This window comes from Anolis carolinensis, chromosome 5 (genome assembly GCF_035594765.1).
Source record: "Anolis carolinensis isolate JA03-04 chromosome 5, rAnoCar3.1.pri, whole genome shotgun sequence".
NCBI classification, from domain to species: domain Eukaryota; kingdom Metazoa; phylum Chordata; class Lepidosauria; order Squamata; family Dactyloidae; genus Anolis; species Anolis carolinensis.
In genome coordinates, this window is record NC_085845.1 from 105,091,981 (window position 1) to 105,164,069 (window position 72,089).

The window sequence follows — 72,089 nt, forward strand, 5'->3', positions numbered from 1 at the left end:
TAATAATAATAATAATAATAATAATAATAATAATACCCCCCCCCCCCGCAGGTGCCACCTTGACGTGGTGAGGGGGCTTAGCTGCTCCAATGATGACTGACGGCTGTGCTGGCGGTAGTGTAACCAAGGTCCAACCAAGCCAGAGAGGCCTCAGCTGAGGAGCACAACCAAGAGCACCTAACCCATTAGCATTATGGAGAATCAAACCCAAACGAAGTCTATACTGGCTCGGTCGTCGCCCAGGATAAAAAGGACCGCGGTGGATGCTGCTGATTCTGGACATCCATCGACAAGTGGGCTACGGAATCATCAAAACCCAAATGAACAGTCACAGAAGCGGCAAAAATATACAATGCCAGAAAACCGCATAATTATGAAATGCTACTACAAATCTGAACCTCAAAGGCGTGGCTACCAAAAAAGGATGCATCAGCTATGGAAACAAGAGTACCCTGACTCACAGATAACAGAACCCCGACTGGCTGACCAATGAAGATTCATAATCAGAAACAAAGTGTTCAGTTGAACTCGAAGAAATTCAGAAAATTTACAAAGTAGATTACCATCAGACCACAGCACAGACAGCAGCAGAGACTCCAGCAACACTTGGAATGGTGGAACAGATTGAACCAGAAGAAAGTGTGGTGCTTTTGCAAGAATTTGAGGAACCAGCACTTGAAACATCTGTTGAACCACCAGGAACCTTGACAGCAAGACAACAAGAGCTCAAGGATAAGATCATGGCTCATGCTGCAGCAAATGCAATAAGAAAGCGGCTCCCAACTCTAAAAACAGTGCCCAAGAGACAACTGGCGCCTCTCATGAAAGATGTGAATGCAGCACTCTCCACTGTCCAGATAACATCAATTGAACAAACAAACCAGTTTGCCTACAGTGCAGCAGTGATAGTAACAGAAGAATTTGGGCTCCTACAACCAAGGCAGCCCCAAAGAAAATCGACTGGAAAACCAAAATGGAAGGTCAGGCTAGAGTTGAAAATCAAGAAACTTAGATCAGATGCAAGTAACCTGAAAAATATGAAAGAGAGGAAACTGAAGAATGACAAAATCAAGCAATACCTGATCCGAAAGTACTGGCTGAACACCAGAAAAATTGAAGAAGCTTTGGAAATCATGAAAGAACAAATTACAGCAACAGCCAGAAAAATTGAAAGGTATGAAGCCAGAATCATCCAGTACAGACAAAATCAACTGTTTCAATCAGACCAAAGACGGTTCTACCAGAGCCTGAACCAAACAACAGACACAGTAACCATAAAGCCAGAGAAAACTGCAACAACAAAGTTCTGGAAAGAACTTTGGGAAAATAATAAAAACTACAACAAAAACGCTGAGTGGATAAAGGAGTTTGAAGGAAAATTCTCACAGAACAAAATGGAACTGATGGAAATAACAACTGAAATGATCAGCAAACGAGTGCAAAAAGTCAAGAACTGGACATCGCCTGGTAGTGATCAACTTCATGGATTTTGGCTCAAACATCTGATTAGTTTACATGGAAAAATGGCCCAACAATTCAATGAGATGCTGCAGAAAGGAAGTATCAGTGAATGGCTAACAACTGGAAGAACTTACCTGATACAAAAGGATCCAGCAAAAGGAGCAGCACCAGGAAACTACAGGCCAATAACGTGTCTGCCCACTATGTTTAAACTACTGACTGGCATCATAGCTGACAGAATTCAAGACTATCTTGAAGAAAAAAACATCTTGCCAGATGAACAGAAAGGCAACAAACGGAAAAGCAGGGGCACAAAAGACCAGTTATTGATTGACAAAATGATTCTGCAGAACTGTAAGAGCCGAAAAGCTAATCTTCACATGACGTGGATTGACTACAAAAAGGCCTTTGACTCACTCCCACACAGCTGGATCATCAAGTGCCTGGACGCCATCGGGATTTGTAAAACCGTTGGCACCTTCATTGAAAACATGATGGAGGACTGGAAAACTGAACTGTTTGTTGGAAATGAAAGCTATGGACTTGTCAACATCAGGAGAGGAATTTTCCAAGGAGATTCATTGTCCCCTCTGCTTTTCATTATTGCCATGATCCCTCTGCCAACAATCTTACAAAAAACAAATCTCGGCTATCAAACATCTAAGAATTCTCACAAAATTTCACATTTGATGTACTGTCACGACCCAGGCTGCAGAGCACCAATAACCATACACAGAGGCCAGAATCTAACTAATATCTTTATTAAGGAATTATATAAGGTTAATAAAAGCAAGTGTAGGAAATAGTTCAGGAGTAGACCTTTCAGGGAAGGTCAAAATTAGTCCAAAGAAACAATGTCCAATATGAAATATTAAGGTCCAAAGTTGTAATCCAATAACCGAAACACTCACTTCGCCAAGCGAAGTGAGGGGAGATGACAAGGTCCTTTAGTCCATGAAACTTGAGCAAGGCTAGGAAATAACTTGATACTTGGAACACAAGGCTTGAACAAGGCAACAAGAAACGAGGAGCAAAACCAAGATCCGTGGAATTTACTTGGCAAGGTCCGGGAAGCAAGGCAAGATCCGTGGAAGTAAACAAGGCTGGGAACGAAGGCTTGGAAACAGGAACAAGGCTTGGAAACAGGAACAAGGCTTGGAAACGGAGTAGCTGTCCACACACGCTACTCCAGTAGCTGACGAATTGACTCCGCAAGATTCCAAAAGGGGCAAGGAACCTAAATAGGGCCTCGTTTCCCACCAGAGAACACTTCTCTGGGGAAACCAGAAACGAAAGTCAATCTCTGTGTCCAGATGTATGACTCCCTAAAATTTCTCATGGAAGCAGGCTTAATCATCAGAATGCTTTGCTGCGATTCTCAGGCTTCGGCGATTAGCCTGCTGAACTCCTTTTTGTTGTAGATAATAATTACGGCGAGAAAATGGGGGAGATTTTGACTCAGGGCTTGTTTGGCAGATTTCTGGAATACAAACCTCCTGCAGGTGCAAGGGCTCTAATTCAGGCTGGGAAATTTCACTTTCTGGCTGAAATGGTGGAAAACCCAAGTTTTCCTCTTCATCTGTCACAACAGCACTAGGAACGGGACTACATGGCCCATGAGTCATCACATGTACATGGATGACCTGAAGCTATATGGGAAAACGGAAACTGAAATCCAGTCTCTGACCAACACTGTCCGAATTTTTAGCACTGATATCAACATGGAGTTTGGTTTGGACAAATGTTCGACAGTGGCATTGAAGAAGGGAAAAATCATTGAAAGTGAGGGCATAAATATGCCCAATGGCCAAACAATAAAGTGTCACCAGCCAGAGGCCTATAAATATCTGGGCATACTACAGCTGGACAACATCAAGCATGAACATGTGAAAACTGTGGTCAGCAAAGAATACACACAAAGGGTCAGAAAAATTCTCAAAAGCAAGCTCAATGGAGGCAACACCATCAAGGCCATAAACACCTGGGCCATACCTGTCATAAGATATACTGCTGGCATTATAAATTGGACACAGGTGGAACTGGACAATTTGGGCAGAAAAACAAGAAAACTCATGACCATTCATCATTCCCTGCACCCTCGCAGTGATGTTGACCGGCTATATCTGCCTAGAAGATCAGGGGGCAGAGGACTCTTACAAGTAAAACAAGCAGTCAAAGAAGAAGAACATGCCCTGGCAGAATATGTCAAGCAAAGTGAAGAACCTGCTTTGATTGAAGTCAAAAATCTGAAACTCCTCAAAACACAGCAGACAAAAAACCAGTACAAGAAAACCGCACTGCAAACTAGAGCTGACAGCTGGCACAACAAAACACTGCATGGAAAGTTCCTTGACAAAATTGAAGGAAAAGCTGATAAGGAGAAGACCTGGCTCTGGCTCACAAATGGGACCCTGAAGAAGGAGACAGAAGGCCTGATCCTTGCAGCCCAGGAGCAAGCCATCAGAACAAATGCAATTAAGGCCAAGATCGAAAAATCAGCTGATGACCCAAAATGCAGACTGTGCAAGGAAACCGATGAAACCATTGATCATATCCTCAGCTGCTGTAAGAAAATCGCACAGACAGACTACAAACAGAGGCACAACTATGTGGCCCAAATGATTCATTGGAACTTATGCCTCAAGTACCACCTCCCAGCAACAAAGAACTGGTGGGATCACAAACCTGCAAAAGTATTGGAAAATGAGCACGCAAAGATACTGTGGGACTTCCGAATCCAGACTGACAAAGTTCTGGAACACAACACACCAGACATCACAGTTGTGGAAAAGAACAAGGTTTGGATCATTGATGTTGCCATCCCAGGTGACAGTCGCATAGATGAAAAACAACAGGAAAAACTCAGCCGCTATCAGGACCTCAAGATTGAACTTCAAAGACTCTGGCAGAAACCAGTCCAGGTGGTCCCGGTGGTGATGGGCACACTGGGTGCCATGCCAAAAGATCTCAGCCGGCATTTGGAAACAATAGACATTGACAAAATCACCATCTGCCAACTGCAAAAGGCCACCCTACTGGGATCTGCACACATCATCAGAAAATACATCACACAGTCCTAGACACTTGGGAAGTGTTCGACTTGTGGTTTTGCGAAACGAAATCCAGCATATCTATCTTGTTTGCTGTGTCATACAACGTCGTTGTGTTGATGATGATGATGATGATGATAATAATAATAATAATAATAATATAATAATAATAATAATAATAATAATAATAATAATAATAATAATAATAATAATAATTTATTTGTACCCCACCCTATCTCCCCATGGGGACTCAGGGCGGCTTCCAACATAGTAACAGGCAAACATTCAATGCCTATATAAACAAAAAAACCATAAAAATTTTAAACAAAAGACAGTATTAAATATTATACAATAAATTTAAAGACAGTTGCATTAAATAATTATCATTAAAAGCAATTAAAAAAAACCAGTCAAGGTAAAGTGTCATCAGTTCCCTTCCGCCTTCTCTCAGGCTTCTCATTGATGCAGCCTAGAATGACATTGGCCTTTTCAGCTGCAGCAGCACACTATTGGCTTGTGTTCGGCTCATGGTCAACCAAGACTCCTTTCATAGAATCCTAGAGTCTGACTTCTAAAGGCCATCTAGTCCAACCCCTTCATTCTGCCTTCATACAGGGAAAGCACAATCAAAGCACTACGATAGATGTCCATCCAGCCTCAATATTGATGATGATGATGATGATGATGATGATGATGATGATACAAGTTGGAAGAGACCCTTGGGCCATCTAGTCCAACCCCCTTCTGCCTTCATGCAGCAAAAGCACAATAAAAGCACCCCTGTCAGCCATCCAGGCTCAATATTAATAATGATGATGATGATGATGATGATGATGATGATGATGATGATGATGATGATGATAAAGAGTTGGAAGAGACCCCTTGGGCCATCTAGTCCAATCCCCTTCCGCCGTTCCCTTCTGGCAACAGAAGAAAGAGGCGTACAAGGGGCGAGACGAGCAGGGAGGGTGGCACGCACCTCAGTTTCTCCTCCAGCTGCGCATGCGGCAAAAGGAGAAATTGAGGTATGCATGTACTGCAAGACAAGCATGGAGGGAGACACTCATATCCATTTCTCCTTTTTGCAGTGGCCTCACAGCGGACCCAGCAGAGGCGAAGACAAGGCCAGGCGGCAGAAAACTGGGTGACAGCAGTGGCGATAGCAGAGCTCACCCCTACGTCACTTAAATATAAGCCGAGGAGGACTTTTTCAGCCCCCGTATATATTCGAGTATATACGGTAAATTATCCATTGCCATTTCCAGTTGGTCTGAAGTTTTAATTAAGGGAAAAACAATAGCTTCAACTAAAATGTAAATCTATGTGAAGACCTGTATAGATGGGAGATCCTTACTCTAGACATTAGATTACATGGAGGAAAAAAAATCTGAATAAGTGGGCACTCAGGAATTCTAGACAAACTCAAACCTCTACCTATCCACTTACTACTACAGTTCTCCTGGGCCAGAAAATGAGGTATCTGAAGAGTTTGCTGTGACTGAAAAACAGAATTATAACATAACACCATAAGGATGCTTTCTGAAGAAACGTACCTAGTGCCTGAGGCTGCATAAAATTTCCTATTCCAGTCAGGTCAACAACAGCGGTTTGCTGAGTAGATAATGCCTGGTCTGGCTTTGTGGGGATTTGTTCCAAACCATAGCAAAGAAAGGTGGACTCACAGAACGTGAAAGTGACACAGAAGCAGGACATGCCCTCAATTGAAAATGTAACTGAATTTTTGAGACATTTGGGCACATATTTGTTAGAAAAGAACAATTCTGAAAACACCTCCTGGATTGATGAATGCAAACCATGTTTGGCAAACATTGAACCCCTTCTCAGTAATATTCTCTCCTCCCCCATACACACTTCAGTGGTTCGTACCTCACCCACTTTCTGGCAGGAACTGTACATTAACTTTCATGGCAAAACTTCTTTATATTCAATGAGCGATCTAACCAAATATTTTCAGCTCTTATGGGCAACAACTTCCCAAGATTTAGGGATGTTGTCCAAGCTCTAACTGGAGAGTTGAGGGATTGAACGTAAGCCTTCTGCTAGCACAGTATGTAGTGCACATCATTAGACTTACTAATAACATAACTCCCAGGAGTCCGAGCCAGTATGGGCAATGTTTAGGTGTTCTGGGATCTGAAGTCCAAAATAAATGACAGACTCACAACCTCTGAGGATGCCTGCCATAGATGTGGGTGAAACGTCAGGAGAGAATACTTCTAGAACATGGCCATACAGCCCGGAAAACATATAACAACACTGTGATCCCATGAAAGCCTTCGACAACACAACAAAATGAAAGACTAAGGGGCTAAGAACCTCTGCTCCTTCTCTCTCCCTCTTCCGCTCCTGCAGCCCATCCCAGTGTGGTCTGCCAGGATTTGCCTCCCCTCCAAGGTGACAGAGTAGATCCAGTAGCCTGGTGACCTGGCGGGACGGTTCTGACGGCCTGGGCCACCCTCCCCAGAAGGACTATGTCCATCGGTCACCTGGGGGCCAGGCCTATGTGTTTGGGCCTGTTCTGGTGCCGGAGCACCATGATGCTCCTCGCCTTTCCCCACAGTGCCAACTCTGATGCCTTGGGAGCTCCGGGGGCCACATTTGAGGCAGACGCCCAGCCCCTCTGTCGGGATCCCAATCCTCTTGCTCACTGGGGGACCAGGAGTTGGTGGCATGGCCTGAACTGCACTGTGTAAAAATACTTATATTATTAATAATAATACTTATGTAAAAATAAAAACAACTTTATTTCTGTGTGTTGTTGAAGGCTTTCATGGCCGGGATCACAGGGTTGTTGTATGTCTTTCGGGCTGTGTGGCCATGTTCCAGAAGTATTCTCTCCTGACGTTTCGCCCACATCTATGGCAGGCATCCTCAGAGGTTGTGAGGTATCCATACAGCCCGAAAGACATACAACAACTTTATTTCTATCCTGCCCTATCTCCCCAATGTGGACTCAGGGCGGTTCACATCATACAGCAACAAACATCAATGCCATAAAGTGTGACCAAAAAAAGCAAATAAACAAACCATAAATCAAATAATAACATATTAGACATCAACATCAGACAATAGTTTTGTTTCAGACCACTATACCACTTGGCCTAGTTTTGGATCAGCCCTACAGTGGCCTGAAAAGATATCTTGTTCAGTCTTTTTTGTCGCAGACTTCGCTCTTTAGTGTCCATAACAGCTTTCCATCTCTTTTGTGCTTCCTTATGATAAATCAAGAATACAAAATGTCACAATCAGGGGCAGCATTTGTCCTATTATATGTAGAGGTACCATAAATGGATAAGAAACACAACAACAACAACAACAACAACAACAACAACAACGATTTTATTGATTTTTAAATAGTCATTACAATCGGAAACCTGTCATTTTGCTCTTGTCAGTGCATGCACATTGACAGGACCATAGACGTAACAAAATAATCATCATGATCATCTTCATGATCATCATCTTATTCTGTTTTTAAATTATTGTATTTCTTCCATTGGAAAACATACTTTTTTCCTGTATGAACATCTCTAAAATGGGATGGGTCTTAGAATCACAGATTTATCTTATGTGTTGTTGTTGTTGTTGTTGTTGTTGTTGTTGTTGTTGTTGTTGTTGTTGTTGTTCTTTCTGCTGGTACTGAAATTAGGGTGTGTCTTGCAATCAATGGTGTCTAACAATTGAAGAAATAAAATAAGTAGAAAATGTTCATATTGCGATTATGATAAACTAATTGAACAGGATACCAAAGAAATTATTTTTCCCCAGGCACCTGTTTTGCTTTTTTCAGATATGAAGAACTGCCCTGGAAGCTATTGTTTTCATGCTCCGTACACTAAAAAGCCAATAAGCACTCACAAAATACTCAGCTAAGGGCCATGTGCTCTGAAGATTAACAGACAAATTTTGTGATATAAACTTCTTTATGTGCTGCAGAATTTCCTCTTTTGATAGGGTTATGACTCCATTGTTTTCCTATTCTGCTCTGTGGAAAAGATTTCCCTTTTTCATTCTGTCCTCTTGGGTGTATTTGGCCTATTCGGTGGTGCTTTTTGCTATTATCAGCACTGCTAGCTTGTTATATAATGTATCAACTGAATGCCTGAAATTTTTCAAAAGCCATTATGTTTGAGTTCATGTAAGTTCTAATCCTGATAATACTGAGAGTAATTAACATTAGTTCGGGGTGTTTTTTAACATGTCTATTTGTAGTATGGTATATTACTATGATTTTACTACCTATTGTACACTAGATCGTTTTTTTTCCTTTTTACTTTTACAAGAAGAAATAAGCCACCCTGAGTCCCCTGTTGGGTGAGAAGGGCAGGATATAAATATTGTAATAATAAATAAATAAGAAGGCAGAGCCTCATCCCAAGTAAACAGTGGGAACATTAAGATTACCTGAAGAAGCATCGAAACTGGCATTATACCTAGGAAACCAGTCGTAATCCCCCCCCCCCCCTCCGGCACCTTAGATAACTTGACCATCCCTGTTACCCACCAACGGATCAAATTCATCACTTAAAATAACAACTGATTTCTCAAACCCTGAAACAGATCGATTAACTATTTTGATTTGGAACTACTCTACGTTGGTATCATCATATACTTTTATTCCAGCTGCACAATTGACTCTACTTTACACTTCAGCATTGCTTGAGAAAGTGATCAAGATGTCAGTAAGACTTTGATTGATTACTACTCTTTATTTGTCAAGACTGGAGTTAAAATTTGAGACTGCAATAGTTTTAAAGGAATACTTATATAAAGTGTTACTAAAGTATACATATTTATGTTAAAAACTGTACAAACCCAGTTGGATAAAAACTCCAGCAGCATTTGAGAACATTATCAAGACGTTAGTAAAAATTTTGTTGGGTTTCATTTACCTTATGTGTCAAGACTGAGAGTAAAACCTGAAACTGCAACAGATTTATAGGTATACTTATGTGAAGTGTTGCCATATTATACATTTATGTTAAGAGTTATACAATTCCAGTTACATAATAATATAATTATTGGATACTTAATTTAGAATATACGTTGCTTTTTTGGAACAAATTCTGCAAATAGATTAACATTAGTTGTTGGATATACAACAGGGACAGGGTTATGGTTTATCACTGACTTCATTTAAATCCAGTTCAGACTTAAGTAGGTACGTCACCACAATCCCTTTCTTATACAAGTTGGATATGAGTTGGTGTTACAGATTGGATATATAAAAGATTATATTACTATAGAAATATAAAACTTACAAATATAGAACTCATAAATTAGTTACTTTAAACTATATTATATACCATACTTTTCCTTTTTCCGTTTCACTGTGGATTATAGACATCTGTGCATTCAATTTCCATTTCCCTAACCCACCTTTTTCATCTCTAATATTTACCTCCATTAGCCTTTTCTCAATGTTCAATATCCTATAAATGCCCCAGTTTGGCAAGGACAGTCCCAAGTAATCCTTGGCTGTCCCACTGTTTCAGTGGTATTTAAAATATCCTAGTTTCTCTCTCCTCTCCCATTTTCCCTTTTTAACCTTAGTTTACTTCAGTTGCTTCAAACTGAAATGAAAGCCCAATAATAATTTGCATTCAGCTAACTCAGCAGAAGGGAGAGGAGAAGAAGGGGCACAATTTTGTTGTTTCTAGTAGGCTCAGACAAAGCTTCTGGCTCTCCTAGTTTTTATGTTTTTTCTCATTAACAGCTTTTTCTATCTTAACTGTGATGTTGGCTGGCCACATATGCCTCGCTTTCCATCTTTGAAATATTGGAGGGTTTGCTGTTGTTCATTGAAGGAAATTGCTTACCTTCTCTGTTGATTAGCTTCTTCGTCACATGGAATTCCTTGACTGAAAACCTCATCACAAAAGCACTTTTGTTTTTATTACCTTTATTGAGACACTTTTAGGAAACATAAGACATTGTAGCAGATCTCTCAAGTAGAGTAAGTAATGTTCTAAGCGGAAGAACAGCTCACCAGCTTAACTCCACTTGATGTAGGAGGTCTAGCAGAGAAAGAAAACACACTTAGAAAGGACCTTAATATTCTTTGTTAGGTAAGTAAAAGTATTTTACTCACAACTACTTATGCATAATCAACACTAGTTCATCTTCTTGAAGAAAGATGAGATAAGAAAGAGTATTACCTTGTAGCAGGAGAATTGGAGCATCTCACCTAGAGAGGCTCTTATCATGTCAGCTTCTTGGACAGACACAGATTGGAAGAGAAATGTGACAGCAGTTGAGACTTCAGAGAACAGAAGAAAGATTCCTGATTCTGGAAGAGAGTGAGTATGAACAAACATAGGCTTGCACACAAAAACAAAGGTGAAGTTGCCACAAACATGCTGTGCTTAAACTTCTGAAGAGTGAGCTTAAGTACAGCATTTAAGTGAAAATAAGCATGGGAGGTTGCGAAGTCAAACAGCCCCTGCAGTCCCAGTTAATAAAACATTTCCACAATCTTATTGATCTCTCCAACTTTCCTTCTCCTACTCCCTTGAAGGAGTCACCCCAACCCTCCCATAGATGTCCTACTGCCAACTTCAAGCACCTTAACTTACCAAGCAGTAATCCTCTGTTCCTCTTCCCCAATGGCTAAGGTGTTTTAAAGAAAAACACAAACTTTCATCCAACTTTTTTGATTCCTTAACAGTTCTCTAGATCCATCTGGCACACAGAGTAATAAAGCGGGTGGGTAGTTGGAAGCTGGATCTTCACTTCCCAACTGCATTCATCCAACCTACGTAAATGTGCTGTTCACCTGAAAATATTTTAAAAATATGTTTAAATGAAAATGTTAAGGAACATATGCATTTGCAAGAAACCTTATGGGTACAGCGGGAGATGGGTGTGTCACTACTATGGCATCTGTGGACACCAACCTGTCTCCCCTGACATATATATTTGACTACAGACTTTCTTAATAGTTTGTTCCTCATATGAATGTTTATGAACATTCCATGCTGTCATAGCTCAGCTATGGCTTTACTGTTGCAAGCATTTCATTTGAAATTTCATTACTGAAGAGCCTGCTTTCTTTTCCCGCCTTCGCCTTCGCCTTCGCCTTCGCCTTTTCCTTCCTTCCTTCCTTCCTTCCTTCCTTCCTTCCTTCCTTCCTTCCTTCCTTCCTTCCTTCTGTCCAGCTCCCTCAAGGTGTAAATCACAATAGAAAGAAACAGACTGCTAAAACTAAGGAGAGCAGAGTTAAATCTTTGGCTGCAAGTTAAGAACCATGAAGGGAGGAGTAGGTGAATTAAGGTGCAGGTGGAGTACAAATGATTTTTCTATTGACAAGTAGATATCAAGTAGCATTGTTGGGTTCAGAAGCATCCCTATCTCATGTTATTAAGCATGAGACATTAAACACCAAACACAATGACTCAGAACATTGCTCCCTAACTCATGCAGACAAATTTCTTCTTTCTCCCAACAGTAATCCCCTCGATCAGAATATTAAACATCATAAAATATTTAGGTAAGGTGAGAGCCACCATAGTGTGGAGGTCTAAGCATTAGACTGTGGCTGCATTTACGTTGTAGAATTAACGCAGTTTGAACCACTTCAACCATAACAGGGCTCAATGTTATGGAATCCTGGGAATGATAGTTTGATGAAGCATCAAAACTCTTTGTTAGAGAAGAGTTTTGTTCTTGAAAGACAAAACAGGACACCCCATCACTGTCAGAATGACACTGAATAAGGAAGTACATAGCCTGCAAGGACAGTAAGAGATGCTTTTATCTAATTTCTTGAAGGAATGGAGGTGCTTTGGGACAGGAAAGCACTGAACCTGGGAGTGTGGGATGGCTGAGGGGACACAATTTTGGTTTGTGCATAGAGATTCAAGATGGCAGTCCACACTGGAAGTTTTGAACCTTTGCTGATGTTTTTAAACCTGGGATCAGCTGGATTAAATGGCTTACCATGAGTTACAACATATTAGCCTGTGTTCATTGTGTAGATGTACCAGGCTAATGCGTTTCCTACACTGGATTAAATGGCAGCATTAAATAGTGGGAATGTAACATGTCTCACACAGGTTCTGAATTTTTTTCTGTAAGGAGTACAAGAGGAAAAGAATCAGAGAGATAGAGATGGAGGAAAGAAGCTAGACTTAGCTAAGAGAAGTCACAGTGAAATTAAAGACACTGAGATGGAGAAAGAAAAGAAGGGGGAAAACAAAGGCATCCAGAAGAATTTGGGGTGGCATGGATAAGACAAGGGCATGGAGAGTGAGAAAGGAAAGGAGATGGGAAGAAAGAAAGGGCATACCATTTAGCCAGGAGTTATGTGGAGAAGAAAGATGGAGAAAACATTTAGCCAGGCATCATAGAGGAAAGGGAGGAGTAAGTGAGTGCTAGAACTGAAAGGAAAAGGAACCAAGTAGAAAATAGAAGAAAAATTGTACGTCTTATGTGCATCTCAGAAAAAAATCAGCCATTAAAAATGTGATGAGGAAGATGGGAAGGCAGCTGTAAAAATTAGTAAGAAGAGAGGAAAAGTCATGAAGCAGCAATCCTGTAGTTTCATATTATTGAGCAGCTAATACTGAGACTCTTCAGTTTTCCCCATTCTGGCCAATTCCTGAGGTTGAGTCCTAGTGCAAGCCATATTTGAAAAATATTGAAAACAGAGGAAGGGATTGGCCAGTCAGACCCTCTGGAAAGTTGCAAATGTCTTTGGGAAAAAGGGAAGGCTTAAATGAAAACACTTGACATTTATGTAATGGAGTATTTGAAATGTGAAAAATTATTCACAAGGGAGATAAGAAGACATGCACGTTCTCATTACAGAGCAGACAATATGAGCAACAGTCTTTGTGACATGGTTCTTAAAATGACTAAAATTAGTAGAAACCTGAATAATGGAAAGACTGAGGTTTTGTATTTGTCTAGTCAAAAGGCAGGCAGAATTAAGCTAACAAATGGGAACAAAAAGCTTTTGTGATGATTTTGGTAGAAATGAATGTAGGAAGAACTAACTAGAAACAATAGGAGAAAAGTGAAATAAAGCTATATCATTATAACTTGGATTCAAGTCACTGTTCTTTCCCTGCAAATTGTGCCCAACATGCAGGGAGTGAAATGTTACTACAGGAAAGAATCCCTTGTGTATGATTGTCTTCCAGAAGTAGAGTCTTGGCGATGGGTCCGTAAGTGATTGTAGAGACCTATTTTGTATCCACATGGTCTATCACAATGAGAACATTTTCTAGATGGAAGGCATTTCCGACAAGGGTTTGCTTGACACCTTTTCCTCTTAGCACGTTTCTTCCTTTCACCCTCTATCCGAGCCTCTTCAAAATAAAGGCTGAAGTTTTTTTATATATATCTTCTAAGTAGATATAAGAATGTGTGCTTTTCATCTTAAGAACAGACAAGCATCTCGAGCTCTGAGGATTACCTGGGAAGGAATCCCACTGGAGCATTGCAACACACCAATATACCTGGGAGATACTTTGGACCGTGTTCTGACTTACAAGAAGCACTGCTTGAATATCAAGCAAAAAGTGGGTGCTAGAAATAGTATCATATGAAAACTGATTGGCACAACCTGGGGATCACAACCAGACACAGTGAAGACATCTGCCCTTGAGCTTTGCTATTCTGCTGCTGAATAAGCATGCCCAGTGTGGAATACTACTCACCACGTTAAAACAATGGGCGTGGTTCTTGATGAGACATGCTGCATTATCACAGGATGTCTATGCCCTACACCACTGGAGAAATTATACTGTGGAGTCATCTGACATCCATCAAGAAGTAGCAGTCTGTAATGAAAGGAACAAGATATTGACATCTCTAGCATATCCTCTGTTTGGATATCAGCCAGCAAGCCAATGCCTTAAATCAAGAAATAGTTTCCTAAGATCTACAGAGATATTCGCAGGAACACCTCAGCAAGCAAGAGTCCAAAAGTGGCAGCTTAAAACCCAAAAATTTAATCAGTAGATGATATCAGATGAGAAACTGCCCCCGGGCACACGGAAGACTGGGCGACTTGGAAGGTGCTTAACAGAATGCGCTCTGGCACCAAGAGATGCCGAGCTAACCTTAAGAAGTGGTGCCTCAAAGTGGAGTCCATGACATGCGTGTGTAGAGAAGAGCAAACCACCGCAGACCATTTATTACAATGCAGTCTGAGCTCTGCCATATGCACAATGGAGGACATTCTCACAGCCACACCAGAGGCACTCCAAATGGCCAGATTCTGATCAAAGGAAATTTAATACAATGCCAAGTTTTAAACTTTGTGTTTTTTTAAAAAAATTACATATTAAATTGTATTCTCAATTCACTTCTGACATGATAGAAAGTAGATATAAGTATGGAGATAACATTCAAGAGCAGATAGGGACATCTGGGCTAAAGGGAAGGGGGCTGACTGGAAACTGAGAGATTTTATGAAGATATTGGATGATCAGCCTCTACCTGCACCACCATGGTTAGTCAGGGAGCCAGTCAGCTGCTGTACCACATCTTATGTAAAGACATATTAGATAACTATTTTGCACAGTGCCAACAAAGTACACATGCTAACATACCTTAAGGTTATAGCGGTTTAAAGCCCCTTCTACACACATTGAACTGGATTATCTGGCAGTGTGGATTCAGATAATCCAGTTCAAAGCAGATATTGTGGGTTATCTGCTTTGATATTCTGGGTTATATGGCTGTGTGGAAGGGCCCTAAATCACCAGTAGGATTCTGGTTTGTTGTTGTTAACATAGTTGATTCCAACTTATGACAATCATATCATATGGTTTCCTTGGACAGATTTATTTAGAGAAGGTTTGCCATTTTCTTCTCAGAAACTGTGAGAGTGTACTTCTCCAAGTTCATACAGTGGATTTCTATGGCTGAATAATTATTTGAACCATGATCTTCCAGAGTTCAAGTCCAACATTCAAATAGCTACTCTACTTTACACTTGCTCTCAGGATACTGGATTTTTAAGCCAGGTTTACCCCAACTAACCGTTTATCATTCTTGTGTATATTGAAGGTTTACTAGATGAAACAAGCTAGTAAGTTCAAGGCAAGATGTCACAGGATGATTTGTAAAGATACAAATCAGTTCCTAGATGACACAGCCAGATTGGATCCTTTCCAGTCCGGCTTCCGTGCAGGGCATGGGACAGAGACTGTATTGGTTTCCATCACAGATCATCTCCGATGCCAGATTGACCAGGGCGGGTCGGTGCTGCTTGTGTTATTGGATCTCACAGCAGCATTTGATCACAATCTTCTGACCCACCGCCTTGCCGTTGCTGGAGTTAGGGGGACAGCTTTAAATTGGCTGGCCTCCTTTCTTCACAACCGTGGACAGCGAGTGGAGAGGGGAGGCCTGGTCTCTGAGAAGTCCCCTCTACATTGTGGGGTTCCTCAGGGGGCCATTCTCTTCCCTCTGTTGTTTAACATCTATATGCGACCACTTGCTCAGCTGGTCCGAGATTTCGGGCTCGAGTGTTATCAATATGCTGACGACACTCAGCTTGTGTTAAAGATGGAGGGCCGACCGGAGTCTGTACCCGACAATTTTCATCGGTGCCTCGAGGCCATTATTGGATGGTTGCGTTCCAGTAGGTTGAGGGTGAATCCAGCAAAGACGGAGATCCTATGGCTGGGCCGACCGGGCAGTGGGGATATCCAGTTGCCAACCCTAGATGGCGAAGTGCTACGCCCGTCTTTACTGGTAAAGAGTCTGGGAGTCCTCTTGGACCCTTCATTGACGATGGAGGTCCAGGTCTCCGCCGCTAGCAAAACTGCCTTTTTTCATCTTCGGCAGGCTAGACGGCTAGCCCCCTATCTGTCTAGGGACAACCTGGCTACGGTGATGCAGGCTACAGTCATCTCGAGACTGGATTACTGTAATGCCCTTTACATTGGCCTTCCTGTGTCGGTGATCCGGAAGCTCAAATTGGTGCAAAATGCAACTGCCCGGCTCTTTGCGGGAGTCCCAGTAAGATGCCACATAACACCAATCTTACGGCAGCTGCACTGGTTACCAATTGAGCACCGGATCACTTTCAAAGTGATGGTGCTTACCTTCAAGGCCTTACATGGTCTAGGGCCGATGTACCTGAGGGACCGCCTCACTCCCTACAAACCCCAGAGATCCCTCCATTCTAAGGACCAAGACCTGTTGGAAGTCCCCAGTTTCAAGACCTTGCGTCTAACAACAACCAGACGCAGAGCCTTTTCAGTAGTGGTGCCATCTCTCTGGAACACCTTGCGATCTGAAGTTCGTGCCTTGCGGGACTTGTCGGCCTTCCACAGGGCATGTAAGACACATCTGTTTCAGCAGGCTTTTGAGTTCTGTTGTTGATGTTTTAAAAGGTGCTTTTAGGATGTTTTAAAGATGTTTTTAAGATGTTTTTTACATTGTTGATTTTAGCTGGTTCTTGTAAGCCGTTCCGAGCCCTAGGGGAGTGGCGGCATATAAGTTTGAAAAATAAATAAATAAATAAATAAATAAACTATCCGATTTGAATGCAAACTGACAACAAGATTGATTTGATATAAACATAAACATAATAATAATAATAATAATAATAATAATAATAATAATAATAATAATAATAATAATATAGATTGATAAACTGGGCAATTTTGCATACTAAAGGTGTGATACAATATATAGGCCCACTTTGTATACTGTATTTTGAAAGTACAGTAGAGTCTCACTTATCCAACACTCGCTTATCCAACGTTCTGGATTATCCAACGCATTTTTGTAGTCAATGTTTTCAAAACATCATGATATTTTGGTGCTAAATTCGTAAATACAGTAATTACTACATAGCAATACAGCGTATTGGACTACTTTTCCTGTCAAATTTGTTGTATAACATGATGTTTTGGTGCTGAATTTGTAAAATCATAACCTAATTTGATGTTTAATAGGCTTCTCCTTAATCTCTCCTTATTATCCAACATATTCGTTTATCCAACATTCTGCCGGCCCGTTTATGTTGGATAAGTGAGACTCTACTGTATGGGAAAAATGTAATATTATAAGGAAATGGTAGAATATTGAATTGGATAGATCATGGGCTATTACATCACAGAAAACAAATGAAATTTGTATCGGTAAAAAGATGTTCAAGATTCTTAACTAGCCTATTGCCATTTTGCTGTTTCCTGGCTCTTAAGTATTGAAAAGAAGCACTTTGTTTTTTCCCCTTGCAGGCAACAAACAATTTTTATATAAATTTTTTTCAGTTGTAGACAATAGAAGACAGAATATACAAATCATTAGTAACATGAAAAGTCCATGTTCCAAAAAACGTCTGAGTTTGCAAGGAGCTGGGATACACTTAACTGAATCGTCATTAAAGTGATGGCTTTTACAATAGCTTCTAATATTAACTAACACCTTTATGAATCTTTTGTGATACAAAGCACAGTTTTTCAGCAAGAATAAGGCTGACTGAATCTTTTGAATGGGAAATACAAAAAAAAATCATGTGGCCAATTTCAGTATTCATATTGTCCCTTCATTCCTAATAGCATCATGCTATTTGATCCTCTCAACAATCACTTTCCAAAGGTGTTTAGGTTAAAAATACATTTTACAGATTGCTAACTCAAAGTGATGCTTTCACAGTAAAAGCCTAACTGCCCACAATGGAACTATATTTTGATTGTTTGTATTTCCATCCAATTCATTTCCCTTTACCAGGAAAATCAGGATAGCACAATGGTTCTTCTCCTTTCCTCCTTTATGATCACACCAAACCGTGTTTTTGGTTTTCAGACCTTTTGGCTGCTTGCAAGATCACCCAATATGCTTGAACACTCCTTGCTGCCCAAATTTGTCAATGTTTGAGACAAGTCACCATATTTCTTACTCTGATGCAGCTATAACTAACTTGATATGGACAAGAACACAGGTCTGCAGTCTGGGGCTCCTCTTGGATTCAGCGCTGATGTTTGATGTTCAGTGTCGGTGGTGGCCGGGGGGGGGCTTCGTACAGTTAAAACTTATGCACCAGCTGCAACCATACCTCAAGAAGGGTGACTTGGCCACAGTGGTCCATGCCTTGGTTACATCCACATTGTACTACTGCATTGCACTCTATATGAGGCTGCCTTTGAAGATGGCCGGGAAACTGCAATTGGTACAAAGGTTGGCAGCCAGGCTTCTAACTGGAGCTAATTATAGGGAGCGCACCTATTAAAGCAGCTCCACTGGCTGCTGGTAAGTTTCTGGTCCCAATTCAAAGTGCAGGCTATTGTTGCACCCCTACTCTATGTAGGCACCTCAAAACTACACTGGAGCCCCAGAATATGATAATCATCATCATCATCATCATCATCATCATCTTTATTTATACCCCGCCACCATCTCCCCAACGGGGACTCGGGGCGGTTTACATGGGGACATGCCCAGAACAATACAATATAACAAAATATAATAGAACAACAAATCATAGCACATTAAACAACACAATAAAAGAAAATATACACTACATTAAACAAGATCAAAAGAACAATAAAACCAAGGGTGGGCCACATAAACACTAGGTTAAAATATAAGCAAGCAAGTTGTTTATTGAAGGTTATATGCAAGCAAAAGCAAAATAAAGTCTGAACTTTATTTTGCTTTATTTTGCTTTATTTTTGCTTTTTACTGACTCTGAAGTCAGTAAAATAGGTTCAAATCCACAAGAGCAAGGTACTTGAAGTTCATGAAGCAAGAGTTTATAAAAACCACTAAAAGAGCATAGTCCAAAACTGGATATCAAAGTAAGTCCCAAGAGATATCAAGAATAACACAAACAGGATTATTTCCAAGGCATGAATCAAGGATAACCACAGGAAGACAAGACTAGAGTGCAGGATTAACTCCAAGGTAGTCCAAGTTATAAAGTCAATGATGAAACACAAGGCAAGGGTCTCCACTGGAATAAAAATGAAATGGCAAAGTCACTGGAATATCCAATTGGATTCACAGGTCAAGGCAAGGCTGGAACTTGAAGCAGGATACACGGCTGCAGGAAGACACAGGAACACAGAGCAAAGATCCTTCTTTATTGAATAAGCAATGTTACCACCTCTGGCTGTGGCAGGGAAAGCAAGGCATTTTAAGGCAAATCTCATGAGAAAACTACTCATTAGACTGCTTCAAAAGCAACCGTCTGTTTCTCCAGAGACATTCTTGTTCCCTCCTCTGATGAGATTGCTGCTTTCCTGTCAAACTCATTATCCTCCTCTAAACTAGAATGTCCATCTGGCACCTGGAGATCTGACCTTGACTGCTAGGAATGCTGCTGGAAGGAATGTGGTTCACAATGCCTGCTTGCAACCATTCTGTCTCTGGTCCCAGAATCCACTGGAACAAACTCTGGCTGCATCTCAGGCTCTGGTTGCATCTCAGGCCCTGTGATGTCCCATGGGCCTCCGAGTCCTGACCCTAGCGCCATTATGGATCATGGAGATGAAGACATGGGATTTCTGCCATCTCAACAAGAGACTGTTCCATTCCAGATGCCTTTTGTTGACAATTCTTGCCAAGAGCTCATTAAAATGGACCTTGAACAGGCTATTCCAAGCGCTTCTCCCCCCTTCGCAAGAAGGGAATTTTTTGAGACTAGTCGCTCGGAGAAAGCGCAAACAAGAAAAAGCGCTAGATTAGCGGCCAGATAGAGTACTAATTAGCTCGTTTCTCCTGGGAATTTTCAGGGAGGAATGCATCTGGATGAAGATGTGTTTCAGTTCTTTTCCCTTGGGAAAAGAAGCTCTGGACACCTGTTTGAAGAAAGATTTGAAGTTCTTTAAAAGTTTCCCGCACGGGTTAGCCCGCGCGGAGTCAACGAGTCAGCTGAAGGATTAACTTTGGTTCCAGCTAAGTGTGGACTGCGTTTTGAGTCCGCTATCTCCAGTCTCTCCGTGCCTTGCCTTTCCGTGTTCTTGACCTGTCTCACTGTGTTCCCAGCCTTGCATCTTGTGCCAAGTATCCAGTCTTGTCTTCAGTTTCCTGCCTTGGACTTACTTTGAACTCTAGTAAAATCTTGGACGTTTTCCCCACTCAAACTGCTTGGAAGTTGAGTGTGTTTTGGTTTTGGGATTATAACTTTGAACTCTAATATTATATACTGGACAATATATTTCTGGACTATATTTGACCTTCCCTGAAAGGTCTATTGCTGAACTACATTTTCTACTTGTTTTTATCCTACTTTACTATTTCCTTAATAAAGTTATCAGATTGTTATTGGCCTCCGTGTGTTGGTTTCTAGTGCTCCGCTACCAGGGCGTAACAGGCCCAAACCCAGAGTCCTCTGGCAAAGCAGGTGCAGGGACAATTACTGGCTGAATGGGTCCAATCTCAGGCTGGGCTACAACAGCTATGATCTAGAAAGCCTTAAACAGTTCTGGTCCTACCTATCTTCAGAACCACATCTTCCCCTATGAACTGGCGCAAGCTCTAAGATATGTGGTGAGGCCCTCCTCTCACTCACACCACTGTCACAAGCATGGTTGGTGGGTACAAGGGAGAGCTTCTCGATGGTGGTCCCCCTACTTTGGAACTCTCTCCCAAGGGATATTAGGCAAGCCCCCACATTGTCTTACTTTGGAGGGAGTTAAAAACCTGGATGTTTCAGCTTGCATTTTGCTTTGATGGATTGTTTGCATTTGTATTGGTGTTTTGTGGGCATTTTGCCCCATATGTAAGCCACCCTGAGTCCCTTCGGGAAGATGGTGGTGGGGTATAAGAATAAAGTTATTATTACTAAATATGACAAGAGAAAAATATTAGGTAGAAAAGAATGAGAAAGTGAGATACTTCCTGGTCAATAGATGTTTCATATCTTGTATTATCATTATTCAATCTCATGTGCTATACCATAGCTGTCAATCCTTGGAAGGTGTAGGACACAAAGGTAGGCTCACACAGCTGGTGCCATGGAAACTTTATTGAATCCGCCTTGCCAAGATGATAGTAAAACTTATACTGCCCCTCTTCCGCTAGTTCCCCAGTATATCAAGTTGTTTCTTCCCTCCCCCTCTCTCATTTCTTCTCCCCTTCAACTGTCCTCTCCCAGAGAAAACCAGAGCAGGTCATAAATCAGTCTTCCCAACCAAATGGACTTCCTCATCTGGTTCTTTTTCCCCCCTTTGCTCTGGTCGGATGTGAAAAGGCCAGTTTGGAGAATGCTGATCTTTTTGCATCCTGACATTTTATACATGTGTTTAAGGTAAATAGAAGAAACGGTTTGCTTAAGAACATGACCAGAAGGCACCCAAAATCTCAGAGCCTGAGATGATCCTATACTTGCAATTCTACATAGAAAACTATTCAAAACAGAGCACTGAAGAATAACCAGCCAACACTACTAGGCAAAGATGGCTTTGGCATAAGCAAAGAAATGCGAAAGAAAAGCACAGGAAACAATTTTAATAGACTGTAGTCTACAATTTGCTATATTATTTTCCATTTTCTTTATATATTCCTATCTATTCATGAAAATTTAAAGTTTTCTTTTCTGCCCAACAAGGTCATTTGTATAACAAGGTCATTTTTATAGGGTGGGCATGGTGGTGCAATGGGTTAAATCACTAAGCTGCTGAACTTGCTGACTGGAAGGCTGGCAGTTCAAATCTGTGGGACAGGGTGAGCTCTCACTGTTAGCCCCAGATTCTGCCAACCTAGCAGTTTGAAAACATGCAAATGTGAGTAGATCAATAGGTACTGCCTCGGCGGGAAGGTAAATGATGCTCCATGCAGTCATGCTGGCAACGTGACCTAGGAGGTGTCTATGGAAAATGCAGGCTTTTTGGCTTAGAAATGGAGATAACCACTCCCCAGAGTAAGAGATGAGCACCAACCTTCAAGAGCCAGAAGGGGAAGCCTTTACCTTATCTGTGTTTCTAGGCACTGAATGTTTGCCTTTTGTTGTGAATGCTGGAATCTGCCCTGAGTCCCCTCAGGGAGATAGGGCAGAATACAATTATTATTATTATTATTATTATTATTATTATTATTATTATTACTACTGTCATCTACTTTCACAGAGAAGATCAATTCAATTTAGAAATTCTGTAACAAGTCAGAAATGTTTGCATTTCAGCAGAACGTGGTGGCAACATTCAGTTACTATGAATATTAACTTGAAATCCTTTGTTTAGACACACTGTTATTAATATATAACACACATTTTATAAACCAAACAGAATTACTTTGGGTGAAAAAAGAATGACTCTTTAAAGCAATGTAACAAACTCAGTAACAAACTCACAGACAACACTAGGTGGTACTCAAGTACTAACCAAGTCACATTCTCTTAACTCCTTATAATAGAATATCTGATCTGAGACCAACTCTTTTAGAAATCCAGTTGTGTATTTGTGTTATGCTTCCTGTAATTTATATTCCTCAAAATGCATTTCAGAAGTGTCAGCATACTGACTTGGTTATTGCATTATTAGGTTTACAAAATTTAGAAATCTTACTGCATTGCAGCAGAAATAAAAACTTCTGGAAAAGACTAACATAATTACAGTATAAACTTCCATGAACTATGGCACACTTTATCAAAAACATGAAATGTTTCCAGAATTTCAGATTATATATTATACTTATACATATGCATGTTATTATACCTTCTCTGTTTAATTTTGTTCTGTCCACTATGAAGGCTTATTCTCTCACTGAGTACTATATAATAGAATCATAGAGTTGGAAGAGACTGCATGGGTCATCCAGCCCAACCCCTTGCCATGCAGGAAAAGCACAAGCAAATCACCCCTGACAGATGACCATCCAGCCTCTGTTTAAAAGCCTCCAAAGAAGGAGCCTCCACCACATGGGGGTTCCACGGTTCCACGGCATGGGGTTCCACGGTTGACCAGCTTTTGTGGTCAGGAAGTTCTTCCTAATGTTCAGGTGGAATCTCCTTTCCTGTAATTTGAACTCATTGCTCCAAGTCCTATTCTCTAGGGCAGCAGAAAACAAGCATGTTCCTTCTTTCTTTTGAAATCCTTTTGATAGCGGAGACCCCCACTTTTAAATTCATCTGACCTGCGGCGGGGAGTTCCACAGATCCGGATCGCCTGCAAAGTGGGAGAATGTCCAGACCGCAACAATTTATTATTAAATTTTCTTTTCATTGCTTTCCCCAGTCCTGACACTGTAACTAATCCTTGAATAAAAAAGGTATCCTTTCCTGTAATCTGAAATCCTCTCCAGTAGTTATTTTGTATCCTTTCTTGACTCCCTCGCATGAAATCCTCCCTCCTTCCTCCATTAACCTCACTGCGTTCTCCTTGCCATATAACAACATGGCGAACGGAACAAATTGAACCATAACTTTCTCAAAAATATTCCAAGCATGCCTATCTTTCATATTTAACACTTTTTAAGACTCCTGGTTCCGGGACAAGTAACAGCACCAGGATTGGTCCATTCTAAAACTTCGAAACAACTGACTGTCAAAAAGCCGGTTCCAATAGCTCTTTGCAGCCCCGCACCGCTTTTCGGTTCCCGCGGCTGGCAGGATGCCTTTTCAGGGACACAAGTTTCTCCCAGGGCTACTGGTAGGGGGCTGCCATTCCCTGGGAGAGAAATGTAGTTTCTTCAAGGACCAGCTGCAATCCCCAAAATGGTAAAGACTCCCAGGCGGACTTCTTCGGTTCATTCATTCATTTTTATGAATGAACAGGATTCCTCATTCATATACTCTTGTTGGACTCCCAAGGACAGAAAGCAACCTGAGCTGCTTATGAACTTTTCATGAATTGTATGCTTATATGTTTATGAAATATTGGAATCAATTCTTTATTAACTGTTTAGCCAGATGTAACTTGGTTTATGGGCTCCCTGGAAGACCCCCCAGACTCATATATTTCTCTTTTATATAAGTTATATTACAGAAAAACCTGGGTTTTTTTCCTTCCCTCTAAAACCGGAGGGAATCTGAATTCTCTCCTTGTTCTTAGACAAATATTGAATTGCCTACCCCCAGCAAGCATTTCCATTCATAACTCACTCAATTTTGCACCAAGAATCACCCATTTTCACATTTATGACTAAAATCGCCTAATCTTTAAAATACAACCAACAGAGATCATTTTTGACCATTTTCTCTCTGATCATCAACTGATTGTCAAACTGCGTTCCTTGCCTAAATAGCCTCCCGATCTGCGCTATTAGCGTAGGAATAGAAAATAAGCTATAAGTGTTAATATTTAGTGCTTTTTTTCGGTAATTTTGGGTGGAAATTGATAAGATATGATTTTCTATATTCCCTAGTATATTTTATTCAATGAAGGCATAGCCTGAACTCTAGCTGACCCCGAAAATTCCTGCCTTCTCTAATCCTAGATTCTGGGCTTCACACACAAAAAAGGATAAACTGTCACCATAAAGATTTAATCTATGTTACATCTGCATGGCTCATAGTGAGAGACTGAAACACCTCAGTTCGGAGCAGTCCCCGGGGTGATTAAATCTCATATGGTAATGTTGATCACAATCCCATCCTGGATCCCTGGGGAGCCAAAGGAAGACTCCCCACTGGTCCTGCCACCGTAATCCCATAGTGTCAATATTTGCTGTCATCTCCGCCACACCTTAAGGTGTTCATGAACTGTGTACGTGCGTAAAGGACCCCAGACATCCCAAATGACCCTATTCAAAACAGCGATAATCTTAAGATTATCTTAGAAGGCGCTAGCCTCGGGTAATCACTTTGCATAAGATAACTCCAAATGATTCATTCACCAGAACCCATTGTCTAGCTGACTCCCACCTTCCCCAACCTGATTGGCCCTGGCAGAGGTGAAGGTTGTTCCTCATTGGCCGAGGCGCGGGGTGGGAAACCAAGCTCCCGCCTAGTGCGGCGCCCTTGACCTATCAGAAGCCAGATGGGCAGAGGGACGGGGCGGGAGATTCAAGCAGACTTCAAACTTAGAAATGTATAAAATAGTCAGAGGAGGGCAATTAAAATGATCTAGGGTCTGGAGAACAAGCCCTATGAGGAGCAGCTTAAAGAACTGGGCATGTTTAGCCTGCAGAAAAGAAGGCTGAGAGGAGACATAATGTATAAATATGTGAGGGGAAGTCATAGAGAGGAGGGAGCAAGCTTGTTTTCTGCTGCCCTGCAGACTAGGACACGGAACAATGGCTTCAAACTACGGAAAGGAGATTCCTCCTGAACATTAGGAAGAACTTCCTCACTGTGAGGGTTGTTCGGCAGTGGAACTCTCTGCCCCGGACTGAGCTGGAGGCTCCTTCTTTGGAGGCTTTTAAGCAGAGGCTGGATGGCCATCTGTTGGGAGGGATTGGATGGTGTCTTCCTGCCTGGCAGAAGGGGTTGGGCTGGATGGCCCACAAGGTCTCTTCCAACTCTACTGTTCAATGACTCTATGATTCTAAGTGAGGACAAAAGGGGGTGGGGAATGTTAAGAGGAGAGAGGGCCTGGAACACCTGGGAATTGTAGTTTTAAAGTGAGCATAGTACTATTGGAGAAACGTCTGCTTCAGCCCAATGCTTTTATAAATGGTGATAATTCAGAGGCTTTGTTCTCCTGCATTTTGAAAGCTATTGTGATGAAATTTGCTAGAATAGAAGCAAAAATTAACCACTCTTTGCCTATCAAGTTTCATAATGTTTGACCCATCCACTGATTTTTGGGGAATTTTGAAACAACATTTTTTTAAATGCTAGCAGATCAATGGCCCCGCCTCCCTGTCCCTCTTCCTTCCACTTTGATTGGCTTGCTGCAAGGCTTCTGGGAAATGGAGTTTTTTTGTTGGCAATGGTGACTTGCTTCATTTCCACTTAAATAAATGGTGAAAATTCAGAGGCTTCGTTCTCCTGCATTTTGAAAGCTATTGTGATGAAATTTGCCAGAATGGAAGCAAAAATTAACCACTCTTTGCCTATCAAGTTTCATAATGTTTGACCCATTCACTGATTTTTGGGGAATTTTGAAACAACATTTTTTTAAATGCTAGCAGATCAATGGCCACGCCTCTCCCTCCCTCTCTCTTCTGCTCTGATTGGCTGAGAGGCATGCCAACATGGCCTCTCCTCTCAGAGGGGCTACAGCTACATCTGAAGACATCAGAAACAGATAAAAAAGGTACTTTTTTATTCAAATTCGTAATATTTGGAAGGCAGTGAGCAGATGTTTCAAAAATCAATTCAAAAGTGCTTTCGAACCAAATTTTAAATGAATTTAATGGACTAACGAAAAATTTGCTCAACCCTACTAACTACTGTGGATTCACTGAAACAATGTAACTTGCAGAAGTCTTGATTTACTAAGTTTCCATGATTCCATGAGCGACTAGCTAAGATTCCTAATGTCATTTAGGCAAAAATACATGAAAAGATAAAGAAATTGGCTAAAATCTAAAGCATAATACAGAAGCTAGATTGGCAGAAAAACATCCTATTTGTCAACACATGTCCCTCTCTCTTTAAGCAAAGCAGCAGCATCCCAAAATAAACTGCAGCAGGGAACCCACACAATGGCCATGTTAAGCTTATCCTAGTTCTAGAGCTCTATAGAAAATCTGTATTTTTCAAACAAATACGATTATTTTATGGGAAAACATTGAAAATGGTCTGGAGGCTTGTAACACCAAATACACAAAGATGGTTAGGAATAAAAGATAAAGATACTTTAGGTTTAATTTTTTTCAAAAATCATATATTATAAATGAAAAATGGGAAAAGGCTCAAAGGATGGTCATCAGTCACAGCTGAATATAAGGCAGAAATGTGCTAATACTGGAAACATGGCTCATGAAATTCCAGTCTCTGCCAAGGCAACAATTGTTTTTTCAGTCATGAGAAATAATAATTCAATTTTATTCTATGTTGATCAGATTTCATTCTGAGTATTATTCCCAATTCTGGGCATTACACTTTAAGACAATTGTAAACTGATATGAATCCAGAGCAGCACAACAATGGTGGCCATCAGGACATAAGAACTATATTTTACATGAACAGCTGGAGAAATATTTGGTTTGTGAAAGCTAGGGTTATGTATTCGGGGTAAACCCTGACCCGTTTCATGTTCTCGCTGTTGGTGGGGGCCCCAATCCATTTTTGGGAGCCTCCCAAAATCGGGAGGACAGATATCTGTTTTTGATCAGAGGTGCCAAAAGATCTGTTTTCTATCAGCTCATTATGGAGGTGGGGGAGGGTGGGCTTCTCAGGCTTCCCTTCCCCCACATTTTAAGGAGGCTTCTTCTTACCTGCTGTTTCTTTCTACTCTAGAGGAGACACTCGGCTACAAGAACTGGCATTCACTCATGCTTTCTGGGCCTGCATGCCACACACACACTCCCTTTCCAAGGAGAGTGTGTGTGTGGTGCACAGGCCAAGAAAGTGTGGGTGCCTGCCAGTGCCTGTAGCCGAGTATCTCCCCTAGAGTAAGGAATTCTTACTCTAGAGGAGGTGCTCGGTTGCTAGTGGCACTGGCAAGTGCCCACGCTTTCTCTCCTGGGCTACACCACACTTGTCGGAAACACAGTCTTTCAATTCCAAGACATTTTAAAGAGATTTCCCACTTCCAGGTAAGGAAGAGCAATGATCTCTTGGAAGCAGAGAGTAGTTTCCTGGGAATGAGCGTTTACTTTTTGTTTGCTGGGGGATTAATAAAAAAGATTAAACTGTGATGCCGAAAAGCAGGCTTGGAGCTGGGATCAGCTCTCATTTGCTTTTATGTCGAGTTGATTTTCGTAACATGAGGGGGGTTCCCATTATATGCTCCCTAAGTACCGAAAGAAACAAAAGAAATGAAGGAAATAGGAGAAACAGATTCCGCGCACAACTCTAGTGAGAGCCTTTTGAACATGGAACAAATTATTTATGTAAGGGAAACCAATTGAGGGTGTTGTTATCTTTCCTTAGTTGCAGTTCTTAAAGCTCTTAAAGGATTTTAGTCAAACACTGAAAGTAGACAACCTTTTCTTTTAAAAAAATGTACCAAAGAAAGGTAATATGGAGGTTGAAAGTGTCTGGCCCATAGGTAACATTTGCACTTGGAGGGGCATTTGAGTGATCTTCAGGTCTCCCCTGGAAACTTCAGTTTTAATCAAATATCTATATATGCCCCAAAATGGAAACTCACATATCTAGAACTCCCAGGGGACATGATTATTGATTTACATCACATACCTTGTTATGGCAAATTTAAAGCATAAAACACAATAGAGAAGTGATCCAGGTTTTCCCCAGAAGGGGTTAAGTGTGGCCACAGAGATTCCTAGGAGGAAATGGAGTGAGTGCCATCTCTGAATCCTCTTTGGCTGCCCATCCCAGTTTTAGATTCATGCATGTCTATAACACAGAAGAATGAGACACTAAAACTGACTGCATTTCTGAAGCCAGTCATTCTGGTTTTTGTTGTAATAGGCCTTTCAAAATAGCTGACCAATGATTAGATAAGATTAGACAGGTTCACATTGCACTGTTCCCGAAACCTGATGTGTGCCCTGAACAAACCATAAGTACTTTAGAAAAAAATTGATTTCTCTTAAATCATTTTACTCATTTATGATATATTTTAGGTGAATGAGTGAAAAATAGTCTGGTCTTTGATTTTTGAATTGATACAGCATGATTAGAAAACATTGTGCTTCTCTGAACTGGCTACTTGTGGCTACTAAAATTATATCCTCTCCAAACGTTTGTGGAGGATTAGGTTCATTTATTTTCCATCTGCTTTAGGGTCAACCAATTCCATCCCTTTTCTGCTAGAAGTCCTTTGCCTTTGTCAATGAAGCTCCTCTCTGTCTGGAACCCAATAGTGTTGGATAGATCAAGCCATTTCCTTTTTGAAGCAGAGAGGCTCATGATGTTAAGCTAGGAAGAAAAAAATCCTTGTAAGATAGCACTGCATTAAACAATGAATCTAAAATAACTTTGTAGTTAATAGCGTGGGCTTCATCTACAACCCCGCCCCTTTCCAAGCCCAGCAATAAGATTAACAGTGCTCTTTAAAAGGTAAAAGTTTCCCCTTGACATTAAGTCTAGTTGAGTCTGACTCTGGGGGGTGGTGCTCATCTTCATTTCTTAGCCGAAGAGCTGGTGTTGTCCGTAGATGTCTTCTAGGTCATGTGGTCAGCATGACTGCATGGAGTGCCATTACCTTCTCGCCAAAGTGGTACCTATTGATCTACTCCCATTTGCATGTTCTCAAACTGCTAGATTGGCAGAAGCTGAGGCTACCAATGGGAGGTCACCTCATCCCACCGATCTTTCAGTCAGCAAGTTGGGCAGCTTAGCAGTTTGACCTACTACGCCGGAGCCACCGGTGGCACAAAGGGTTAAACCCTTGTGCTAGCAGGACTGCTGACCGAAAGGTGGGTGGTTTGAATCCGGGGAGTGGGGTGAGCTCCCGTATGTCAGCTCCAGCTTCCCATTCAGGGACATGAGATGGTAAAACATCAAACATCCAGGCGTCCCTTGAGCAATGTCCTTGCAGACGGCCAATTCTCTCACACCAGAAGTTACTTGCAGTTTCTCAAGTTGCTCCTGACATGAAAAAAAAAAAACCTGCTGTGCTACCGCGGCCCCTTTAGTACTTTTTATTAAAGCAATAATAAATAAGATCAAAGATAATGCTAAATAGTACTGAATATTTTTAAATGGCAATGCATGGTGGATGGAGCATGCCACCCACAAATCTGTGCCAACCCCTTATGCCACTTGAATTCAGATAGCATACAAATGAGAACAACACAAAATTCTTGAGAAATATGGAGCAAAAAGTGCTATTTCAAAAATCACATTAATGCCTAAAAGGAGTGTTTTCATTGTTACAGCAGTACTGGATTAGAGATGGATGTGGATTGTGTATTCCTACAGCACTGGATTAGAGATGGATATGGATTTTTTTTTGGCTAGTGAGGATGAAGTCCAGGATAATACCAACTGAGATAATCTTCTAGAGGGTCATCAAATCCTTACATTTCATGGAAAGGTAAAATCGAAGTTCCAATTTACTAAGACATATGTATTTTCCATACGCACACATACATACATATTTAAAAGCATCAGTATCAAGACACTTTACTCTCATGAAATACTTTTATATATAGACATAATATAGTATTAACAACTATGAAAAAATTACAAAAAGTTTTTAATTTAACAATTATAAAAATATTACTAGCTTATATGGCAGTTAGGACTCTCATATTGTACAGAAGTAATTTGTGGATTTTACCAATAAATTATTATTTGAATGCCCTCCTTTTCTAAGTGTGCACTGAAATGTTTTAGTCACTCAGATGCTTCTCTCCATAATTTCAGTGCCAGTCAAATGTTCTGCCAACAAGTTCAAAGAATTTCTGATTTGGCTCACAAAAGTATTTGTGCAGCTTTTCAAGTAAAATTGGATCCACTTTGGGGTGTGCTCTTCCTTTTGATTCATGTAAGCATCGATCCCTACCACTGTCCCTTAGGCAGTAAAAGCCTTTTGTTTTATTGAAGTAAAAGTTTGAAGCATTAATCTGTGGTGGCAGCTTTAAAAACTCTTCTACTTTGATGATTTCGGAGAAAGGATCTTTGATTAGTTTATCTCCATCTACAACGTGAATGTGATCCAGAGGGAAATACTTCAACCAATTCTGCATGTGAACATAATACAAGCTCCTGTTTATTGCTTTATAATTCACATTGAGTTCACCATCTTTAACCAGGAATTCTTCTATTGAAGGATAAGGTTTGTGTTTTTGCACGTGATTGAAGAACACTTGTGTGTAATCTGATAACACTCTCTCTGTTGGATCTCGTAAAATAAGGAGTAATCGGGTAAATTTATTCATCTTATAAACTCTTTCAGGCACTTTGGAAGAAGTGAAATATGCTGGTGTTTTTTCCACTGTTATCTGGTGGATGTCAGAGAGCGGCATTTGGTTAATGTACCATTGTAAACCCTTGCCATAATGTTCTTCCCAATCAAAGAAGTGGACTTCGCTTTCGGCTGCTGCTATATCAGGATGGAGGCTTAACATCTCAAGTAAGGCTCGTGTTCCACCTTTCCGAACACCAATGATGATAGTTTGGGGAAGTTGCCGGAGTGTCTCATTGGGATGAATCCAATCCTTGAAGTCCCTTTTCCTAAATGATTCTTTTGGGGTAGTTGAGTCCACCTTTGAGCTGGCAGTTGGTCTAGAAGGCACCACCTGCGGTTGAACAATAAGTAGTGCTGCTCCTAGTAGAAAAACTGCCATGGCAGAGATGTGGTCTTTTTCTCACTCTATCAGCATATATGACATGAAGAGATCGTCATCAGGAAATGGAAATCCTTATGAGAAATACTCACTGCAGAAAAGGAAGAAAGAAACACAATGTAAGAGGTTGGTTAGAACTGCTGGTTCAAAGAATCTGTCTGTACTCAGTATTATCAATGTAAGTGCTAAGAAATTTGGTTCTTAACTTTTTTTTTTGGTATATATGAATATGCAACCACTCCTATAATATTTATTGTGATAGATGGTTCCATGAGATGCAATCCATTTCAATTTTTTTCTTGATATGACACTCTCCAATTTTTTTGCCTACCTCAAAAGCCTACTTTATTCTACCACCCTGTACTCATTTCCCAGCAGATGCAAAGAGAATTTGTTTAAAAGTTATAATAAAAGAAGTCATTGTGTCCTTAGTGCTTATAGTGCTAACTAAACATATTCTATATAAATGTCAATGAAAGCATGTCAAAGAATGGATCACTGTGAAGATCCACTCATGCATTATAGTTTCAAAGTCCTTCTAATAATATATATCATTCTAGAGTGACAGCTCAGCAGAAAACTGGCTTCCATTGTGAAGGAAATGCAAAGTTGACTACTAAGAGGGGTATTATTGGAAATCATAGGAAATCAGAATTAAGAGTTAAGCAACAATATTTTTTAGTTTATTATTATTTCTATTTTACATTGGTATTCATAAAAGGCAGGTAGCCTACTATGTATTGCAGGCAGATCCGTGAGAAACATTTTAAAGATTAAAATATGGGCTGTAGATAGATCTGTTTATTGATTAGTTAACTGACCATATCAACAATAAAAGACAAAAACAAAAATACACAGAGAAATAGATACTAATTACCATGATGAAACTCCTGTAACACTTAACTAAAATAAAATAAAACATGATAAAACCTGATTAAATAATAAATTTGGGAAAATGGGATTAAATTACAAGATGAAAGCATGGGGAATAGAGTGATGAGTGTAAAAGAGCCAGTTTGGAGAATTTAGATAAGTTCACCATGATAAGGGGCCCCATTTTGTGAGATAAATAGATTTCTCAGGTGGGGGCTCTTATGCTGAATTTGGCTATGCAGTGGACTAAGGGAGGTTCCAGATAGTGGTAAAGTCTGCGCTGGCCCAGGTTTAAGAAACTCGGGTCAGGGTGGACTGTAGTCTGCACACTGCACCAAAGGCCCCTGCTTTCCACAGGTATTGACTACATGTCTCCCGGTACTCACCGGGAGAACAGGGAGATACACAGACCTCCTGGCATGTGGGAATAATGCGCTAGGAGGAGGGGGGTGGGAGCAATTTTCCTCCTTGCCCCTTTCTCCTGGTGCATCATTCCTACATGCCAGGAGAGCTTCGGCACCATGCTAAAGGTGGCCGGGTAGGCTATTTTAAAGGGTTTTTTTGGGGGGGGGGGGTTGGGGAGGGGGTTAGACACCACTGGCATTTTCTGGGCTGATTCAGCCCAGAAAATGCAAGACAGCTGTGCAGATGGCTCCCTCAGAAGTCCCAAGACTTCTGAGCAACAGTCCAGAGAGTGGCTATAGTGGGTTTGCCATGCACCTTTCCAGAAGGTGTGGAACAAACCCACTAACAAATTCTCTCACCACAAAGCAGAGTTTTCCTGCTTTGTGGCAAATGAATTCGTGTTTTCATGGATCATCATCTGGATGTTCCAGTATAAGAAGCGGGAGATCGCACTTCTAATGGGCTGTGTAGATGTGCCCTAAGTGCAGATTCTCCCCAGAAAGAAAATAAGACAGTTTGACAATTGGCCCCTAGTTAGTTGTTCTGACCAAAAGTGGATGTAATGTTGAGAGCTCACAAATAAAATATGCACAATGTCCTCTATGGTTTATGGAAAACAGATGAATGTTCTTTTGTGATAAGGTAACATAATTTTTTTTATAATCTTCCTGTTCTTACCATAGAATTCAGTTGCTTTTATTTAGTTCATCTAAAAGCTATTCTCTGTCCCTGTGTGAGGTTCATCATAAGGTACATTTTTGTGCCAAATGTTGTTTTGTTTTTGGCTAAACAGTTTAGAGATTTGAAACCAGCCAGCAAAGCTATATCTGTTTGTGAACTGATATCCAGAACTCTTTGTGGTAGGTAATAGTAGGAGGAAACAAGCCAACTGGATATCAGAGTGTTTATTTTCTTTGCTCCTTGCTTCTTTATCAATAATCGAGCAAGCTTTTATCAATAAGGGGATGTATAATCTTATCCTAGGTTTGCTCTTGGATCCTTGATGAAGGACTTTATATGAAAAGCATTATTTATTTGAATTTGAAAAAGAAAACAATGTTTGATAAAGTCCTTCAATAAATGGTCCAAACTAAATGTGGAAGTTAAGGGATGAGGTTAAGGAACATGAAGCCCAGCATAGAAAATGATTAAATGAGTAGTTTTTATAAGGGGAGAAGATAGGAAGTGGATTGTCCCAGGGTTTGTATTGGGATTGTTGCTATTTAATATGTTTTGGGTTCAGAGCTGATTCCCGCTGAGATACAAAGAATAACATACAGTGCAACATGGAACAATAGGGTTACAGCTATAAAAAGGGTTAGGCCAATAACATGATACAGTAGAATCTCACTTATCCAAGCTTCACTTATCCAAATGTTCTGTATTACCCAATGCAGTCTGCCTTTTAGTAGACAATGTTTTTGTAGAAAATGCTGTAATGTTTTGGTGCTAAATTCATAAATACAGTAATTGCTACATAACATTACTGTGTATTGAACTGCCTTTTCTGTCAATTTGTTGTAAAACATGTTTTGGTGCTTAATTTGTAAAATCATAATGTAATTTTATGTTTAATAGGCTTTTTTCTTAATCCCTCCTTATTATCCAACATTTTCACTTATCCAATGTTCTGCCGGTCTGTTTATCTTGGATAAGTGAGACTCTACTGTACCATGAACTGGACATCAACTTGCCATTGTGTCATTGATCAATAAACTTGAACCTTTGGATTACTGCTGGACTCCTTGGAATGAAAAGAACCACATGACCAAAAATGCCTACTGGTGACAGCCTCCCCTGACACCAAAGGTGCTATCAAGGTCCCAACTGACCAGGGCCGGTTCATCATTGAGGCTATTGAAGCCGCCGCTTGAGGCACAGCCCTTGGGGGGCGCTCTCTAGGCAGCGGTGGCAGTGGCGGCAGCAGTGTTGGTGACCATTGGGTCACTCGCCGTGGAACAAGGAAGTCCTCGCTCTTCTCACGAGATTTCACGAAATCTTGCGAGAAAGCGAGGCCTTCCTGAAGGCCTTCATAGTTCCACGGCTGGAGAGCGTGCCGCCGCCCGTATGTTGGGGGGGGGATAATTTTGGGGGAGAGGGGGTGCACGGCCCTAGGTTTCCTTACATAGCGAAAAAACCTAGGGGCACCTCTGCAACTGACCTACTACTGCAACACACATTCAAGTTCCCTAAAGAGACACTCTTACTGTTACCAATACCCAAGGGGAATTATCAATCTATGTCCTAGTTCTACAACCTATACTAATTGACCACAAATTTGTGACAAAGTAATCTGTGAGTACAATAACATGACAAACTGCAATACAGGTAGGGTGGATGGAATGGCGCTCAGCAAGCAACTGCTGAAAGGTTGCTCGGGTAGTTGTTACTTATATGCTACAGTACCCAACTGGAGTGAAGCCTGCATGGCCACTAGTCAGACCCTTCCTAGCCAATGAAACTGAACCAATTAGTTCAATGTGATTGACTGCCATTTTCTGCTTTGCCCTGAGGGCCCAGAAAAAATCATGGGCAATCTAAGAGGAAGATATTGGAGGGAAGAACAAATAGTGGTAAGAATGCTCTAGACCAGTGATTCTCAACCTGGGATCCCCAGATGTTTTTGGCCTACAACTCCCAGAAATCCCAGCCAGTTTACCAGCTATTAGGATATCTGGCAGGTTGAGAACCACTGCTCTAGACTACCCGACCCCACAATCTTCCCGGCACAGTGAGTCACCTGAGTACTTGATACCCTGTATTATTTGGGTTTGTGAGCATGAAAACATTTGCTGTGAAGAACAGACTCAGAATGAGCAAAAAGACTGATTTATATGATTAACTGCAAAATGTGATGACAACCACAAGCTTATCTACCTGAAGATTAGAAAGACTTTAGGTAGATAAGGTTATTAATGTGCTATTTAGAATCTCCAGGATCATGAATGTCAGTAAATACTACTGACTAAGAATGCAAGGTAGATAAGAGCTTGTGATCGTCCCAAATTAGCTGAGAAGACCGGATGGGAAAAGCCTGTTTACTAGCAGTGAGGAAAGTAGGAGGGTGGATTTAATTAACTTTTGGTCTGATCCATCAGGGCTTTTAAGATACAGAAATTTCCTTTCTCCCCATGAAAATGAACAGTCACCTATATAGAAAAACGGAAGTGGATAAATCAATATAGAGACATTGTTCTTGCTGAGAATTGAGCCCATTTCCTGTTTAAACAAACCCATCCTGGTTACAATTTCTGGCCATGTTACATTGTGATAGAATGAAAGCCAAAATTACTTGCTTTTTAAATTTTTAAAGATAAACACTTGGGGCTCATCCAATGTACCCATTTCAAAATGAACAGGGCAAAATCAACAATATGTGCAAATATACATAACTGGGTTATAAATCAACTTGTTCTTGAGGTTCATGCTCATTTAAGCCAGGAGCCTTTCCAATGTTGCTTATGTCTGGCTCTTATCAGCCTAGCCAATTTTGCCAGTGAGCAGGGATCTTGAAAGTTGTTGTCCAACAACAGGGACAAAGTTCCTTATTTAAACTTTGAGTGCATTTGCACTGTCAGATTGATGTAGTTTGACACCATTTTATCTGTCGTGGCTCAATTCTATGGAATCATGAGAACTTTGGTCCCTTCCACACAACTGAATAAAATCTGACATTTTCAGTCTATCAAGATATTTTGAAGTTACAACGCAAGTACCCAAGAGTCTGTACATGCAGAATGATCTTGCTATTAACTTATGCTACTGGATCAAAGCAAGTTTGATTTTAGTCAGTTGTTCTCTGCAATAATCCCTCATGCATGTTGCTAGGGGCCCTTCCACACAGCCATATATCCCAGAATATCAAGGCAGAAAAACCCACATCATCTGAGTGTGAACTCAGATAACCCAGTTCAAAGCAGAAATTGCGGAATTTTCTGCCTTGATATTCTGGGATATAGGACGTTCTCTTGCTGTGTCAGGGTGCAATAAAGAACAGCATCATCAAAGCTGGTCTTTTCGCAACCTGACTACAAGAGGACAGAGGAAGGAGACCATTTGGCGGGATAGGCTGATTTATGACAGGGTCTGGTCTTCAAACGTGGGAAAGGACAAAAGGAAAGGGAGGTGTGGATGGAGAAGGAGGAGGGGGAGGCAACAACCCCATATACTGAGGGGAAAAGCGGAAGAGGGTCAGTAAAAGCTTTTGCAGTCATCTTGGCAAGGCGGATTCAATAAAGTTTTCCATTGCGACCAGCGGTGTGAGCCTATTTTTTGGGTCCTACACCTTCCAGGAACGGACATTAAGCTTTTACTCCCTTTTTTTTCGGCTCATCCCGTGAGGAAAGGTCTCTCCGGTGAGAGCATGAACCCTGATGGAGGAGAAACCATGAAGGAATTCCTCTTCCTGGAAGAAGAACAGGCGAACCCTCGAGGTGCAGAGGAGTTGAGAGAGGAAAGGAACCCATCGCCAGCGTTGAGCGAAGGGGGGACAGACCCCTCGGACCCGTCGTGGAAGCCGCTGACCTCCACCCAGTTACCCGCAGGCAGGGGAGTGACGGTGAGACGGAAGATCCAGATGGGAGGCGATTGGCAGCGAGACGGAGAGGGAGCCCCGGAGACGAGAAGGATGGAGAGGAGATTAGATGCGATGGAGAAAATGTTTGAAACTTTCTCTCGACAGATGGATCTGATGCAGTGGCAGGTAAACGAGTCCTGGAGGGCGACAGTCGAGCAACAGGAGCAGAGGAGAGGGCTGCCCGGGAGAGGCACTGAGCCCCGTCCCTTTGCCGGGGAGGGTCTACAGGACTATGAAGACGAGATGCCTCGGCAGGGGACATCAGTTTTCCCCACGGGCCTGTCGGGAAGGAGCCAAATGCTAGGGAAGGGAGAATTTCGGGTAAAGTTCAACGGGGACCCCAAACAGCTGTCTTATTTCATTACAAACGTAAGACACTTCATGGAGGATTTTGGGGTCCAATTCCCTTCAGAAAGCGCAAAAATCCACACGGTGGGGGCAAACTTGAAAGAAGCAGCTGCAGACTGGCTAATGCAGATGTATGATACTGGTGCCCGGGAGCTAGCCTGCCTGGAGGATTTCCTAAGAGCCCTCCGTGAGAGATTCGAAGACCCTTTGGCAGAGGAGAGGGCGAAGGCCCAACTCAAAAGGATATACCAGGGAGGAAGGACAGTGTCAGAATACGCCCTGGAATTTAAAGCCACAGCGGGTAAGATTAGGGACTGGTCAGACACCACCAAACTGGAATATTTCAGGGCTGGTTTACGCTCTGAGGTGCTCGAGTGGGCTTTACACAGAGGAAATCCAAGAGACTTGGAGGACTGGATTTTGCTGGCAGGGCGCGTGGAGGTGGACCAACAGCAAATCTCTCGTCGTCCAAGGGAGAGCAACAGAACCAAACCCCCGACAGCAGCAACACGGCGCTTCTCCCCTCGTCGCGGAAGGTCGGCCAGCAGGGAGAGGAGAGCAGGGAGGGGGGCCTGCTTCGCTTGCGGCCGCGAGGGACATCGAGCGGCAGAGTGTCCGAAAGGGAAAGGCGTGGAGACAAAAGGAGAGAGGCTTCACAGCCAGAAGCCGCCCCACCAGAACTCCAAACTAGCAAAAGGGAAAGCTGCCATGGCAACGGAAACGGCTTTAGCCCCAGGGCAGCTTCAGGCAGAAGAGATGGAGGAAGCGGAGGACCTGGAGTTACCGGGAAACGACCGGGATCTGTTTTGAATGCCCGGAAACAGATCGAACCACCAGAGGGCGATGGGAGTGAGTTGAGAAGAGTAAATTGTGACATTGTGAGAGTCAGAGTGAGGCTGTTGAACCCAGAGACGGGGATCCAGGTTCCGTTCCTGGAAGGTGTAGGACCCAAAAAATAGGCTCACACCGCTGGTCGCAATTGAAAACTTTATTGAATCCGCCTTGCCAAGATGACTGCAAAAGCTTTTACTGACCCTCTTCTGCTTTTCCCCTCAGTATATGGGATTGTTGCCTCCCCCCTCCTCCTTCTCCATCCACACCTCCCTTTCCTTTTGTCCTTTCCCACGTTTGAAGACCAGACCCTGTCATAAATCAGCCTATCCCGCCAAATGGTCTCCTTCCTCTGTCCTCTTGTAGTCAGGTTGCGAAAAGACCAGCTTTGATGATGCTGTTCTTTATTGCACCCTGACATGCTGCCTCAACTTCTGCGAGAACCAAACTCACACACCTGGAATACTGTGTCCAATTCTGGGCACCACAATTGAAGGGAGATGTTGACAAGCTGGAAAGTGTCCAGAGGAAGGTGACTAAAATGATCAAGGGTCTGGAGAACAAGTCCTATGAGGAGAGGCTTAAAGAACTAGGCATGTTTAGCCTGCAGAAGAGAAGGCTGAGAGGAGACATGATAGCCATATACAAATACGTGAAGGGAAGTCATAGGGAGGAGGGAACAAGCTTGTTTTCTGCTGCCCTGCAGACTAGGATGTAGAGCAATGGCTTCAAAGTACGGGAATGGAGATTCCACCTGAACATCAGGAAGAACTTCTTCACTGTGAGAGCTGTTTGGCAGTGGAACTCTCTCCCCTGGACTGTGGTGGAGTCCAGTCCCCTGGACTGTGGTGAAGGCTTAAAAGCCTTCTTTGGAGGCTTTTAAGCCAAGGTTGGATGGCCATCTGTTGGGGGTTCTTTGAATGCGATTTCCTGCTTCTTGGCAGGGGGTTGGACTGGATGGCCCATGAGGTCTCTTCCAACTCTACTATTCTATGATTCTAGGGCTGTGTGGCTCGGTCCTAGGACTCTTGGAAAGGAATGCTGAGTCTTGCCACCTCATGTGATGGGGCTTGGGAAGGATCCTAGGATGCTTCCCCACCATCCCAGTGACCGATGGGCACGCTGCCCATTCCACAACATTGCTGGACTTCCAGCTATAAAATCCAGGGATGTATAGTTTGGTGAGGCACCAGCATTCTTTATCAGAGAAAGCTAAAGACCTTGCAAAACAACAACTCTCTGGATTCCATAGCATTGAGCCATAGCAGTTAAAAGTGATGCTAAACTGCATTTGTTTTCCAATGTAGCAGCACCCCAAGTGACCATTAATAACAACATTTCTCCTTTCTTCTCTTTAAAGCCAAATGTGCCCCATTGTCCTCCTTGCAGTTATTTAGTTCCCATGGCTCACAAGGTTTCCTGCTCCAACTATTGGTTCTCATGTATTTTTCTGGGGCTAGCATACTACTGTCTGCCCATTGTAGCCATTCTTTCTCTGAGTTGTTAGCTCAGTAAACAAGGCTCAGGTGAACCTTAGAACCTCCTTTTTCCAATACTCTCTTCCACTCCTCTTTTATATCTCCTCCCCACCTTATTATCAATTGCCTTTCCTCAAAACCTTTTCTCCTCTCTACTCATTTCCCTAGCAAACATTGCCATGTCTTGCTCCTTCTCAGTATTCTATTTGCCTGACTTATTCATCTGATGCCATGCAAGCATATTGGGAACTGATAGATGTAAAGTTAAATTTCATAACTATTACTCTAACAAAGTGGTTCTCAACCGGGAGTTTTTGGCCTATAACTCCCAGAATTCCCAGCCAGTTTACCAATTGTTAGGATTTCTGGGAGTTGAAGGCCAAACACATCTGTGGAACCCAAGCTGAGAAACACTGCTCTAAAAGTTTACAGGTTTTTTTGTGTCAGGAAAGACTTGAGAAACTGCAAGTCGCTTCTGGCGTGAGAATTGGCAGTCTGCAAGGATGTTGCCCAGGGAATGCCTGGATGTTTTACCATCCTTGTGGGAGGCTTCTCTCATGTCCCTGCATGGGGAGCTGGAGCTAACAGAGGGAGCTCATCCACGCTCTCCCTGGATTTGAACCGGCAACCTTCAGGTCAGCAACTCAACCTTCAAGTCATCTGTCCTGCTGGCACATTGCGCCACTGTTTACAGTTTACAGTGATTTGTGTATCAACTTGAGTTTGCAGGAATAGGAGAGAGGCAGAAAGTCTAATTCATATGTGAAAGTGGGTACACATAAGTACCATGTGTATTATATGGCACTATAACCTAGTGCTGTGCTGACAAGGGTACATTTCTTTCAAAAATATGTTAAGAGCAATATTTCTGTGTATTACATTCTGCGTCAGCCTCATCTACACTGCCATATAATGCAGTTTGAAATTGAATTTCATAGGATTATCTTTGGCATGGAATACCCAGAAGCAGTTTTGCCTCCTCTGAAATACAGTCTATAGTATTGGCAGTGTCCCATCCAAGTACTAACTGGAGCTGGCCCTGCTATGTTTTCAGAATGAGAAAGGATATGATGCCTTCTGGGTTGTTATTCCAAAAGAGAAAAGAATTCAGTCGAAACAATGAAACATTTCAACTCAATCAGTTTAAGACTGATAGATTTTTGCATGCTACTACCTGATTTTCAATTGCAGCTAAAATGGATCTTCATTATATAATAATGAAAACATTAATAGAACACTTAGAATAATTGATATGACTCAGATGGTCCAGAAATACATTTGAGTCATATGAGTGGATACAGCCCCTGTGATTTTGCTCAAAGCTTTATTAATAATACTAGCTGTGCCCAGCCACGTGTTGCTGTGGCAAAGTGGTGGTGGTATTGGTTAAAAATTGTTGTGGAATTTTTATTTGACGTTATTTGTATTTTTTAATTAATTTTATTGTAACTTATCTTTTTTATTTATTATATTTTATTATTTTCTTGTTTTATTTTTAGTTGTTTTCTGTTATAGTATTTTATTGTATTAATTTTTAGTGTTTTTAATTATTTTTAGTGTTTTTTATTATTTTTATTGTATTATTTGTATTTATTTTATTTTTTATTCTTTTATTATTATTTGTGTTTTTATTATTTTATTTTATTATTTATATGTATTATATTTTATTATTTGATTTTATTATTTTTATTTATGTTTTTTTAATTGTATTTTATGTTGTTTTTTATTTGTTTTTTGTATTTATTTTATTATTTTTATTTCTCTTTGTATTGGGTTGCTCTGAGTTCTGTGGTCTGCCTGGTCATGTTCCAAATGTATTCTCTCCTGATGTTTTGCCTGCATGAATGGCAGGCATCCTCAGAGGTTGTGAAATGTGTTGTAACGAAAGGAAGTGGGGTTGATATATCTGTGGAATGACCAGGGTGGAAGAAAGAACTGTTGTCTGCTTTAGGCAAGTGTGAATGTTGGAATTGGCACTGAATAGCCTTGTAGCTTCAAAGCCTGGATGGTTCCTGCCTGCCTGGAATGAACAAAATGTGGCTCCCAGTATTTAAAAAATCTGTGAAATCTGTCCCATCCTGGATATCATTGGTGAGATAAAAATAAACATCCCACTTGTCTGTTTTCAAACAGATCTCATAATCTCTGAGGATGCCTGGCATAGACATGGATGGCAGTTTGGCAGCAGATAGAGGTCGTGAGGGAATGGGATGTTTAATCAGCTTTTCCTGAATCCCTTCTTATTATCCAACATATTCAGTTATCCAATGTTCTGCCAGGGTGTTTATGTTGGATAAGTGAGACTCTACTGTATATCTTATATTATCTGCTTAGAACTGGATTATATGAGGCTCCTTCTAAAGAGCTGAATAAAATGCACACTGAAGTGGATTATATGGCAGTATGGACTCAAGATAATCCAGTTCAAAGCAGATAATATAAGATTATTAATGGGTTATATAGCTGTGTGGAAGGGCCTTGAGTCTACACTGCCATATAATCCAGTGCAAATTAGATAATCTGTATGTTATAGGCAGTGTGGAAGAGAAAGTGAGGCCTGAGTAGGTTGCTAGGAGACCAAGTGGGCGGAGCTTAGTCTTCTAACTGGCAGCAATTGGCTGAAGACAATTATTCCTCTCCCTCTAATTAGGACTTTATTTTTCTTTTCTTTTTGTTGTCGGAAGGTAGGGGCAAGGATGGTGGATTGTGCTGCCAAATTTCTAGGTTCTGGGGCTTGTACTTTTGTTGTTTAGTGGCAGGGGAGGACACCATTTGTCTTTTATATATATAGACTAGCTGTGCCCGGCCACGCGTTGCTGTGGCGAAGTCTGGTGGTATGGGAAATAAAGTATTGAGGAATTGGTGGTAGTTAAGGTCAAGGGTAAAGGTTTTCCCCAGACATTAAGTCCAGTCATGTCTTACTCTGGGGGTTGGTGCTCATCTCCATTTCTAAGCCGAAGAGCCGGCGTTGTCCGTAGACTCCTCCAAGGTCATGTGGGATAACTACATGGAGCGGCGTTACCTTCCCGCCGGAGCAGTACCTATTGATGCACTCACATTTGCATGTTTTTGAACTTCTGGGTTGGCAGAAGCTGGGGCTAACAGTAAAGGCTCACTCTGGTCCCCCAATTCAAACCTGCGGCCTTTCAGTCCAGAAGTTCAGCAGCTCAGCGCTTTAACATGCTGCGCCATCAGGGGATATTATTTCCTAAAGGTTGTGAATATATAATATTTCTGATTGGTTTTTTTTGTTTGTTGGAGGCAAGTATGAATGCTGCAATTAGGAAAAATGATTAGGATGTAATGGCCTTGCAGCTTTAAAGCCTGGCTGTTTCCTCCCTGAGTGAATTTTTTGTGGGGAGGTGTTAGCTGGCCCTGATTGTTTCCTGTCTGGAATTCCCTTGTTTTCAGAGTGGTGTTGTTTGTGATATTTTATGTGCTTCTACTGTCTGTGGCCCTGAGAAAACAGAGGATTTGCCAGACTTTGATGATGGGAATACTTTGTTGGGAGGTGTTAGCTGGCCCTGATTGTTTCCTGTGTGGAATTCCCCTGTTTATTTACTGTCCTGGTTTTAGAGATTATATTGTTCTGCATTATTCTATCCCAGTAATTATTTCATATTAAAGAAGAATCTCACTTATCCAACATTCGCTTATACAATGTTCTGGATTATCCAACGCAGTCTGCCTTTTCATAATCAATGTTTTTGTAGTAAGTGTTTTAAATTCATTGTGATATTTTAGTGGTAAATTTGTAAATACAATACAGTAGAGTCTCACTTATCCAACATAAACGGGCCGGCAGAATGTTGGATAAGCGAATATGTTGGATAATAAGGAAGGATTAAGGATAAGCCTATTAAACATCAAATTAAGTTATGATTTCACAAATTAAGGACCAAAACATCATGTTAGACAACAAATTTGGAAGAAAAAGTAGTTCAATACACAGTAATTCTATGTAGAAATTACTGGATTTATGAATTTAGCACCAAAATATCACGATATATTGAAAGCATTGATTACAAAAATGCGTTGGATAATCCAGAACATTGGATAAGCGCGTGTTGGATAAGTGAGACTCTACTGTAAATACTACATAGCATTACTGCGCATGGAACTACTTTTTCTGTCAAATTTGTAGTATAATATGATGTTTTGGTGCTTAATTTGTATAACGATTACCTAATTTGATGTTTAATTGGCTTTTCCTGAATCCCTTCTTATTATCCAACATATTCACTTATCCTGCCGGCCTGTTTACGTTGGATAAGTGAGACTCTACTGTATATTTCTAATCTTATATTATCTGCTCAGAACTGGATTATATGAGGCCCCTTCTTCACAGCTGTATAAAATACACACTGAAGTGGATTATATGGTAGTGCGGAGTCAAGATAATCCAGTGCAAAGCAGATAATATAAGATTATAAATAGGTTATATAGCTGTGTGGAAGGGCCTTGAGTCTACACTGCCATATAATCCAGTGCAAATTAGATAATCTGTGGAAGAAGACTCAGTGAGGCCTAAATCTACCTGTCCCCTAACTGAAACCTGGCTGTCCCTTGGCTGGTTGCTAGGCAACCAAGTGGGCAGAGATTAGCCCTCTAAACTGGCAGCAATTGGATAAAAAAATTATTGTTCTCCCTCTAATTAGGACTTTATTTTTCTTTTCTTTTTGTTGTATCAACCTTGAGGCGTGGATGATGGGTTGTGTTGTCAAATTTTGAGGTTTTGGGGCCTGTACTTTTGTTGTTTTGTGAATTGCCGTGATGCCGTCACTCTTTTATATATATAGATGTGCTTTTTTTCTATGGTTTAGTGAATATATTGTTTTATGTTTACTGGATTGTTGTTGTTATTGGTTTGGTAAGTTCCCATGAAAAAAAATACTCATACAGTGCAGTTTCAATACAGTTAAACTGCATTATGAAGCTGATATGACAGTATAATGGGGTCTCAGTCTCTTCCTGTCAGCTGAATTATCTATATATATAAAAGAGTGATGGCATCACGGCAATTCACAAAACAACAAAAGTACAGGCCCCCCAACCTCAAAATTTGACAACACAACCCATCATCCACGCCTCAAGGTTGATACAACAAAAAGAAAAGAAAAATAAAGTCCTAATTAGAGGGAGAGCAATAATTTTTTTTATCCAATTGCCGCCAGTTTAGAGGGCTAATCTCTGCCCACTTGGTTGCCTAGCAACCAAGGGACAGCCAGGTTTCAGTTAGGGGACAGGCGGATGTAGGCCTCACTGAGTCTTCTTCCACAGATTATCTAATTTGCACTGGATTATATGGCAGTGTAGACTCAAGGACCTTCAACACAGCTATATAACCCATTTATAATCTTATATTATCTGCTTTGCACTGGATTATCTTGACTCCACACTGCCATATAATCCACTTCAGTGTGCATTTTATACAGCTGTGAAGAAGGGGCCTCAGATAATCCAGTTCTGAGCAGATAATATAAGATTAGAAATATACAGTAGAGTCTCACTTATCCAACGTAAACAGGCTGGCAGGATAAGTGAATATGTTGGATAATAAGAAGGGATTCAGGAAAAGCCAATTAAACATCAAATTAGGTAATCGTTATACAAATTAGGCACCAAAATATCATATTATACAACAAATTTGACAGAAAAAGTAGTTCCATGCGCAGTAATGCTATAGTAGTATAATGCTATGATTATGAAAAGGCAGACTGCATTGGATAATCCAGAACATTGTATAAGCAAATGTTGGATAAGTGAGATTCTTCTTTAATATGAAATAATTACAGGGATAGAATAATGCAGAACAATATAATCTCTAAAACCAGGACAGTAAATAAACAGGGGAATTCCACACAGGAAACAATCAGGGCCAGCTAACACCTCCCAACAAAGTATTCCCATCATCAAAGTCTGGCAAATCCTGTTTTCTCAGGGCCACAGACAGTAGAAGCACATAAAATATCGCAAACAACATCACTCTGAAAACAAGGGTATTCCAGACAGGAAACAATCAGGGCCAGCTAACATCTCCCAACAAAGTATTCCCATCATCAAAGTCTGGAAAATCCTCTGTTTTCTCAGGGCCACAGACAGTAGAAGCACATAAAATATCGCAAACAACACCACTCTGAAAACAAGGGAATTCCAGACAGGAAACAATCAGGGCCAGCTAACACCTCCCAACAAAAAATTCACTCAGGGAGGAAACAGCCAGGCTTTAAAGCTGCAAGGCCATTACATCCTAATCATTTTTCCTAATTGCAGCATTCATACTTGCCTCCAACAAACAAAAAAAAAACAATCAGAAATATTCTATATTCACAACCTTTAGGAAATAATATCCCCTGATGGCGCAGCGTGTTAAAGCGCTGAGCTGCTGAACTTCTGGACCGAAAGGCCAGAGGTTTGAATTGGGGGAGCGGAGAGAGCCCCCACTGTTAGCCCCAGCTTCTGCCAACCCAGAAGTTCGAAAACATGCAAATGTGAGTGCATCAATAGGTACTGCTCCGGCGGGAAGGTAACTCCGCTCCATGTAGTCATCCCACATGACCTTGGAGGAGTCTACGGACAACGCCGGCTCTTCGGCTTAGAAATGGAGATGAGCACCAACCTCCAGAGTCAGACACGACTGGACTTAATGTCTGGGGAAAACCTTGACCCTTGACCTTAACTACCACCAATTCCTCAATACTTTATTTCCCAGAACACCAGACTTCGCCACAGCAACGCGTGGCCGGGCACAGCTAGTATATGTATAAATGAATAGCAAAAACAAAGTCTATATCCAGAACAACTTTCTCAAATGTATACCTAACAAAAGACCAGCGACTATATATTCTGATAAAATAATGTCCCCCCAGTGTTCATTTTAAGAGCAATTCTCTCTGGAAGTGCTTTTTATATTGTTGGTTGTACTGCAAGTTCTGTATCTTTGCTGGCAGGATTCTGAAATCACAAAGCATTCAATATGTAAGTGTTCTTTTTGAAGTTTTAAAATTAGCAATTATACAGTGCTTTTCTGAATAGAACATTACATACCAAGCAAAACCTGTTTTGATGCTCATTCTATTCTGAGTGGAGGTGATAATTTACAAAAATCTGTGTTTCTTAACAGGGTAATGCAGTTTTCAAGAACTAGTGGTTAAATAAGAAAAAAATGGTACTGTTCTACTATCTGGGCAGTGGCCAAAAGGGGGCACTAGACAGAGAAAGACAGTCCATTTTAGGAGGGGGGGGGCGTGAAGGAGTAAAACCATTTCCCCCTGTATTCCTTTTATTCCCTCTACCCATGTCTCCATCATGGAAACAAATTTGGTTTATGAAATGTGAAGTGGGGTAAGGTGGGGAAGGAATAACCAGCATGAACTGGGGAAATTGTTCTCCTCCTTCAACTTTACTGTTTGATTTTTGTCTAATTTGTGGCATTGAATATTGCCAAAAACTTGTAAGCCGCTCTGAGCGCCCCTTGGGGTGAGATAGAGTGGGTTAGAAATAAAGTAAATAAATCAAATAAACTCCCCCTTCCCATAAAATTGACTATCCTTCTCTGTCTAACGCTCTCTTTTGGCCTTCAACCAGATAACGGAACAGTACAGAAAAATATAAATAGAGTGGAGTCTCAGTTAGCCAAGCTTAGCTTATCCAGCATTCTGTATTATACAATGCAGTCTGCCTTTTAGTAGTCAACTAGCTGTGCCTGGCCACGCGTTGCTGTGGGTTTTTTTTAGTGGTGTTGTGGGAAGTGATTGTTAGGGTAGAAAGGTACGATGTGATGTGTGGTGGGAGATGGGCATGAAACTAACATAGTATAGAGTGGGAAGGGAACCCTAAAAGCTATGCAGTTGGGCCCCATTGTGCTATAACTGACAGAATGAAAGCCATCCTGAGAGAGGTTTGTTGGGGTCACGGTTTGCACAGGGGCGAGGTTGCGTTTAGTGGCAGGGGCCTCCTTGGGGGCGGCAGCGAGGCCCTTGCTTCTCCTTGTCTTTCTGAGGGCGGTTGAGGTGGCAGAGGTTTCGGCCCTTCCTGGTTGTTGTCGTCCTTCCCTCCCTTCTCCTTTTGGGTTTGTTTGGGTGACTGCGCCGGGAGGAGGAGGTTGCCCTCGTGTACCTTCATAGGCTCTGGGAGGGAGGAGGTCGCGAGGGAGGCTTTGGGGGAGACGCGCAGGCCATCGCCACTTGAGGAGGGAGAGGTGGAAGCCAGGCTGGTGAAAGTCCCGCCCTGCCGCCTTCGCAGGACTCACGGTTCGTAGCGTCCTGTCGGGGACAGGCGGGGCATAGAAGGGGCGGGGATTCTTGTAAAGTGCTTTGGAGGATGTAAAACAGAGGTAAGGGTGGAAGGAGGCTGTGGGGAAGGGTAAGTTGAGGGGATTGGAGCATGGGTAGTTCAGCCTGGTGAGGCGGAGATGTGCTTTCTCCTGCCGCGCTTTTGCCTGTTTGCCCGGGGTGTTGCATTCACTGGAGTCCCTGGTTTTGGCGGTGGAGGGTGGGAGAGAGGGTGAGGGAGGGGGTGACAGTTATGTGTGCGCGTGCCCAGCAAGGGTTCAGAGGATTGTGTTTGTGCCCATGCGCACATCGCCTATTCCGGTTTTTGGCCTTTTGTTGGTGTTGTGATTGTGTTTTTTATGTAATTGTGTTGTATCTTACTTGATGCGGGGATGATGGATTGTGTTGTAAATTTTCTAGTTTGGGTTTTTTTTGGGTTTTGCTGTTTTGTGCATCGCCGCGATGCGAAAAGCCTTTTATATATATATATATATATAGATGTTTTTGTAAATCAATGTTTTCAATACATTGTGATGTTTTCATGCTAAATTAGTAAATACAGTAATTACTACATAACGTTACTGTATATTGAACTGCTTTTCTGTCAATTTGTTGTAAAACATGATATTTTGGTATTTAATTTGTAAAATCATAACGTAATTTGACTTTATAAGGCTTGTCCTTAATCCCTTCTTATTATCCAACATTTTTGCTTCGTTCGGCCAGTTGGTTTATGTTGGATAAGTGAGACTCTACTGTAACCAAATTTTGCTTATGGCTTTATAGCAAAGGTGGGAAACCCTTTTCCTGTTGAAAACGGTTGGGATCCACATCCAGCACAACATGGGAAGGCTCCCGTTTTTTGAGAGAGGCCCCTAAGACACTTATTTATTTATTTCATTTATTTATTTATTTACTTTATATACCACTCTTCTCTCCCAGTGGGACCCAGAGCGGTCTTACTCAATGGCAGAATTATATGCCACATATAATACAACATGTAGAAAAAACCAAACATAAAACACAAATAAAAGCTGGTATCCAAATCAAATTAAAACAATTAAAACCATGTGACCATTACAACAGAGGAAGTTTCGAGCCAAAGTCAGAGCCAGTCTGTGTTCAACTTAATATTAATTCACAGAATCCATCAGGTCATATCAACTCATATCTTAGGAGGGTCCAAAAGCTTGGTCCCACAGCCAGGTCTTCAGCTGCTTCCTAAAAGACATGAGTGAGGGGGCTTCCCTAATCTCCTTTGGTAAGGAGTTCCACAGCCACAGGACCACCACCGAAAAAGTTGTGGATGGGGCCTCCACTGGAAGTCCAGTGATGTTGTGTAATGGGCAGCATGCCCATCCATTGCTATACTGATGGGAAGTGTTCTAGGATGCTAAAAAAAAGCCCCTTGTGATAAAGTATCTAACACAGTAGTTCTCAACCTGGGGTCCTCAGATGTTTTTGGCCTTCAACTCCCAGAAATCCTAACAGCTGGTAAACTGGCTGGGATTTCTGGGAGTTGTAGGCTAAACATATCTGGGGACCCCAGGTTGAGAACCACTGATCTAACAGCTGGACACACAATGCAGCAAGCATTCTCCTGGAGGTCCTTTTCATCTCAATTTTTCTGCCACTGGAGACCCAAGTGTGTTCTACAAGGCTGACTCTTGGCCTTATCGAGCTACTGCACCTTTACAGGAAACAGGCAATTCAGGATGAGGAAGACTTCTGAAGTACTGTGCTGGGCAGAATCTCAGCAAATATATTCATTTGTTTCAATCTCTCACATTAGTCTGAGCTGATCAAGAAACTAAGCAAAAACAGTCTACCACCCTCCCAAGGCAGTCTGTTCCACAGTCAAACAGCTTTTAGCATCAGGAATGTCTTCTTATTGTATCGGTAGAATTTCTTTCCTTGAAATTTGGATTCATTGGTTCATATTCTAATATCTGGAGCAGCAGAAAACAAGTTTGCTTCACCTTATATAAGCCATCCCTTCAGATATTTAAAGATAGCTATCATGTCACCTCTCAAGTCCTCTGTTCTTTAAGCTACACATACCCGGTTCCCTTTGTCATAATACTTAGTTACCACACTTTTGGTCATCTTGTTTGCTCTTCTCTGGACACTTTCTAGATGGAAAATTAAGAATGCAATCCAAACATAAAGCCAAGGGGCCAGGCTTAGCCCAGCAGGCTAAACCGCTAGCTGCAGAAAATCCTGCTGATTGGAAGGTCAGCAGTTTGAGCCTGGGTTGGGGTGAACACCTACCATCAGCCACAGCAAACCTAGCAGATTGAAAACAAAAATGTGAGTAGGTACTGCTTTTAGCGGAGGAGGTAATAAAAAAGGCGCCCTTAAGGACTTTGTTTGCGAGGACATCTAAGGACAACAAAAGCTCCTTAGCATGGAAGAAGGAGCGAAAACACCCCTCCCCTGCCCCCTCCATGGCTGGAGTCAACAAAGCATCCAAGATGCCAGAAATAAAATGGGAAATGCCTTTGCCTCTGTTTATGTATTGTCTGTCTTTGTTAATTGTAAATGGCATTGAATGCTTGCCGTATATGTGTTCTGTAATCCACCCTGAGTCCCCTTGGGAAGATAGAGTGGAATATAAATAAAATATGTTGTTGTTGTTGTTGTTGTTGTTATTAAATAAGCTACATAGGATATTTCTTCACTACCTAATTGTAAAGGTAAAGGTTTCCCCTGACATTAAATCTAGTTCTGTCTGACTCTGAGGATTGCTGCTCATCTCCATTTCTAAGCCAAAGAGCCGCCATTGTCCATAGATACCTCCTAGATCATGTGGCCAGCATGACTGCATAGAATACTGTTACCTTCTCGCAGAAGCGGCATCTATTGATCTACTCACATTTGCATGTTTCCAAACTGCTGAGTTGGCAGAAGTTGGGGCTAATAGTGGGAGCTCACTCCGCTCCCTGGATTCAAACCGCCGACCTTTCGGTCAGCAAGTTCGGCAGCTCAGTGGTTTAATCTGCTGCACCACCGGGGGTTCCTCACTACCTAATAAGAAACTCCTAAGTTGATACAGAGCATTAAGGTAGCTGATGTAATAAAAAAATGAGTACATATTGCATATTTGAAGTTTAAGCCATATTTAGGAGATGAGACTGCAAGAAGTCACTTTAATGTTGTATAACAGAACACAAAATCAAGCCGTCACCACCATTATCATCATGAGAGAGGTCACAATTCAAGTTAAGTTCTCTATTTTACTGAGACAGAAGGCATACTTGTGTATTATTTTTGTGTACTAAAAAAGGTTGCAACCCTTTCCTAGGAACAAGCCCCACTGAACTCTTTTTTTTGTGGTATTATCTCACGTTTGATCTGTGTGGAAGCACATAGCTTTTAGTCCCCTGCCTCTGAATAGAACAGACAGATAGAGAAGAAAAAGAGCCATAGAAAGCTGCCTTATACCAAGTCAGAGAATTATTCCATCAGTATTGTCTGCACTGCCTTGTTGCAGGGTTTCAAAAACAAGTATTTCACAGCCTAGCCTAAGGCATGCCCTACCACTGGGATATGACCCTCCCATAGAGGCATGCTGTCTTTATGGAAGTGGGTTCAACATAAGGCCACCACATAAGAGTTGAGGTGCTGCCACGGAGGATTCTTTGGCCTAGTCTGTTGATACTGACTTAACATTTTGTAAGCTTTCATCAATTAGGGGAACACTTTTCACGTTTGAATAGAGATCACTGACATTAAAGCATTTTTCATGCCATCCCACTTTTTGTAAAATCTGGTTTCTTTTTAACTCACAAGTTGCTAAATGTACCTGGAAAGAAGAAATTTTAAAATAATTATACTTTGAAGCTCTTTTAAGGGAGAAAAACTGGCAAATTAATGATAATGATAATAAGGTGAAAACTGTGTTGTAATTTTCTTTTCTTCATGATGCTAATTGGTGATGTAACTCTCCCATTATGAAAAGGTGATGTGAAGCTCCCCTTCTGTTATATTCCTACTAGGAATAATGTGTTCAACATGTCAAAGGCTTTCATGGCTGGAATCACTCGGTTTCTGTGAGTTTTCCGGGCTGTATGGCCATGTTCCAGAAGCATTCTCTCCTGATGTTTCGCCCACATCTTTGACAGGCATCCTCAAAGGTTGTGAGGTTTGTTGAAAATTAGGACAGTGGGGTTTACATATCTGTGGAATGTCCAGGGTGGGAGAAAAAACTCTTGTTTGTTTGAGGAAAGTGTAGATGTTACAATTGGCCACCTTGATTAGCACTGAATGGCCTTGCAGCTTCAAAGCTGGGCTGCTTCCGGCCTGGGAGAATCCTTTATTGGGAGGTGTTAGAGTTTAAAAACTCCAAAATCAGGACAGTAAATAAAGAACAACACTCAGAAAACTGACACGAAACAATCAGGACCAGCTAACACCTCCCAACAAAGGATTCCCCCAGGCAGGAAGCAGCCAGGCTTTGAAGCTGCAAGGCCATTCGATACTAATCAAGGTGGCCAATTGCAACATTCACACCTGCCTCAAGCAGACAAGAGTTCTTTCTCCCACCCTGGATATTCCACAGATATATAAATCCCACTTGTCTAGTTTCCAAAAGACCTCACAACCTCTGAGGATGCCTGCCAAAGATGTGGACGAAATGCCAGGAGAGAATGCTTCTGGAACATGGCCATACATCTTGGAAAACTCACAGCAACTTTATAATGTGTTCCTTTGTCCAATTTCCAAACCCCCTTGTGTTTCGTGAAGGTGTAAGCATATAAGACTTCCAAGCCAAAAATAATTATGTTCAAATGTATTTATAACAGCACTTTGCAAAGAAAACCAAGAAAATTAGTGAACCAAATTCAACTCTCAATGTGAATAGTGATATGGGCAAACAGATCTCAAAAATACAATAAGTGTGGTGTATTATAATTGTGGTTTAATACCTGACAGTAAATTCCTAAATCGGAGCTTTTCGCACATTTCATGTTGGTGACACACTTTGTAGACATGCATCATTTAGCAACACTGTAATTCAGTTTTACTAGCAAATCATAGGTTAAACCAATCCCTTGTAAGGGATACAGAGACATCAATAACTTGTAATCACAAGATGAATGAAAATACAACCTATCTCATGAAAACCTTTCATTTATATTTTTAAATATATGATTTATTGCTTATTTCACAGAGTTTTTTTTTGTTGTGTTCAGTTGACACACCTACACGTTGCACTGACATGTCATGTCAGTCTCTCTTAAATGATTCACAGCCATTTCCAAACTTTCCTAGTGGACAACATTCCATATGTTGAGAAAGTCTGACGTAAATGAGGCTGAGATTAATTTAAACCAGTGATGAAGAAACAAGGATGAATCAGACTGTGTCCCACATCACACAATTATAGCATTTTGATATCACTTAAACTTTTGCGGCTCCATCCTATTGAACTCTGTGATCTGAAGATACAAGCTACTCACAGTTCTATTTTAGAAACTCATATTGCAATTCAGAGGAAGGTACAAATCCTGGGATGCCACAGGAAACAGCTGTAGCAATTACAATGGCATCAAATTACTACAATTTTAATTTTAATTTTACTTCAAAACATTTAAAGCATAATACAATAATCTTGTCACATCATGTATTCCCAAATCGATATCCCCCACCCCTCCCATCACTCATATACCATTACAAAAATACAGCTCTGTCACAATTCTGTTACTTTGACTTATTCTAATTTCATCCTTTACATACAAATATTGTAATATGTTTTCTAACTGTTCACCCACAATCTTTCTTGGATACTTGATGGCTTAAATAAGTCATTGCTTTAACCCATGAAGCTAACAGTTTCTATATGTTATTGGATATATGATGATAAGAATGTTAGTAGTAGTATTAGTAGTAGTAATAATAATAATAATAATAATAATTTTATTTCTTACCCATCTCATAGTTACAAACAGGGGTGAGACAACAGGAAATCTACCCCTAGGAAGGGAAATTCACTCCTGGAAGAGTTATCATGGGGAAAAGGGGTCTCCAATTAAGCTTTCTCGCCAATCCTTGTTTTCACAATAAGCCACATAGGGACAGAAAGTGAGGGAAAATCTTCTGAATTCAATGCTAATCAAGGTGGCCAATTGCAACATTCACACCTGCCTCGAACAGACATGAGTTCCTTCTCCCATGCTGGACTTTCCACAGATATATGAACCCCACTTGCCCAGTTTCCAACAGACTTCACAGCCTCTGAGGATGCCTGCCACAGATGTGGGCAAAACGTCAGGAGAGAATGCTTTTGGAACATAGCCATACAACCCGAAAAACTCACAGAAACCTATTATTATTATTATTATTATTATTATTATTATTATTATTATTGGGACATGAGAGAAGCCTCACACAGGATGGTCAAACATCCCAGTATCCCCTGGGCAACGTTCTTGTAGACGGCCAGTTCTATCACACCAGAAGGAACTTGCAGTTTCTCAAGTCGCTCCTGACACAAAAAAGTATTATTTGATATATAACAAGATTAGTACAAGCAAACAAGATCATTATGCTGGCTGTTATATTAGATCACACGTTGGACACTTCCCAAGTTGTTGTTGTTGTTATTATTTTATTAATAATATTAATGTTATTATTTGATGCAAAACAAGATTAGTACACAGCAAACAAGATCATTATGCTGGCTTTTGTAGTGGATCACACCTTGGGCACTATTATTATTATTATTTTATTTATTTATATCCTACTTTATCTTCCCAAAGGGAACCCAAAGCAGCTTGACATAAAAGTATTTTATGGCACAGTGGTTAAACTGCTGAGCTGCAGAACTTGCTGACTGAAAGGTTGGCGGTTTGAATCTGGTTAGTGGAATGAGTGCCCGCTGTTAGCCTTAGCTTCTGCCAAACTAGCAGATCAAAAACATGCAAATGTGAGTAGATCAATAGGTACCACTCAAATGGGAAGGTAACGGCATTCCATGCAGTCACGCTGGCCACATGACTTTGGAGATGTCTACGGACAATGCCAGCTCTTCGGCTTAGAAATGGAGATAAGCACCAACCCCCAGAGTCAGACACGACTAGACTTAATGTCAAGTGAAAACCTTTACCTTACAATTTAAAATATACCAATATAAAAACATAGAAAACAGAATTAAACACAAGTTTATGCTCTCCAAGGCTAATCTATCTATCTATCTTTGGTTGGAGTTGCAGTTAAAATGTACCTGTTCCGACTTATATACACATTCAACTTACGAATCAACCTACAGAACCTGTGTTCAATGTGTTGTTGAAGGCTTTCATGGCTGGAATCACAGCGTTGTTATGAGTTTTCTTGTCTGTATGTTCTTCTTCCCACCCTGGACCTTCCACAGATGAAACCATGAACAAAATCTGGCTACTAGTATTAAAAAACTCTAAAATCAAAACAGTAGATGGGAAGCAACACTCTGAGGGCAGAGGAGCCCCAAGGACGGCTAATGACTGAATAAAGAAACAAACCTTTCCAATGCTAATTAGGGTGATTAACTGAAACATTAATGCTAGCTTCCAACTGACAAAAGAATCTTGTCACACCCTGGACTCTCCACAGATATATATTTTTTCCTTTCCTTGCCTAGTTTATCCATGCCTCACAACCTCTGAGGATGCCTGCCATAGATGTGGGCGAAACGTCAGGAGAGAATACTTCTGGAACATGGCCACACAGCCTGAAAGACATACAACAACCCTGTGATCCCGGCCATGAAAGCCTTCGACAACACTTCCTTGCTTAGTTTTTCCAATATGTCTCACAACCTCTGAGGATGCCTGCCATAGATGTGTGCGAAACGTCAGGAGAGAATGCTTCTGGAACGTGCCATACATCCCAGAAAACACACAACAACCCAAAACCTGTGTTGTTCATAAACTGGGGACTGCCAGTGCCTGTATAGGGATGGATGCTTATTTCCTTTTCTCCTTCAAGCAGAAACCTCATTTGGAGTTACAGTGGAAGGACTGGGGGACCGGCACCAGCCCAAGCTCAATTTAGGTCGGCTTTTCTGTAATTTTTTTTGAAGGATATACTGCTCCCCTCACTGGCATATTTAGAGTCTTGCGGCGCCTAATATAATTTTGCAGTATGGATAAAAGACTTTGCCCACTCCCACTCCTCCCAATACAGGGGTAACTGTGCTGCTCCAAGATTGTTTGGAGGCACCTGGGATACTAATGATGGGGAGTCCAGCTCTTTTCTCTCGCTCCCCTCCTGCCCTTGCTCCTTGGTGCCGGGGAATGGCGATGCCCTGTCCTTCTCATCCTCCCGCAGCCCTCCTTATTGCCCCCGCCATTCTCTCACCTTGGCGAGGAAACGCCGCCTCCCGTCCCGCGCGGCACCGGGCTCCCACTCTCCGAGCCATCCATGAGGCCAAGCCAGGGTTGTCTCCACGCCGCTCCTGAAGGGGAACACACTCCACTGGCAAGTGCCGTCGTGCCAGGCGGGCAGGGCGAGCGAATCATCGCGGAAGGGGCGGCACAGCAGGCAGGGAGCGCCCGCCCGCCTGCTCGCCCGCCTCCACGCGTCTCCTCCCCTTGCCCACGAAAGGCCGCCTCCAGCGCCTTGGCAAGCTGGCATTCCGAGCCACAGACTGGCGACATGAAGGGACCGGGCCAATCTGCTCTTTCCCTTGCCTCTCTCTGGGAAGGAACAGGGAAGGAACAAGGCGGAGAGTCTTTCCCCAGGAAGACACACTTTCCCGGTTCCACCAGGTGGCGCCAGCCTTGCTCTTGCCTTGCCCATTTCTCCAAAGCAAGGCGGGATAGCCTCTCTCTTTATCCCCTCTATGCAGGGGATAGACTCTATTTATTAAATCTAGTCCCTTCACCTCCACTGCATATTCACTGGAAATATTTGTGAGATTATATCTAACTGGCTGTGCCCGGCCACGCGTTGCTGTGGCGAAGTATGATGGTATGGGAAATAAAGTACAGTAGAGTCTCACTTATCCAAGCCTCGCTTATCCAAGCCTCTGGATAATCCAAGCCATTTTTGTAGTCAATGTTTTCAATATATCATGATATTTTGGTGCTAAATTCGTAAGTACAGTAATTACAACATAACATTACTGTGAATTGAACTACTTTTTCTGTCAAATTTGTTGTATAACATAATGCTTTGGTGCTTAATTTCTAAAATCATAACTTAATTTGATGTTTAATAGGCTTTTCCTTAATCCCTCCTTATTATCCAAGATATTTGCTTATCCAAGCTTCTGCCGGCCCGTTTAGCTTAGATAAGTGAGACTCTACTGCAGGGGTCCCCAAACTTTTTAAACAGGGGGCCAGTTCACAATCCTTCGGACCGTTGGAGGGCTGGACTATAGTTGGCCACTGAGCAATTAATAATAATAATAATAATAATAATAATAATAATAATAATAATAATAATAACAACAGCAATAATAATAAAAAAGAGTGTTGGAAGAGACCTCTTGGGCCATTGAGTCCAATCCACTTCTGCCTTTGTGCACTGAAAGCACAAGCAAAGCACCGCTGACAGACGGCCACCCCGCCTCAATGTTAATAATAATAATAATAATAATAATAATAATAATAATAATAAAGAGGGTTGGAAGAGACCTCTTGGGCCATTGAGTCCAACTTCCTTCTGCCTCTGTGCACTGAAAGCACAAGCAAAGCACCGCTGACAGATGGCCACCCCACCTCAATGTTAATAATAATAATAATAATAATAATAATAATAATAATAAAGAGGGTTGGAAGAGACGTCTTGGGCCATTGAGTCCAACTCCCTTCTGCCTCTGTGCACCAAAAGCACAAGCAAAGCACCCCTGACAGATGGCCACTCAGCCTTAATGTTAATAATAATAATAATAATAATAATAATAATAAGGGTTGTAAGAGAAGAAGAGACCCCTTGGGTCATTTAGCCCAGCCCCCTTATGCTCTTGTGCCATGGGGGCTGGATAAATGGCTTTGATGGGCCGCATCCGGCCCCCGGGCCTTAGTTTGGGGACCCCTGCTCTACTGTATTGAGGAATTGGTGGTAGTTAAGGTAAAGAGTAAACGTTTTCCACTGACAATAAGTCCAGTCATTGTGATATTTTAGTGGTAAATTTGTAAATACAGTACAGTAGAGTCTCACTTATCCAACATAAACGGGCCGGCAGAATGTTGGAGAAGCGAATATGTTGGATAATAAGGAGGCATTAAGGAAAAGCCTATTAAACATCAAATTAGGTTATGATTTTACAAATGAAGCACCAAAATATCATGTTAGACAACAAATTTGGCAGAAAAAGTAGTTCAAGATGCAGTAATGCTATGTAGTAATTACTGTATTTATGAATTTAGCACCAAAATATCACGATATATTGAAAACATTGACTACAAAAATGTGTTGGATAATCCAGAATGTTGGATAAGCGAGTGTTGGATAAGTGAGACTCTACTGTAATTACTACATAGCATTACTGCACATGAAACTACTTTTTCTGTCAAATTTGTTGCATAATATGATGTTTTAGTGCTTAATTTGTGTAACAATTACCTAATTTGATGTTTAATCGGCTTTTCCTGAATCTCTTCTTATTATCCAACATATTCACTTATCCTGCCGGCCTGTTTATGTTGGATAAGTGAGACTCTACTGTATATTGATAATCTTATATTATCTGCTTAGAACTGGATTATATGAGGCCCCTTCTTCACAGCTGTATAAAATGCACACTGAAGTGGATTATATGGTAGTGTGGACTCAAGATAATCCAGTGCAAAGAAGATAATATAAGATTATAAATGGGTTATATAGCTGTGTGGAAGGGCCTTGAGTCTACACTGCCATATAATCCAGTGCAAATTATATAATCTGTGGAAGAGACCTAAGTGAGGCCTAAATCTTCCTGTCCCCTGGGCTGAGTTGGTTGCTAGGAGACCAAGTGGGCAGAGATTAGTCCTCTAACTGGCAGCAATTGGATAAAAACAATTATTTCTTTCCCTCTAATTAGGACTTTATTTTTCTTTTCTTTTTGTTGTATCAACCTAGAAGCGTGGATGATGGGTTGTGTTGTCAAATTTCGAGTTTGGGGGGCCTGTAGTTTTGTTATTTTGTTGGTCGCCGTGATGTCATCATTCATTTATATATATATAGATTGGTCTGTGTATTTTCCCCATTCTCTTTAGTCTGATTCTAAATTTTGTAGTAAGAAGTTCGTGATCTGAACTATAGTCAGCTCCAGGTCTTGTTTTCACCGAATGGATGGATGTCCGCCACCTTTGGCTGCAAAGGATGTAGCCAATCTGATTTCGGTGTTGACCATCTGGAGAAGTCCATGTGTAAAGCCGTCTTTTAGGTTGTTGGAAGAGAGTGTTTGCTATGCACATTGAGTTTTCCTGGCAAAATTCTATCAGCCTACGTCCTGCTTCATTTTGTTGTCCCAGACCATGCTTGCCTGTGATCCCAGTTATCATTTGACTGCCCACCTTAGCATTCCAATCTCCTGTAATGAGAATAATGTCTCTTTTTGGTGTGTTATCCACTAAGTGCTGCAGATCCTTGTAGAACTTATCTAATTCTGCTTCTTCAGCAGCTGTGGTTGGGGCCTATGTTTGGATCACTGTGATGTTAAACGGCTTGCCTTTAATTGAGATCATTCTATCATTTTTTGGGTTGTATCCAATCACTGCTTTCGCAACTTTATTATTAACTATGAAGGCTACTCCATTTCTTCGGTGTTCCTCTTGTCCGCAGTAGTAGATCTGGTGGTCATCTTTTGTGAAGTGGCCCATTCCAGTCCATTTCAGTTCACTGACTCTCAGAATGTCTATCTTTAATCTTGACATCTCACCAATAACCACATCCAGTTTGCCCTGGCTCATAGATCTTACATTCCAGGTTCCTATAGTGTGTTGATCTCTAGAACACTGGATTCGTCCTTCACCTCCAGCACCGTCGGCCGTTAGCCTTGCTTTCGGCTTTGAGCTAACTGCGTCATCACATCTGGGGCTACTTGGACTAGTCCTCTGCTCCTCCCCAGTAGCATTTTGACCATCTTCCAACCTTGGGGTCCTATCTTCCGATGGTATACCGATATTTCCCTGGTTGTACTGATCCATGTAGTTTTCATGGCAAGAATACTGGGGTGGGTTGCCATTACCTTCCCCAGGGATCGTGCTTGGTCTGACGTCTCTGCCATGAGCTTCCCGTCTTGGGTGGCCCTGCACAGTATAGCTCATGGCTTCGTCAAGGCACTCAAGCCCCAACACCACGTCAAGGTAACGATCCAAGCTGGAGATGCAGGGCCATAGCCAGAAATAAAATTTTGGGGTGGTGGTGGTGGTGCAGATAAAGACAGTGAAATAGGGACTCACAATTCTTGTTTGTACATTTAAAATTCCAAAGAAAATTCTTGTTTTTGAAAATGTCTAGATCTCACAAAAAAGGGAACCAACTGCTTCTACTAAAATACAGTAGTTCTTTTTTCAGGGACTTCATAGGGTACAGGTTGGATCCTTTTGGTCCTTGGTTGCAAAAATTCTTTTGTAGGGCTCTCTTAGAAAGTGGTGCTGAGGGTAAGAAAGACCGACTGGTCAACATTTGAAAAATACTTAAGTAAGGTAAAGGTTTTCCCCTGACGTTAAGTCCAGTCATGACCAACTCTGGGGGTTGGTGCTAATCTCCATTTCTAAGCCGAAGAGCTGGCATTGTCCGTAGACACCTCCAAGGTCATGTGGCCGGCATGACTGCATGGAGCGCTGTTACCTTCCCGCCGAAGCGGTACCTATTGATCTACTCACATTTGCATGTTTTCGAACTGCTAGGTTGGCAGGAGCTGGGGCTAACAGCGGGTGCTCATTCCGCTCCCGGGATTTGAACCTGGGATCTTTCGGTCTGCAAGTTCAGCAGCTCAGTGCTTTAAAACACTGCGCCACCACCAGGGTCCCCTGAATACTTAAGTACGAATCACAATTCTTAAGGGAGAAGAGGAAAATTACAGACTTTCTAAATAAAAGGGAGAGGAAATTTATAACACGCTAACTGAAGAAAAATGAACAGGAATAAATGCAGAACGGAAGCCCAACAATTTTTTTCTTTTTCTTTTCTTTTTCTTTTTTCTTTCTTTTTTTCTCTCTTCCTTCCCTTTTTTCTTCTCTTTTAATTACATATTTTCAAACTTTCCTATAAAATATGTTCCCACTCTTTTGCTGTACAAGTAGTATGAAAACTTTTGATAAAAACTATTTTTTAAAAAAAAGAAAGTCATGCTGAGATCTCCGTTATTGGGCGCTCCATGCAGACACCTTGGATGTGTCTATGGACAACGCCGGCTCTTCGGCTTAGAAATGGAGATGAGCACCAACCCCCAGAGTCGGACACGACTGGACTTAACGTCAGAGGAAACCTTTACCTTTACCTAAGGAGTTGTCTATACCAGCAAATAATTCAGATGTAATTAATAATATTATTCCCTGGATTCATCCCCATTAGTCCCACAACTTCTCCAAACAAAACAGACTCAAGTAATATTGATAGCCACACATTTCCCATGCCCAAATCCAAGTAATAACAAAACATTCCACCTTTTGTTACTCCATACCGTCCCCTTTCCCTCTTCCCACTCCAGTAAATGATCATGAGTAGGGAAGGGAACTTTAAATGTCTCCCAAGACACACATATATACAGGATCATAGCCACAAAAAATTTGGGGGGGGGGAGTTGAAACTTTTTTTTAAGCGAATCATGAAGAGTAGATCCATTACGCAAAATAATTTAGAAATCAGGCTCCATCGTAAAACTCCAGTGGACACTCAAGACAGAGAGTTGTTGTGTGTTTTCCGGGCTACATGACCATGTTCCAGAAGCATTCTCTCCTGATGTTTTTCCCACATCTATGGTAGGCATCTTCAGAAGTTGTGAGATATATTGGGAAAAAAACTAAGCAAGGAAGGTTTATATATCCGTGGAAGGTCCAGGGTGGGAGAAGGAACTCTTGTCTATTTGACGCCACCATGGACCTTCCACAGATATATGAACCTTCCTTGCTTAGTTTCAATATACAGGGTTCCCTCACTACTACGCGGTTCACTTTTCACAGATTCACTGTTTCACGGTTTTTCAATAAACTCTAAAAGACTATTATAAATCATAAAAAATTACAATTTACAGCCCAAGGAAGGGAGGAAGGAGAAGCCAAAGGGAAAGAAAAGGAGCCCAAACAGCAATGGGAGGGGGGGGGGGGGGAGAAGGAGGCAATTTATCAACACACAATTGGTTGATAAAGACTTAAACCACTAAAATAATGTATAAATATTAAAATAAATATAGTGTCCCTACTTCACGGATTTTCACTTATCGTGGGTGGTCCTGGAACCTAACCCCCATGATAAGTGAGGGAACACTGTACTTCACAACCTCTGAGGATGATTGCCATAGATGTGAGTGAAACATCAGGAGAGAATACTTCTGGAACATGACTATACAGCCCGGAAAACACACAACAACCCTGTGATTCCGGCCATGAAAGCCTTCAACAACACACTCATGGGGATTTGGTTAACCAGTTAAAATTCATGAGTAAACCAGTTTTTTTTTTTAAAAAAAAAAAACTTGAAAATTTTCAAGGGCTACAGCCCTGCCTCTATGGCAGAAATTTCCAAACTTTATTTGTTGTTATATCTGCTTCTTTTCGCAACCACAGTAATTCAGTTTAGCTAGCAAAGTGGAACAAATCAATTGCAATCACATGTATGGAGACATAACAAGTTTCCTTGAAAATGTTGATTTCTATTGTTAATAGTACATGCAGTCCGCACGTTACGAACCGGATTGGTTCTGTCTTCTTGTTCTTCAGCTGAATGTGCCTGTAAGTCAGAACAGGTATTTTTAAAAAGTGTAACTCCAGTATATATATAAACAGGGGCACAGAGAGCAAAAGAAACACCATAGGGGTGTTTTTCCCTTTCTTATGCTATCCAAAACTAGCTATAGAGATAGCACTGTGGATAGCATAGGGAAGAGATATAATTATCTATCTATCTATCTCCAAAGCTAGCTAGAAAGAGAGAGAGAGAGAGATAGAGAACTCAGCGTCAGTGTCCTTGATTTCTGGCGCCAGAGTACAGGCCCTGAAATCCGGGTCCTGACATATATATATAGCAAAGTTAGCTATAGAGAGAGAGAGCATGTGCGCATGTGCACTTTGGATAGCATAGGGAAGAGTTAACGCCCCCGTTGATTTCTGTCTATCTATCTATTTATGAAAGGTTTAGAAGGCATGATCATTAAGTTTTCATATGACACCAAATTGGGAAAGATAACGAATACTCCAGAAGACAGGAGCAGAATCCAAAACAATCTTAACAGATTGGAGAGATGGGTCGAAACTAACAAAATGAAGTTCAACTGGGAGAAATGCAAGATATTCCACTTAGGCTGAAAAAAAATGAAATGCAAACATCCAGAATGGGGGATGCCTGGTTCGACAGCAGTACGTGTGAAAAAGATCTTGGAGTGCTAATGGATACAAGTTAAACATGAGCCTACAATGTGATGTGGCGGCCTTAAAAGCCAGTAGGATTTTGGCCTGCATAAATAGGAGTCTAGTGTCTAGATCGAAGGGAAGTCATGCTCCCCCTCTATTCTGCCTTGGTCAGACAACTCCTGGAATACTGTATCCAATTCTGGGCACCACAATTGAAGGGAGATGTTGGCAAGCTGGAAGGTGTCCAGAGGAGGGCAACTAAAATGATCAAGGGTCTGGAGAAGAAGCCCTACGAGGCGTGGCTTAAAGAGCTGGGCATGTTTAGCCTTCAGAAGAGAAGGCTGAGAGGAGACATGATGAGGGCCTTGTTTAAATATGTGAGGGGAAGTCATAGGGAGGAAGCTTGTTTTCTGCTGCTTTGGAGACTAGGACATGGAACGACAGCTTCAAACTACAGGAAAGGAGATTCCTCATGAACATTAGGAAGAACTTCCTCATTGTGAGAGCTGTTCAGCAGTGGAACTCTCTGCCCCAGACTGTGGTGAAGGTTCCTTCTTTGGAGGCTTTTAAACAGGCTGGATGGCCGTCTGTCAGGGGTGCTTTGAATGCGATTTTTCTGCTTCTTGGCAGGGGGTTGGACTGGATGGCCCACAAGGTCTCTTACAACTCTATGATTCTCTGATTCTGTCAGCCTACAAAGATAGGTAAAGAGAGGGGGGGGGAGATCACTTTGGATACCATAGGGAAGAGTTAACACCCCTGTTGATATCTGTCTATCTACCTATCTATCCACCTATGTATCTCCAAAGCTAGCTAAAGAGAGCAAGAGAGAGCACTTTAGATAGTATAGGAAAGCTAGCTATGGAGAGAGAGAGCGCATGTGTGCTCTGGATAGCATAGGGAAGAGTTAACACCCCTGTTGAATAACTATCTATTTATGTATGTATCTCCAGAGCTAGCTAAAGCAAGGGAAAGCGCACTCACTTCGAATAGCATAGGAAAGACCCCTGTTGATATATCCATCCAAAGGTAGTGAGTGAGCGAGCAAGAGAGAGAGAGAGAATGAGAATGAGAATGCGAATGCTTTGGATAGCATAGGGAAGAGCTGACATCCCTGTTAATATATAAACAACAAGGGTGTTGACTTCTCGATGCTATCCAAAGCTCTCTCTATAGCTAGTTTTGGATAGCACAAAGAAGGGAAAATACCCCTGTGGTGTTTCTTTTGCTCTCTGTGCCCCTGTTTAAAAGATTTCACCTCCCTTTCTGTCCCTGTGAGAATTTTATTTTGAAAAATTTGGCTTGTTGTGGAAACAAGGATTGGTGATGAAGCCTCAGCAGAGACATGATAACTTTTCCAGGCATGCATTTCCCTTCCTAAAGGTAGATTTCTCTCCCTTCCTGTTGTGCCAGGAGGTTTGTAACTGAGGGACTGCCTGTATACATTTTGTAAGATAATAACATGTGCATGATTTCTTTTTAAAACACTAACAAATTGCCACACTGATAAAATAAATACTTACCATTTTAATATGATGTATCAGGGTAATAGGATGAACACAGTTTTTGAATATTTGAAGGGACATTAGATAAAGACTTGCATTTTGTCATCAAGAATTTTTAAGCTTCCTGATTTTAGTGATATTGCTTATTTCACCATGTCTCAGAGGTGACTTATTATTTTTGTGCGGCATAGCTAAATCTGTAGCCAACACACTAACATATCACTACACACAGTTTGGAAAGTTCTTCTCTGCAGATTTTGTTTTATCGTGTCAGGAGTGAATTGAGAATATACTGCAAGCCACTTCTGGTGTGAGAGAATTGGCCGTCTACAGAGACATTGCCCAGGGAACCCTGGATGTGTTACCATCCTGTGGGATGCTTCTCTCGTGTCCCCATATGGAAGCTAGGGCTGACAGATGGGAGCTCACACTGTCTCGTGGATTTGAACCACTGACCTTCAGATCTTCAGGTCAGCAGTTCAACCAGCACAAGGGTTTAACCTATTGCGTCACTGCTGCTCCTTGCTCTACAGATAATTATGATAATAATAAATTGATTATCTGCCTTTTCTTGTGACCAGATACTATGGCTCGCTTATTGATTCCCATGAGACAGCAAAGTGCAGACCAGTGTTGCTTAAACTATCTGATGTAGAGGAGCAAAACTATCTGATGTGGCAGCCTTCTGTAGACCACTACTTTGTGTACTGCTGGTGTCAATGATTGCCAATAGAAGTGCCTAGGGCAGAGCTTTCCAAACATTTCATGTTGGTGTCACACTTTGTAGACATGCATCATTTCACAACACAGTAATCAAGTATTACTAGCAAAACAAAGGTTGAGCCACACTCTTATGAAAGAGCCAGACACATAAATATGTGCAAGAATTAAGAAATTATAACACTTATAAAATCAATGCTTACCATTTTAATGAGATTTATGAGGTTGATGGGATGACCACGGCTTTTGAATATTTGGTGGAATATTATATAAAGACACTCATATTTCATCATCAAGCATTTTTAAGCTTCCAGGTTTCAGTAGTGTTATTTATTTTACTTCGACACAGAGGTTTCTTGTTATGTTCACACAACACACCTACACACTGCAGCCGTCACACTAAAATGTCATGACACACAGTCTGGAAAGCTTTGCTCTACAGACAGCAGGACACGACCTGCTGGATCACTTACTGATTCCTGTAGAGAACAGCAGGCTTCAGACCAGCTCTTCGTATAAACAATCTGATGTGGAGGATCAACAATGTTTTTCCCCACAGTGTGCCAGCTTCAGAGTTGAGCTCCTTGACTACAATTGTTTCTGTCATTCCTGGAAACTCTCCAGGAACTGGCAGCTGAGAGCTCAAGGATAGGCACCTATCCATAGACCACTCCTTGGGATAGTGCTGGTGTGGATGATTGCGGATAGAAATACCTAGGACCTTATGAACCTGTAGTCTCCCTCAGAGTTGTGAGCTGATGTGCACTGAACCCAACTTTTCCTAGTCCTCCATACTATCAGCAGACTGTAAGGTAAGCCAGGGAAGAGGCTCACCAGCAGAGTGAAGCACCCCTGGGTGGCCTCTCTGAGCCCCAGTGAAAGAGGTCCAAAGGTCTAGATGCTCCTATCTTTTGATAACCTACTCCACTTCTTGCTTTTTCATTCTCTACTGTATTCTCTAGAGCAGTGGTTCTCAACCTGTGGGTCCCCAGATCTTTTGGCCTTCAACTCTCAGAAATTCCAACAGCTGGTAAACTGACTGGGATTTCTGGGACTTGTAGGCCAAAAGACTTGGGGGTCTACAAGTTGAGAACCACTGCTGTAGAGTGAGGAAGCATGAATGGAAAGGCAGAGTCATAGACTCATAGAACCATAGAATCATGGGCCATTTAGTCTAATCCTCTGCTCAATGCAGCATCTCCATCCAAAGCATATCTAGCAGCTGTCCAGACTCTTCTTGGAGAATCCAGAAAAGGAGACCCCACCACTTCTCAAAGCAATTGGTGGCACTGCTGAACTACTTTTCTTGTGGAGAAATTGATTTTTGTTTGTCTATGGGTGACACAATAGTGGAATGACACTACTTTTATGTTGTTGTCCAGAAAAGGGGAGGAAGGATGCTGGAACTGTTTTTTTGGGGCAGTGGGGGGAGTGGAGGAGGCTCAGGACTCACAGGCAAATCATTATTTGCTTATATGCACTTTTACAAACCTGTGAAAACACATAATATGATGCATGACATACCAATTGGAGTAGTTGACCATGTAACTGATTAAATAATACATTATATATGTGAAGGAGAAGGGGAAATATATACAGATTTCCTGTTTGCAAAGATTGAACTACAGTCTCCTCTAACAAACCCTTTCCTACTAGCACTCTATTTGAAAAGCAAAAACCATGTAAAGGATGGTAGAGAAAATTCTTAATGAATACTGCCAACCTTGATGTATAGAAAATATTATTATGCAAAACTTAAAACTAGGGGTGAATAATATTCTGGGCATTTTTGCCAATTATGTTACGTAGGGGAAGGAGAACAAGAGCAAATGGTGAAGGATTTCTTCAAACTGGGGAATCAACAATAAAATGGCAAATGGAAATCTAAACAAGTAAAGTAATGAATATGGGGCAAAAGCCTAACCATCCAACCAAACTACTGCAAAATACTCACACCTTGATGAAAGAGAATTAATAGGAAAGGGATCTTGAGACCATGACAAGTAGATTAATGAAAATGTGGACCCAGAATTTGCTTGCTATAAAAAAGACAAATGTCATGTTGCATCAAATTTTTCAAAAAATCAGAAATAAAACACTTAAAAAGATATTATGGACTAGGAAATGTGGAGAAAAAACAATGTCAGTGATCAATGGACTGTGACATGCACTGGCAAGATACAATGTTTGGGGATGTTTAGCTTTGAAGAGAAGAAATGGGAGACATGTAAAATCATGCAAAGCTCATAACACTACAATCCAGAATTGGCTGAAATTGAATAGTGGACAATGTGTTGTTGAAGGCTTTCATGGCAGGGATCACAGGGTTGTTGTATGTTTTCCAGGCTGTATGGCCATGTTCCAGAAGTATTCTCTCCTGACGTTTCACCTCACAACCTCTGAGGATGCCTGCCATAGATGTGGGTGAAACGTCAGGAGAGAATACTTTTGGAACCTGGCCATACAGCTTGGAAAACATATAACAACCCTGAATAGTGGACAGATAAACATAAATATTGCTTCACGTAGCACACAAACTATGAGATACATTTCTTCAAGGTGGCAACTCACAAGGACATTAAGTAACTTAATTAAGGATATCAACATATAGTATGCCTTCCTATAGAAGTTGCTGTGGATCAGTGGTCTGCAAACTAAGGCCTGCAGGGCAGATGTGGCCCTCCAATGTCATTTTTCTGGTCCCTGCCCTAAACCTTAGAATCAGAGTTGCCCTAAGTCTGTAATGATGATTTGAAGGCACACAATAGCAACAATCGTAATTAACTTGACTACTCATCAGCCAAAAGTAAGCTCACACTTCCCATTGAAATACTGGTAAATTTATTTTGGTTAAAATGATTCTTCGTTTTACATATTGTATTTCCTTTCATGATTTTTGCACTATTAATAAGATATGTGCAGTGTGCACAGGAATTCATTCATATTTTTAAAAACCATTGTGTACCCCCCCCCCCCCCCCCCCCAGCTGTCTGAAGGACCGTGAACCAGCTCTCAGCTTAAAAAGTTTGAGGACCTCTGCTGTGGAATATTAGATGAAGTATAGAGTTGTACTCTACAGCATAAGGAAAGCTGAACGAAGGAAAAGAGATGCATTTGAACTATGGTGTTGGAGGAACATTCTGAGAGTGCTTTGGACCGCAACAAGATCCTGCGAGTCCATACTCCAGGAAATAATGCCCAGCTGCTCACTGGAGGGAAGGATATTGGAGGCAAAGATGAAATACTTTGGCCACATAATGAGAAGACAGGAAAGCTTGGAGAAGACAATGATGCTGGGGAAAATGGAAGGAAAAAGGAAGAGAGGCCGACCAAGGGCAAGATGGATGGATGCTATCCTTGAAGTGACTGATTTGACCTTGAAGGAACTGGGGGTGGCCATGGCTGGCAGGAAGCTCTGGCGTGGGCTGGTCCACGAAGAGTTGGAAGCGACTGAATGAATAAACAACAAAAACGAGTTGTACTCAAGTCCTGCTAATATGCTTCCTATAGTCAAGTGGTCAGCCAATATGTGAACATTGGATAGCATATTGCCCTTGGATAAATCTAGTATTAGATATGCCTGTGGCTTGATTTAGCATGGGTGCTCTTATGTCCTAAAATCAACTGCAAAAGTTAAAAATAATAAAAATTTGGAGATGTTCTTTAAAAGTTATCCAAACAGCAGGGAACGAAGGAAAAATCGGGAATACAATAAAAATGCTTTTCCAAAATACTGGAATTCTCCAAGTAGAGCTTTAGGAAAACTGAGAGTTTCCTTCAAAAAGAGTAAGTTTTTGGGGGGGAAAGTTGCACATACTCTAAAAATAACAATATCAGCAATACCAAACATTTAATTAACCATATGAACCATTTCAAAAAAAGAAGAAAATATATCCCCTCCCTTATAATAAGATTTCTTTTCTGCAATGTCTCATACTATTCAAAATTTTCCTACAATTCTGTTGGTTTTCTTGTATAAGTGCTGTTTGGAATTTATCTTAATTAACCATTGTTTTTGTGCTGATTGATCATGATTTCACTATAATTCAAGATGTAAAAGACCAGGTAAATTAAAAATATCTCTCCCATTTCCTTCAATCTTTGTGTCACCCTCTCCCTGCACCTCAAATTAGAAAAACTGAAGAAAATGGATTGTAGAATATTTTCCTTATAAACTGGCAAAAATATTTGCCAAAAAGGCAGAAGATTTATGACAAGATCTCCAACAACTAGCTCGACTCTCAAAATCAGTAAGACTGGAAATGAACTTGAAGAAAATGAAAAGAATGAAAAATGTGACCAGGGCCACATCATTATAAATGGAGATGAAATTGAGAAAGTGACTGAATATCTTGGACAACAAATACAGTTGAATAAATTGGCAAATGGAGAATGGACAAGAAGATGAAAAGCAGCTTGGACGGCTTTTAATCGAAACTGAACAGTGCAGGGCAGATATCTTCAAAACTACAGTTCTACTGGCAATGTTATACACATCTGAAACATGGGTAACAACAAAGTTAGAAGAGGAAGAACTGGCGGTGACTCAGAGAGCAATGGAAAGAAGGATGTGTGGCATGACAATGAGAGATAAAGTCAGCAACAAAGAGCTGCGTTAATAACTGGGGTACACGATGTGGTCAATGAGATCTATAAGGCAAAAAGAAGATGTGCAGGGCATATAGCACAAACGAAAGACAACCAATGGATATAGCAACTAACAAATTGGATACCAAGAGACTACAAGTGGCCCTTGGGCAGATTTTGCACTCGATGGGATGAACCAATGGTTAAGCTTTTTAGCTAGAAATGGAAAAGAAAAGCATAGGATCATATATTTTCTCAAATGGTAGATTTGTGTGAAACCCAAAGGAGTGGATTGATGGAAAAATGAATAGAATAGAAAAAAAACTGGCAAAGTCAAATAGTTCCAATGAGTTCACACATTTTATTCTCATTCAAGACCTTGTGTATCCATTTGTAACGGGTTGATATAGTGGCCTCCCAGCTCAGGATTCCTGGATGAGATGGTTATCTAGATCCATTTCAATCTGTTGCTTTTGTGGGTGACCTTTCCTAGGAACTAGAGAAGAGACATGTTGGTTGTACTAGACCGCTCAGCAACTTTCAGGTTCATCAACCATAATATCCTTCTGGGTTATTTGCTGGTCAGATCAGGTTACCTCCCCATCACAACATGGCTTGCAGTTTGCATGTATTCCTGGATTCAACTCTGAGCCTCAAAGCTCATGTTTCTATAATGGACAGCAGTACATTTGTATAGTTAAATCTTTTGTGTCAGCTGCAGCCATTCCCAGTAACAGATGATTTGATAACAGTGAGACATGATTTAGTTACATGCTGTTGGGATTACCGCGATGCACTGTACATGGGACTGCTAATGTGCCAGGCACTTCAGCTATTCCAAAGAGCTGCAACCAGATTTTTCTTGAGGATTGTTATAGGGAACATATAAATTATAACACTTTTATTACAAAAGCTCCATTAGCCACTGGTCTGTTTCTAGGCATAAGACAAAGTACTGGTTATGATGTATTAAACCCTCTATGGCTCAGATCCAGATTATTTGAAGGACTAAATGAGGTGGCTCATGGTGTTGTCTTTGATGTGTGCATTTTGGAATGTGCATTTTAACAGCATTGTATTTTATCAGTCTGTTTTAACTGCTTTGTGCCCTGCCATGAACAAGGGGAATTGGGTAACAAATAATAATAATAATAAAAATAATAATAATAAAACAACATCTCTCCATCCCACCACCCTTACAGGTATGTCTAGGCAGGACACAGGAATCCCCCCCTAGGGGCTGCTCCTCTTGTTGTCTTT

General features: G+C 41.3%; 1 protein-coding gene and 1 long non-coding RNA gene across 3 annotated transcripts; both read right to left on the bottom strand.

Annotated features, from left to right (window-relative positions):
- Positions 1–9,031: 9,031 nt before the first annotated feature.
- On the bottom strand, positions 9,032–11,544 carry LOC134299366 (uncharacterized). Its single transcript, XR_010006557.1, has 3 exons — positions 11,108–11,544; positions 10,691–10,821; positions 9,032–10,549 (listed from the first exon to the last, which is right to left on the bottom strand). It is a non-coding gene; the product is annotated as an uncharacterized LOC134299366 (long non-coding RNA).
- Positions 11,545–30,085: 18,541 nt separating this feature from the next.
- Positions 30,086–57,219, bottom strand: hs3st1 (heparan sulfate-glucosamine 3-sulfotransferase 1). 2 transcript variants are annotated; one of them, XM_016995576.2, is made up of 3 exons: positions 56,876–57,219; positions 53,998–54,066; positions 30,086–31,842 (listed from the first exon to the last, which is right to left on the bottom strand). In XM_016995576.2, the coding sequence occupies exon 3, from the start codon at positions 31,749–31,751 to the stop codon at positions 30,825–30,827; it is 927 nt and encodes a 308-aa protein (XP_016851065.1). In that variant the 5' UTR covers positions 31,752–31,842; positions 53,998–54,066; positions 56,876–57,219; the 3' UTR covers positions 30,086–30,824. The 2 variants fall into 2 exon arrangements, with proteins under 2 accessions (XP_016851065.1, XP_003224220.1); XM_003224172.4 differs by lacking the exon at positions 53,998–54,066.
- Positions 57,220–72,089: the final 14,870 nt, after the last annotated feature.

Coding starts and splice junctions, on each gene's coding strand:
- hs3st1 (XM_003224172.4), bottom strand. CDS start 31,751: ATGGCAGTTTTTCTACTAGGAGCAGCACTACTTATTGTTCAACCGCAG.